Source organism: Engystomops pustulosus, chromosome 2 (assembly GCF_040894005.1).
Source record: "Engystomops pustulosus chromosome 2, aEngPut4.maternal, whole genome shotgun sequence".
Lineage (NCBI taxonomy): Eukaryota > Metazoa > Chordata > Amphibia > Anura > Leptodactylidae > Engystomops > Engystomops pustulosus.
This window is the reverse complement of record NC_092412.1, coordinates 21,104,015-21,176,103: the sequence shown is the minus strand read 5'-3', so window position 1 is coordinate 21,176,103 and position 72,089 is coordinate 21,104,015. Positions and strand designations below refer to the sequence as shown.

The 72,089-nt window shown below is 42.9% G+C and overlaps 1 protein-coding gene across 3 annotated transcripts; it reads right to left on the bottom strand.

Annotated features, from left to right (window-relative positions):
* Window positions 1–15,786: 15,786 nt before the first annotated feature.
* Window positions 15,787–40,143, bottom strand: TSKU (tsukushi, small leucine rich proteoglycan). 3 transcript variants are annotated; one of them, XM_072133934.1, is made up of 2 exons: window positions 39,915–40,143; window positions 15,787–17,017 (listed from the first exon to the last, which is right to left on the bottom strand). In XM_072133934.1, the coding sequence occupies exons 1-2, from the start codon at window positions 39,976–39,978 to the stop codon at window positions 15,954–15,956; spliced, it is 1,128 nt and encodes a 375-aa protein (XP_071990035.1). In that variant the 5' UTR covers window positions 39,979–40,143; the 3' UTR covers window positions 15,787–15,953. The 3 variants fall into 3 exon arrangements, with proteins under 3 accessions (XP_071990035.1, XP_071990034.1, XP_071990036.1); XM_072133933.1 differs by lacking the exon at window positions 39,915–40,143 and adding an exon at window positions 39,649–39,879; XM_072133935.1 differs by lacking the exon at window positions 39,915–40,143 and adding an exon at window positions 37,655–37,806.
* Window positions 40,144–72,089: the final 31,946 nt, after the last annotated feature.

Sequence of the window (72,089 nt, the reverse complement as noted above, 5' to 3'; positions counted from 1 at the left end):
CGACGAAAATGTGCGATTCGGGCCCTTAGTAAATGACCCCCAATGTGTTTTCTTGCTCCCTCTGGTGATCAAACCAGGGAAGTGTCCCTAGGTTTGTATTTTACCAGTTCAACCTAAACACCTTTAACCTATGTAAACACCTGAACATACCTTAAAAATGATAGCGACACAAACGAAAATTTTTGCTGCACAAACCAGCACAAATGTAGCACTAACGTTTGACACCAGTTTTGTTTGATTTGGTTAATGGGGGGGGGGGGGGGGCTGCTTGAACTTTTGACCTTTAATTTTTTGTTCATTTATTCAAATTTCTGCTGCACAAACCAGCACAAACGTTTGACACCAATTTTGTATGATTTGAACAAGGTGGGGGGGGGGGGCAACTTCACTCAGGTCAATATGACACTATAAAGAGTCTATATAGAATATAGTTTTCACAAATGTTAAAATGCTGAAAAACCGCGTGGCCCTTGTGCCACTTGTTAATTACCCCTGAGGTAATGTAGGTGAGACTATGTGATATATGCAATACCCATTATTAGTATTCTTCTTTATTATACTTATACATTAGCGTGTTTACCTCCCCGAGTCGTAATTACTTTTCATGCCTGGACGAGCTATATTTATCTCTGGTAGCTGTGGGCTTTATGGATGGTGCACCAGTGTGCCTTTTAATTCTTTTTAATGACTCTTATATGAATTTTGAATAAAGTTTCTGCTTTACATCCTATTGCTTTTGTATTATTCATGCTTTGTTTGAGGATGGTATTATTTTCAGTGGTTTACTAGGACCCACTAGTGTTACATTTATCCCTTAGTTGTGGCTATAGATAATTGAGAAGTGTTTCGCCGGGTCTCCCCAGCTTCTTCTAGGGGCGGGGGTGGGGCGACCAGGTTCGGGCACCTTTTATATGCTAATTTGTGATAGACAGCTTAGTCCACCAATGCAACTGCACTGGGGGATTCAGTGCAATGCTGCACAATGTAGAGAATGTATCAATTATAATTGAGTGCCAAGATTGTTACATAGTTATATTGATGTTAAATAACATCTTGTGTGAAGCTGCTGATGGAATATTATGGGGGTCATTTACTAAGGGCCCGATTTTGCTTTTTCCCGACGTGTTACCCGAATGTTTCCGATTTGCACAGATTTTCCCTGTATTGCCCCGGGACTTTGGCGCACGCGATCGGATTGTGGCGCATCGGCGCTGGCATGCACGCAACGGAAATCGGGGGCCGTGGCCGAACGAAAACCTGACGGATTCGGGAACACCGCCGCATTTTTAAAAAAAAATGTTGCAGGACTCGCGCTTACCTTCACTAGGAATAGGCCAGTGAACTTCGGTGCATTCCGGCGGGCCTTGGGGAACTTCATCGCAGCAGCGCCACCTGGTGGACGTCGGAGGAACTACTTTAGTGAATCCCGGCCGGACCCGAATGCACCGCAGAGAACGCGCCGCTGGATCGCGAATGGACCGGGTAAGTAAATCTGCCCCAATGAGTTTCCATCTTATTAGAAGGCACACAAATAGAAGGTGTGGCCGATCTACAGGGCCGGATTAAAGGAGGGGCTCGAGCCCCAGGGCCCCCACCACTTTCACTTTTAAAGGGGCCCCCACCAGTTTCCGACAGTCAGCCGCCAAGGGTCTGGCGGCTGTATACTACTGGGGGCTGGCTAACTATATTCTACAGGGGGGTGGCAGTTATATTCTACAAGGACAGGCAGGCTATATACTACAGGGGGCTGGCAGCTATATTCTACAGGGACACGAAGGTTATATACTACAGGGGCTTTTAGCTACATTCTACAGGGGGGTTGCAGCTATATTCTACAGGGACACGCAAGCTATATACTACAGGATGCTGGCAGCTATACTCTACAGGGGGCTGGGCAAGCTATATACTACAGGATGCTGGCAGCTATACTCTACAGGGGGCTGGGCAAGCTATATACTACAGGATGCTGGCAGCTATACTCTACAGGGGGCTGGGCAAGCTATATACTACAGGATGCTGGCAGCTATACTCTACAGGGGGCTGGGCAAGCTATATACTACAGGATGCTGGCAGCTATACTCTACAGGGGGCTGGGCAAGCTATATACTACAGGATGCTGGCAGCTATACTCTACAGGGGGCTGGCGGCTGTATTTTACAGGGGGCTGGCAGGCTATATACTACAGGGACTCACAGGCTATATACTCCAGGGGGCTGGCTGGCTATATACTTCCAAAAACATTGTTGGAAGGGCCCCCACCAGTTTGCGCCCAGGGGCCCCCACCACCCTTAATCCAGCCCTGCCGATCTATGTAAGTACCAGTCTTATTCTTAGGTTGGCAGTATGAGAGAAATTATCTTTTTCTGTCACAAATATTATTGAGTTCTTTATTTCCATTTTAGTATATTTTCCAAAATGTAAGCATAAGGCCCCTTTCACACTTTCGTTTTTTTCACGCGCGTTTTCTGCGTGTGCTTTTGACGCGCAGAACTTGCATTGCAATCTGACCTATTGTAATCAATGGGTCTTTTCAGACTTGCATTTTTCACGCACACACGCGCAATTTTTTTAACGCGCGTTTAAATCTCAGCATGCTCTACTTTTGCGAGTCACGCTCGTGAAAAAACGCACCATACAAGTCTATGGAGACGCATCAAAAACGCATTGCACTCTGAGACACATGCAAGTGCAACGCAAGTGCCATGCGTTTTTCACGCAGCAATTGCCATAGAAAAGATAGAGCTCAGTCCTGGGTCTATCATTGCATTGAAAACGCGCGTGAAAAACTGAGACACTGAACAAACTGTGACTGAAAACTGACTGATCTCTGATGCAAAATGTGCGTTTTTCACTGACCAAACCCTGATCGCTCCCTGATCAGACTCTGACATCATCTGCAACGCAAGTGTGGAAGGGGCCTAACAGTTTCATTGTAGTTTGATTTCTTCTGCACAGTTTATTTTACACAGTTTTTTGTTGTCCTTTATTGTCTCATTTTCTTTATATACTGGGGCAGATTTACTTACCCGGTCCGTTCGCGATCCAGCGGCGCGTTCTCTGCGGTGGATTCGGGTCCGGCCAAGATTCATTAAGGTAGTTCCTCCGACGTCCACCAGGTGGCGCTGCTGCGCTGAAGAGCATCGGAACGCACTCAAGTACACCGGCCTATTCCTAGTGAAGGTAAGTGCAAGCTCCGCGACAGTTTTTGTTTTTTAAATGCGGCGGTTTTTCCGAATCCGTTGGGTTTTCGTTCGGCCACGCCCCCCCGATTTCCGGCGTGTGCATGCCAGCGCTGATGCGCCAAAATCCGATCGCGTGCGCCAAAAACCTGGGGCAATACAAGGAAAATCGGCGCAAATCGGAAATATTTGGGTAACACGTTGGGAAAACACGAATTGGGCCCTTAGTAAATGACCCCCATTGTGTCTGAGATTTATTATAAGGATAGATGAGCAGGGATATGGTGCAGTAGCAGGTATGATATTGCCCCATGCTGGAAACCATATCTATCAGTCAGTGGGGAAATAGGGTATGTAATTGGAGATCCGGATCATATTTCCATCTTACAGAAAGCATCCGAAGCCGATTTCTCCATTTGGAGAAGCTGGGTGTTCAGATCCCCTCCTCTAATCCCCAAAGTTATTTGGGTGATAGCCCAGCCTTTGAGACCTCTAGGGTTGCAGTTATGGAATTTTTTTTATTTTTTAAATGTTCTGCAATGGGGTGGGCTGAAATGGTTTGTTTTGCTTTATTGGCCTCTCTCTGCATCTTATCATAATTTTTGATTGAGTAAATATGTTCTCTGATCCTAAACCTTATTTCACGGATAGTTTTGCCAACATAAGTGAGATTGCAGGGACATTGGAGAGCATTGATAACTCCTGGTGAAGAACAGGTGATATGTTCTTTAATATCGTATTTAAGTCCGTCTTTGTCTTCAAAGGCTGTCATTCTGATCAAAACTTGACATGCTGTGCATAGTCCGTATCTGTGACGCCGATTTTTCTTTGTCTTACTGAAATTTCCTGTACCCACAAGACACTCTATTATCCAATATTTGGGCCAAATCTAAGTCCGATGTAAGGATACCCCAGTGATGATTCATGATCCGATTCATTTCGTAATAAATCTAATTTTGGAGTCTACAGTTTTGTTCTTCACAGTCTGTCCTCTCACAATACTGGGACTCTGTTGGATTATAGATGAGGGATATAATTATTACATTACAAGGGGACCCCTACCTGTACCTTCATCCCAAGTTGTAATTACACAACGACGGTGGCCATGATAATAAGTGAGGCAATATCAATTATGCCACAATAGCTCATTCTGGCAAAAAAATGTGAAAACACAATTTTAGAAGATGTAATAAAGGTTATATTTTATCACACTCACAACTTTTCTTTGGTCCCAAATCTTCCCCCTTCCCTTTTTTGTGATATTAGTAATTTCAGGTGGTGCACACCATGAGTGTTCTTAATATTTGAACACGCAACTTTTTTTTACTGTGATGTTCTGCAGCAGCTGAGGTGTATTTTATGATGATCTGTTGCAGATGATGTGTATATTGTGATGTTCTGCAGCAGCTGAGTTGTGTACAGGCGATCCCCTATACAGGCATTCTGTATTGTGATGTTCTCCAGCAGCTGAGGTGTGTATTGTGATGTTCTCCAGCAGCTGAGGTGTGTATTGTGAGGGTCTCCAGCAGCTGAGGTGTGTATTGTGAGGTTCTCCAGCAGCTGAGGTGTGTATTGTGATGTTCTGAAGCAGCTGAGGTGTGTATTGTGATGTTCTCCAGCAGCTGGGGTGCGTATTGTTGTGATGTTCTCCAGCAGCTGGGGTGCGTATTGTTGTGATGTTCTCCAGCAGCAGAGGTGTGTATTGTGATGTTCTGAAGCAGCTGAGGTGTGTATTGTGATGCTCTCCAGCAGCTGGGGTGCGTATTGTTGTGATGTTCTCCAGCAGCTGAGGTGCGTATTGTGACGTTCTGAAGCAGCTGAGGGGTGTATTGTGATGTTCTGCAGCAGCTGAGGTGTGTATTGTGATGTTCTGCAGCAGTTGAGGTGTGTATTATGAGGTTCTCCAGCAGCTGAGCAGCAGCTGTGTGTATTGTGATGTTCTGCAGCAGCTGAGGTGTGTATTATGAGGTTCTCCAGCAGCAGATGACGCGTGTATTATGAGGTTCTCCAGCAGCTGAGGTGTGCATTATGAGGTTCCGCAGCAGCTGAGGTGTGTATTATGAGGTTCTCCAGCAGCTGAGGTGCGTATTACGATGTTCTCCAGCAGCTGAGGTGTGTATTATGAGGTTCTCCAGCATCTGAGGTGTGTATTATGAGGTTCTCCAGCAGCAGATGACACGTGTATTATGAGGTTCTCCAGCAGCTGAGGTGTGTTTTATGAGGTTCTGCAGCAGCTGAGGTGTGTATTATGACGTTCTCCAGCAGCTGAGGTGCGTATTATGATGTTCTCCAGCAGCTGAGGTGCATATTGTGATGTTCTGCAGCAGCTGAGGTGTGTATTGTGATGTTCTGCAGCAGCTGAGGTATGTATTATGAGGTTCTCCAGCATCTGAGGTGTGTATTATGACGTTCTCCAGCAGCTGAGGTGTGTATTATGAGGTTCTCCAGCAGCTGAGGTGTGTATTATGAGGTTCTCCGGCAGCTGAGGTGTGTATTATGAGGTTCTCCGGCAGCTGAGGTGTGTATTATGAGGTCCTGCAGCAGCTGAAGTGTGTATTATGACGTTCTCCAGCAGCTGAGGTGCGTATTATGATGTTCTCCAGCAGCTGAGGTGCATATTGTGATGTTCTGCAGCAGCTGAGGTGTGTATTGTGATGTTCTGCAGCAGCTGAGGTGTGTATTATGAGGTTCTCCAGCAGCAGATGACGCGTGTATTATGAGGTTCTCCAGCAGCTGAGGTGTGTATTATGAGGTTCTGCAGCAGCTGAGGTGTGTATTATGAGGTTCTCCAGCAGCTGAGGTGCATATTATGATGTTCTCCAGCAGCTGAGGTGCATATTGTGATGTTCTTCAGCAGCTGAGGTGTGTATTGTGATGTTCTCCAGCAGCTGAGGTATGTATTATGAGGTTCTCCAGCAGCTGAGGTGTGTATTATGAGGTTCTCCAGCATCTGAGGTGTGTATTATGAGGTTCTCCAGCAGCTGAGGTGTGTATTATGACGTTCTCCAGCATCTGAGGTGTGTATTATGAGGTTCTCCAGCAGCTGAGGTGTGTATTATGAGGTTCTCCGGCAGCTGAGGTGTGTATTGTGAGGTTCTCCGGCAGCTGAGGTGTGTATTATGAGGTCCTGCAGCAGCTGAAGTGTGTATTATGAGGTTCTCCAGCAGCTGAGGTGTGTATTATGAGGTCCTGCAGCAGCTGAGGTGTGTATTATGACGTTCTCCAGCAGCTGAGGTTTGTATTATGGCGTTCTCCAGCAGCTGAGGTGTGTATTATGACGTTCTCCAGCAGCTGAGGTGTGTATTATGACGTTCTCCAGCACATATTTTTACGTTTTATTAGCACAATGATCTTATGACTTCCCTTGGCATTGACCACACCAACCATGTCCTTCCTGGACACTCCCCGACTGTGCCCTTATTACCCACAACACACTGTTATGGGGGACCTGTCGGAGGTTGGTTGGCACCATCAGAGAATAATTCCAACTGATTGCTGAATAGAATTCCAGAACTACAGTGCAGACTGACACCAGCAGTAAGATACAGGAGATGTATACAGCGTATACCATGAGGGTCATTAGGTGTCAGATGAAATGTAGATAAAATCTTGACATTTCTTCTTTTCGGGGAGATAGATGAGTATTTTTGGAGTATGTTTTAGTGCCGTGTGTAGGGACAGTATGAGGAGAAGTCATTTTGTGATAGACACGTCCTCATATCATAATCAGGCAGCGCGCCAAAGGAAATAATTGAACAACAAGAGGTGTAGTCCCCTCCTATCACCTGCTGCAGTTATATTGGGTCACATCCATACAAAAATAATACCGCAATACTGTAGTTATTTGAGCCGCGCAGCAATGCTGTTACTTGGTCATGCTATAGCACTATTATATAATTAATGTATGGAATTATTATATGGAGGCTAATTACACTGGTTACTATGTATGATGAGGCAGCACTATATGGCAGTATTATTTGGATACTTTATAGGCACCGGTATGGACCTCACCGCAGTATTATATATTACATATAATACTATACTATATTATAGCCTTCATATTGATTATTAGGGATATTGTAGCAACATGTAAGGACTATATTATCGTATATTATAGTTACTCCGTGGCCTTTTTTTTTATATAACAGACTACACTCACCGGCCACTTTATTAGGTACACCATGCTAGTATCGGGTTGGACCCCCTTTTGCCTTCAGAACTGCCTCAATTCTTCGTGGCATAGATACAACAAGGTGCTGGAAGCTCCTCAGAGATTTGGGTCCATATTGACATGATGGCATCACACAGTTGCCGCAGATTTGTCGGCTGCACATCCATGATGCGAATCTCCCGTTCCACCACATCCCAAAGATGCTCTATTGGATTGAGATCTGGTGACTGTGGAGGCCATTTGTGTCCAGTGACCTCATTGTCATGTTCAAGAAACCAGTCTGAGATGATTCCAGCTTTATGACATGGCGCATTATCCTGCTGAAAGTAGCCATCAGATGTTACAGGGTACATTGTGCTCATAAAGGGATGGACATGGGCAGCAACAATACTCAGGTAGGCTGTGGCGTTGTACCAAGGGGCCCAAAGACACCATGACACCACCACCACCAGCCTGACCCGCTGATACAAGGCAGGATGGATCCATGCTTTCATGTTGTTGACGCCAAATTCTGACCCTACCATCCGAATGTCGCAGCAGAAATCGAGACTCATCAGACCAGGCAACTTTTTTCCAATCTTCTACTGTCCAATTTCCATGAGCTTGTGCAAATTTTAGCCTCAGTTTCCTGTTCTTAGCTGAAAGGAGTGGCACCCGGTGTGGTCTTCTGCTGCTGTAGCCCATCTGCCTCAAAGTTGGACGTACTGTGCGTTCAGAGATGCTCTTCTGCCTACCTTGGTTGTAACGGGTGGCGATTTGAGTCACTGTTGCCTTTCTATCAGCTCGAACCAGTCTGCCCATTCTCCTCTGACCTCTGGCATCAACAAGGCATTTCCGCCCACAGAACTGCCGCTCACTGGATGTTTTTTCTTTTTCGGACCATTCTCTGTAAACCCTAGAGATGGTTGTGCGTGAAAATCCCAGTAGATCAGCAGTTTCTGAAATACTCAGACCAGCCCTTCTGGCACCAACAACCATGCCACGTTCAAAGGCCACAAATCACCTTTCTTCCCCATACTGATGCTCGGTTTGAACTGCAGGAGATTGTCTTGACCATGTCTACATGCCTAAATGCACTGAGTTGCCGCCATGTGATTGGCTGATTAGAAATTAAGTGTTAACGAGCAGTTGGACAGGTGTACCTAATAAAGTGGCCGGTGAGTGTATATAGCAGTATTACGTTATAAATGGGTGACACTACAGTGTTATGTAGCAGCCTTATAGTATGTAAGACACTCAGCGACTATATGGCAGTATTATCTCATAAATGGGTGACACTACAGTGTTATACAGCAGCCTTATAGTATGTAACACACACAGGGACTATATGGCAGTGTTATATGAAGAATGTATGATGCTAAGATGTTAAAGAGCAGTATTATAGAATGTATGACACTTAGTGACTATGTGGCAGTATTATGTGAAGAATGTGCGACACTTAATTTGGAACTACATGTCAATATTGTATGAAAATTGTAGACATTGGAGCTATATGGCAATATTATTTTGGTACTCAATGGCAGTATTTTATACAAAACCTAAAACACTGTTACTTAGGGATTACAGGAGAATTATTGGAATATCTATGGCATAGTTTTATCAAGAATGTCTGAGACTGTTACTTAGATACTATGTGGCGGTATTAATTGGCTACTCTTATATACTAAGTACTATTATATGATGCATGTAATAATAATAACAATAATCTGTATTTATATAGCGCCATCATATTCCGGTGCACTTTACAAATCATAGGGGACATATGCAAATAAAATATTACATTACAGACTACAAACATTCATATGGAACACTAGGAGTGAGGAGTGATCTACATACTATGGCAGTATTATATGAAAAATTTAACTTTGGGGATACAGGTACTCTGTGGCAGTATTTTTATGAAAAACGCATGGATCAGTGACTTTAGGACTTTAAGGCATCATACAAACAATGTATGAGACTACCGTAGTACACTACATGCAGTATTATTTGGGTACTCTGTGTCAGTATTATATAAAATATTTACTTTGGGACTATATGACAGTATTTTAATGAAAATGTACGGATGGGTTACATTTGGACTATTTGGGTACTCTTATGGTAGTATTATATAAAAAATATATGACTGACTTTGGGGCAATATGGCAGTATTTTATGAAAAACATGTGAATTGGTTACATTGGGACTATATGGTTTTCTTTATATGTAGAATGTTTGAGACTATTACACTACATTCAGTATTATTTGGGTATTCTATGGCAGTCTTATATATAAAATGTATGGTTTGGTTATATTGGGACTATTTGGGTACCCCATGGCAGTATTATATATAAAATGTATACATTGGTTACATTGGGACTATTTGGGTACTCTATGGCAGTATTATATGAAAAATGTATGGATTGGTTACATTGGGACCATTTGAGTACTATATGGCAGCTTTATATAGAAAATGAATGGACTGGTTACATTGGGACTATTTGGATACTCTATGGCAGTATTATATAGAAAATGTATGGATCGGTTACATTGGGACTATTTGGGTACTCTATGGCAGTATTATATGTAAAATGTATGGATCGGTTACATTGGGACTAGAGATGAGCGAGCACTAAAATGCTCGGATGCTCGTTATTCGAGACGAACTTTTCCAGATGCTCGAGTGCTCGTCTCGAATAACGAGCCCCATTGAAGTCAATGGGAGACTCGAGCATTTTTCAAAGGGACCATGGTTCAGGAATAAAATGTGTTATTTAATTGAAAAAGAATGTCTTCTGATAAGTGATCAGATGTATGCAAACATCTGCAATCTATTCTTCACTGTTCTGCGCTTATATTATCTCCCGACAAGTTAACAGATGTGAAGAACAGTGAAGAATAGAATAAAACAGTGAACACAGGATCATTTAAGTGAAAAACGCAGTGAAAAATACAGTGAAGAATAGATTACAGATGTTCGGCACATCTGCTTACTTGTCGGGGTGATACGCTGTCCCGGGATCCGCTCGTCTTCTTCCACTGAAGTCTCCCCCGTGCTGCCCGATGTCTCCCCCGTGCTGCCCGATGTCTCCCCCGTGCTGCCCGATGTCTCCCCGTGCTGCCCGATGTCTCCCCCGTGCTGCCCGATGTCTCCCCCGTGCTGCCCGATGTCTGCCCCGTGCTGCCCGATGTCTCCCTGCTGCTTGATGTCTCCCCCGTGCTGCCTGATGTCTCCCCGTGCTGCCCGATGTCTCCCTGCTGCCCGATGTCTCCCCGCTGCCCGATGTCTCCCCCGTGCTGCCCGATGTCTCCCCGTGCTGCCTGATGTCTCCCTGCTGCTTGATGTCTCCCTGCTGCCGTTCCGCGTGTATCTTCCGACAAGTAAGCAGATGTGCCGAACATCTGTAATCTATTCTTCACTGTGTTCTTCACTGTGTTTTTTTAATTAAATGCTCGATCTCGAGCAGGGGAAATACTCGTCCGAGCAACGAGCATCAAGCTCGGACGAGTATACTCGCTCATCTCTAATTGGGACTATTTGGGTACTCTATGGCAGTATTATATATAAAATGTATGGATTGGTTACATTGGGACTATTTGGGTACTCTATGGCAGTATTATATATAAAATTTATGGATTGGTTACATTGGGACCATTTGGGTACTATATGGCGGTATTATATATAAAATATATGGATCGGTTATATTGGGACTCTTTGGGTACTCTATGGCAGTATTATAAATAAAATGTTTGAATCTGTTACATTGGAACTATTTGGGTACTCTATGGCAGTATTATATATAAAATTTATGGATTGGTTACATTGGGACCATTTGGGTACTCTATGGCAGTATTATATGAAAAATGTATGAGACTATTACACTACATGCAGTATTATTTGTGTACTCTATGGCAGTATTATAAGAAGAAGGTAGGACACTGTTACTTTTATGTATACGTCCCGAATAGCCTTCTGCTTTTAACCCCCGACTATCCGCTTTGTTCCTGCCCATATTCCGGTCCTTCTCTGGTGCCATGAATCCTCCTAGTGTCATTTCCTGAGCGGGTACAGGATGTGTGGGCAGGATCCTTCCATAGGACAGACCAGGAGATGTTGTGTCTACAGCTTAATCTGGATCAGTTATCCAGCGGGGCGGAAAATTACTGCACCCTGTTATCTATAGGAACCGCCATGTCCCATTATGTCAATCCCACTGTACGCGTAGACTTTTATCTATGGAGATGATACAGTGTCACTGCCAGGGTGGGGGTCCTGCACTTAGGGTCTATTCCACCTCTGATGGTCACAGTTAATAGTCACGAATAGTCTGTGAGCAAAACACATCAGCAGCAGCTTCACTAACACATCCACAGGTTGTTACAATGTATCAGGCTGACCCCCAGAGCATTGTCTAAACTAGATACAAATGTCTCCACTAGATATGTACTGGATGGTTCTCATTCACTGACAGCAATGGGAGGTATTACTCAAGGTTTTCCCTCATATTGCAGATTTGGCTACTGTAGGGATTAAAAGTAAAGAACCAAGATATCCCATTTAAAACTCTATGGAATATGATGGCGCTATATAAATAAAGATTATTATTATTATTAGTGGATAAACAAAAAAAGTCTCAGATTTATTTGACAATCTTCAAGGAGGAAGCCACAGCGCCATGGGTTGTATCCCAGAAAGTTTATTCACAAGTACATCCAAACATGATAAGCGTGACGTTTCAATTCATAATGAATCTTTATCAAGGTTTCCTGCATCAGAAACTCTGGCTGCGAGCACCACCACAACAAAAGATTGCGGTCCTACCCTTCTACTCCTTTAGATTCATTTGACAGCAACAGGTGGCGCTGCACAACCCAACCCAATAGCAGGTAATAATAGGCACTACATCTTCTTAGGAGGAATCTGTAAGAGGGGGATAAAGCAAGGAACTGGTTGTATTGTAGGAGTTATATTCTTGTACATAGGGGGCAGTATTATAGTAGTTATAGTCTTGTACATAGGGGGCAGTATTATAGTAGTTATATTCCTGTACATAGAGGGCAGTATTATAGCAGTTTTATTCTTGTACATAGGGGGCAGTATTATAGTAGTTAGATTCTTGTACATAGGGGGCAGTATTATAGTAGTTAGATTCTTGTACATAGGGGGCAGTATTATAGTAGTTATATCCTTGTACATAGGGGGCAGTATTATAGTAGTTATATCCTTGTACATAGGGGGCAGTATTATAGTAGTTATATTCTTGTACATAGGGGGCAGTATTATAGTAGTTATATTCTTGTACATAGGGGGCAGTATTATAGTAGTTATATTCTTGTACATAGGGGGCAGTATTATAGTAGTTATATCCCTGTACATAGGGGGCAGTATTATAGTAGTTATATTCTTGTACATAGGGGGCAGTATTATAGTAGTTATATTCTTGTACATAGGGGGCAGTATTATAGTAGTTATATTCCTGTACATAGGGGGCAGTATTATAGTAGTTATATTCTTGTACATAGGGGGCAGTATTATAGTAGTTATATTCTTGTACATAGGGGGCAGTATTATAGTAGTTATATTCCTGTACATAGGGGGCAGTATTATAGTAGTTATATTCTTGTACATAGGGGGCAGTATTATAGTTATATTCTTGTACATAGGGGGCAGTATTATAGTAGTTATATCCCTGTACATAGGGGGCAGTATTATAGTTATATTCTTGTACATAGGGGGCAGTATTATAGTAGTTATATCCCTGTACATAGGGGGCAGTATTATAGTAGTTAGATTCTTGTACATAGGGGCAGTATTATAGTAGTTGTATTATTGTATAAAAGGTCAGTATAACAAAGTAATAGTAGATATAGATGAAAGGTGGCTGTGGATTACAATGATCACATATTAGGGGTAAGCTGAGCCCCTTTGATGTAAGTTTGCGCCATGACTTAAACAATGACAATGTTTGCAGGATGGAGAGAAATGACCACATTAAAGGGAGAAGGTGTAACCCTGTCTGCACAGGACATCAATCAGAACCATCATCTTCATCAAATAAATTCCAGGGAAACTTTGTGAGCCAAACTGTAATTGCTTTCTATAGCAGTACTCTGGATAAATCTGGAAGGAAACCCCCTTGTGTAGTAGATAAAGAGCTGCTGTACGATAAGGAACAAAGACAAATTTGTTTTTCTCACGGACAAATAAAGTTATCGGCTGAAGTTCTATTTGATCGCGGTGTTGACCGACCGCAATATGTTTGAGGTTTAAGATGTGTGAACTCAACACAAAGCCCTGCAAAAAAAAAAAGAAGGATATAATATAAAATTTCTAGGTTTATGTAGATCAAAATATAATTTTAAAATCTACCTTCATTTGGCATCACTGTAATTGAAATTCCAAAAATTCTTGGTGTAAACGCTAGCGTTTTATCAACCGCAATATGGTTGTATATGTTTTGAGATCTAAAATTGGTTTTTGATGGAAGGGTTCTGGACGTTATGTTAGTAATATATACTCCCTAAAATAAACCATAAATCAATTGTTCATTCAGACCATATTGGTCACAACTACCTCTGTATTATAGAGCTGTAGGGATTCCACATACCGCCATATAGTGCATACGATATATCAAATTCTTCAATATCCAGTCTGTAGTAGAGAATGGGGCACATTTACTTAACCGGTCCAGTCGCGATCCAGCAGCGCGTTCCCCGTCGAGAATTCGGTTCTTCCGGCGATTCACTAAGGTAGTGCGCCCAATGTCCACCAGGTGTCGCTGCTGCTCTTAAGTCCGTCGGAGTTCACCGTCCTATCGTGGGTGCAGGTAAGCGCTTGTCAAGTGACACTTTTTTTTTAAAAAAAATTCAGCGTTTTTTCGGAATCCATCGGGTTTTCCGGAGTCCACGCGCAACCCATCCCAACGGTTTTCATTATTAATAACCAAACACAACTTGAATTTCCTCTTCGCGTGTGAACACCGCACAGACCTTACAATGTAACAGAAGGCTGTACTCACACTATATACTGTATAGTAATCAGACATCCACATGGTCATTACGGACACGATTCTGCTGTATTATGATGGATTATTCTAGGGATTTGTTTGGTAAAATTTGCATAAATTGCTATTCCATGGTGTGTACATGACTGTTCTGGGGACACATATACTTGTACTGTGCATTATTTAGCAGTTTTCCCCTCTGCAGGCTCTCATTCCAAGTTGTTACGGAGTTGGTGGCTGGAGCCCAGCTTTTAGGATGTCTCCTATACACTGCACACAAATTGGAGGAGCCCCTGATCCATAAATGACTCAGAAGCATCAGCAGAGTCATATAGGATATTCTAGAAAAGTACTGAAGTATACTGCAGTGAATAAAGCGCAGCTCCCTCCTCACGCCTAGCGCAGCTCCCTCCTCACGCCTAGCGCAGCTCCCTTGTACACCATCGCTCATTGATTACTTTTCATATCTGGGACGGTGGTGTCCCAACCCCCTACCCCCACAAGTTGGGTGGTATCCTAGGCAATCGCCTACCTGTTGTCCCAGCCCTCGCTGCAGTAGCCACTATCTGCATCTCTCAGAAAACCATTGGACATTGCTGGGAGTCTATCCTTTCCCTCCCTTCTCCATAGATTGTTATAGACTCAGATATCGCTTTAAAATGTGATCTGTCTTGATCTACCGAGGCAGATTATGGAGAGTTTTCAAAGTGAATGTACGTTATAGAAAAGAAGGGGGGAGGAGGAAAGGAGCCTAATATGGGGAGTCAGAAGAATTTATCTCTGATAAGAGAGTATAAGCCTAGTTTTTTTTTGTGCTGAAAAAACACACAACTCGGCTTATACTAGAGTAAAAAAATTTTTTTTAATCAAAACTCTCCTTTCTGGTTTCCCCCACTGCTGGCTATATACTGGGGCAGGGGCCTGGCTATACGAGGCTGTGACCAATGCATTTCCCTCCCTCGGCTTATACTCGAGTCAATAGGTTTTCACAGGTTTTTGTGGTAAAATTAGGAGCCTCGGCTTATACTCGAGTATATACAGTATATTACAGTGTTCCTTATATGCACGTGTTCTATTCATTTCTACATGTAATGTAAAGTAAGTGACCCTTTCACTCGAACTTAAACTCGAAAAAGTATCTTTTTTTTTTTTTAATCATGACAAAAGTAACAATGCATTAATGTCCCATCATTTTGTAGAATGTTACTGCCCTTTACATTCATTCCAAGAAAAAAAAAAAAAAAAAATTCTCACACAGCATAACACTCTTGCAAACCTTTAAAAAAAAACTTATTTTATTTTATTTGAATATAGCAAGTACAAAAACACAAAAAGAACACAAAAATAAAAACCATGAAAAAAGAAAAAAAAAAAAAAGATAAAATGGAAACTGGATCGGCATGAATTTTTTCTCTGAAATTCTGAACAAAAAAGAAAAAAAAAAAAATGTGCGTTTCTTCTCCTACCAAGAAGTCAAGTAAAATTGCTCATAAAAAATTATAAATAAATTATTAAACAATCAACTTTGCATTTTTTTTTTTTATCTTCCAAAAAAAGGCACATGAATCTACCAAAAAGGCAGCAATCCGTTTGAGAAATTGGAATGTTTTTTTTTATTTTTTACAAAACATCCTGTGCTGATACAGCACCTAGATTGTTTCGACAGACCAGAACTTCCCTGCGGACCAGACCGTTCTGTAGGTGGAATTGATCTTCTTTCATAGTCTTTATACAGTGGATGTGGTTTCCCCAGGTAATGCTCTTCATGGCCGGTAAGTGGTGAAGAGTATCCTTGGGTAAGGAACCTACCCCCGAATTTAACAAGTTCACCTCTTGCAAGGTCCTCAAGCCAAAGAAGACCTCCTCAGCTAGTGATACCAGATTGGGATTATTTGAGAGGTCAAGAACTTGGAGAGATGGTAATTCTCGAAAGCTCCGAGGAGCAATCTCCCTCAAATCGGCCATATTTCTCAGCGATAAATGGGTTAAACTTTTCAATCCCAAAAGGTCATTTTCCTCGATTTTAGAAATGGGATTGTTATCCATATTTAGAGACTGTAAAGAAAGTCCTTGAAGGCCTTGGACAGAACGTAGACCATTTCCCGACAAATTCAAGCTCCGGATATTTGGAAGAGGATTACTCGACCCCCTTGATACGACCCTGATCAAGTTGTTGGAGAGGTCGATGTTTATGGCTTTCCCGTTGGTTTGGGAGGTGAAGGCGCCAATTTTGATCTCTACTAGTTTGTTAAAACTTAGGTTCAGTTCTACAAGGGGTGAGTAAAAAAAGCTATGATCCGGAAGAGCCTCCAACCGGTTGTGGCTCAGATCCAATGACTCCAAGTATCTTAGTTTGGAGAAAGTTGTAGTGGACATTTTGACTATTTGGTTGTAACTCAAGTTGAGGTTGACCAATGTTGTGTATCCGGGGCCGGACAACACCGACTCATTAACATTTTCCAGTTTGTTTGAGGAAAGATCCAGGTAGGATGTATCCAGAGGAAGAGAGACCGGGACGATGTGGGATCCCACCCCACTGCAGTCCACTTTGGTCAGGCTAAAGCTGTCAAATAATCCAAAACTTTCAACTTCACAGGAACATCCCGGGAAACAAGGCTTGTTAGCGGCAACGAGGCTGGTGAGGAACAGCACACTGTACCAGGGAGACAACCCCATGGCTAAACCTGGAAAAAAGAAGAAAATATAATTATATACAGGAGATCCCCAGGTTATACCAGCTGTACATATATCATTATATACAGGAGATCCCCAGGTTATACCAGCTGTACATATATCATTATATACAGGAGATCCCCAGGTTATACCAGCTGTACATATATCATTATATACAGGAGATCCCCAGGTTATAGCGGCTGTACATATATCATTATATACAGGAGATCCCCAGGTTATAGCGGCTGTACATATATCATTATATACAGGAGATCCCCAGGTTATTCCAGCTGTACATATATCATTATATACAGGAGATCCCCAGGTTATACCAGCTGTACATATATCATTATATACAGGAGATCCCCAGGTTATACCAGCTGTATATATATCATTATATACAGGAGATCACCAGGTTATACCGGCTGTACATATATCATTATATACAGGAGATCACCAGGTTATACCGGCTGTACATATATCATTATATACAGGAGATCCCCAGGTTATACCGGCTGTACATATATCATTATATACAGGAGATCCCCAGGTTATACCGGCTGTACATATATCATTATATACAGGAGATCCCCAGGTTATACCGGCTGTACATATATCATTATATACAGGAGATCCCCAGGTTATACCAGCTGTACATATATCATTATATACAGGAGATTCCCAGGTTATACCGGCTGTACATATATCATTATATACAGGAGATCCCCAGGTTATACCAGCTGTACATATATCATTATATACAGGAGATCCCCAGGTTATACCAGCTGTACATATATCATTATATACAGGAGATCCCCAGGTTATACCAGCTGTACATATATCAGTATATACAGGAGATCCCCAGGTTATACCGGATGTACATTATCAGTATATACAGGAGATCCCCAGGTTATACCAGCTGTACATATATCATTATATACAGGAGATCCCCAGGTTATAGCGGCTGTACATATATCATTATATACAGGAGATCCCCAGGTTATAGCGGCTGTACATATATCAGTATATACACCTGAGATGCTTCTGGCTCTAGTCCCCACTATTACAGGTAATAGACTTTTCTATAATAGAAGCTTTTGGACAGAATCCCATCATTGATCATTACCGGTCCCTGAGTGTCCGATTATGGAGCGGGCACAGCATGCAGTACCATTTTTACCCACTATAATTGGCAGGATTTTATAAGAACGAGTAGCTCGGAGTTCTTTGTAATTTTCTGTCCTAGAAAGAGCCCATGTTTTATTATGGCACAGCGCTTGCGCCCAGCATGTGCCCCCATTACCCGTCTTTTCGGGACATCTCCTGCACTAGAAGTGTGAGGATTTAGCAATTACCGGAGGAACACAAAAGAACGGGGGCCCATTACCTGCCCAGACACTGCGGCTTTTATATTCCATACAATTCCTGGAAAATTTCCTAAACTCTACTTATGACGAAAACAGGTCCCTATATGTGGACCTGTACATTTGTGAGCACATAAACCAATCCCCTGCCCCATTATATTCTCTTATCTCCGACAAGGACCGTCCATTACAATTACACCGATTATAACCCTGGTCCTCCAGGAGTGCCCTATACACATTAGATGGATGTAGATCCAAAAAAAAAAAAGTTTTTTATATCAATATGGCCAAATATATTGTTTGGATATTTCGAGAAACCACATCATTAATAAACCCATTTCTGATTTCAAGCATAATTGCAAAATTGATTTCAAGAGCTCTGCAGGGGCGGGGTTAACACTGAAACTGGGAACTCCACCCCCGAGCTCCTAGAAGCTGCTTATTTTCATTTATAGAGATGGGGGGGTCCGCAAAATGGAAAGAGGAGTGGCACAGATAAATAAGTAGGGGGCGACAGAGAACAATGGTAAGGGAGGGGACAGAAAAATTGGGGCATCAAAGATGATTGGATGTAGAATGATAAGTGGGGAGCAACAGAGATCTGGGGCATATAGAGACATGATGATGCAACTTATGGTATGGATCTGCCCCAACATATTAGACAACTAAATAAAAGTGAAATTATTTTTAAAAAAACCCAAAATATATAACAAGATGCAGCAGGGAGGAGTCTTGTATTTTGGCGTTACGTTCTATGAGGTCTCCAAAGTTTGGTTTTTCGTGGGCTTAGATCATTATCTAGAGGCAAAGTCACATCTGTCCTTCATATGAGCAGAAAGCTGCAGAGCATTACACCCCCCCCCCCCCCCCCCATGTACAGTCTATTGTACCGCATTAAGAAAACTAACAAGAACTGTCGGAAATTATAGGTCACGCCGCAACAATTTCATTCTTTTGCCACCGGGGGAAACCTGTTCTGATCTAGAAGCGGATCACGCACGGCCAGATAAGGACCAAGGAGGCGATAATTGACGTGGAAACTGGTCCAGGCTGGATTCCACCTCTACTTTATAAGACATCCTGCAAGATTAACACCAGGGCTGTCCCCAGGGAGAAGAATTCCAGGAATGTCTACAAAGGTGCCGGAGCGACAGGTGAAAGCGGCAGAGGTTACATGATGTCAGGATAGAGATGAGGAATCTGGAAAGAAGCCACGGGAGATTAGAAGGATGGCCCCGGGCTATGGAGACTAAAATCTATACCGAAATTCTATCCCGAAGTCAGAAGCTGCTTGGACTACCCCCCACACACCCAAAATGGATGCGTGTCCTGCTTGGTGCCCAAATTTTCTTCTTGCTATGCTGCCGATCACCACCTCTTTACACAATGATTAATCTTTCGAAACATAAACCCCGCCCCCTGATGCATCAAAAAGCTAATTTGCATAAACCGTAAAAAAAAAAAATTAAAGTTTCAACTTCTAAAGATATTGTCCAAAAAGTTTTCTAATTAAAAGTTACATTTTGCCGACTCACAACTAGTCACCTCCAGAGCTGTATTCATAATTCCGATGTCACAAAAGAGCCATAAATTATCCGGATTTCTCATCAAAATGATCCGTAGATTTATACAATATGAAGACAGTAAGCAGTTTTTACTCCTTCCGTTAACAAGAAGATCATTGGATTTTCAGGGCGATGCAAAATTATGGACCAAAATTTTTTTTTTAAATTAAAATAACACTCCCCAAAAATGTAACAAATCTGCGCATTCTATAATATATTCTCTTTATGACCCGGGTGGTTAGTGAATATACGGGGCCTGTCACATAAGAGGAAGTTTGATAAAATGGCACCGCGCTAAATCAATAAACCTATTTCTCGTCTCTTCCTGCGAGCCAAAACTTTTGCTGCAAGGGAAAAAAAAAAATAAATTAAAAAATATATAGGAATTCATCACCCACCAGAGACTTCTTAAAGCACAACATCCTCAAAAAGTGGAAAAAAGTATGTGTTATCAGCCGATTGTCACCCTTTCCTACAGCTTTGAGAGCAACAAGTGGCTTTCAGGGGGTTGGGGGCGTGTCCTCACACTGCTGTGCTCTGTGCAGCCAGTTATAACTATTGTCCCTAGTGAGATGTGCAGTCATATAATTGTATACGTTGTTAGTAACAGCAGGACGGCGATATATAGATTTATATTCTAGGATCATAGCTCCTCCAAGTACACTGGGGGAGTTTCCTTACACTGCTGAGCTCTGTGCTCCCTGCAGTCAACATTTGGTATTGTCCTTGGAGAGATGTGTAATGAAACTTTTTTGAATGTTGTTTGTAGAAGCAGGACTGTGAAACTTTTAAAATCCAAGTCTGCAGCTCTGCAAGTGTTCTGAGCAGGTCTTTCAGCCTGAAGAGCTTTCTGCTCTCTGCGATGAACTGTTCCACTGCCCCTCCCCTCTGCTCTGAGTGACTGCTGTAGTAGTCCGGCTAGAGCTGTTACTAATGGAAGCACAATCCTTAACAATGCTTTATGTTTATGCCTATAGATACCATAACTGTACCCATTACACACTGATGATGTCATGTTCCATCTGATGATGTCATTCGGCACTGTACAGAGGAGAGTGTGCCATTGTGGAATATAAAAATCAATGTTGGGAGCTGCCGTTTGTCCTTCATGTACATGAGATAATAATGAACTATACGTTTTAGGGGAAAAAAAAAAAACTGGAGCTTATTTAGAAGTCCAAATGCGCCCCTGAAGCAAAGCCTTATGGGAGAACAGATGCAGGTAATGAGGACGCTGCCCGCAGCAGTAGTGCCGCCACATGCTCTTGTTTTCTCATTGCTGGTAAATTACAAATGTGCTTGTTTTAAAGAGGAAGCAGCAGCCCCGGAGGTGCGAACAGCTGAATCCTGCACTAATCCTGCTAATAGTGTAAATGGGAAGCGACACGTTACCACGAGAAGACAGGGGGCCTGTAGGATCTGGAGAATAGGAACGCTGGATAGTCACCCAACTCTCAGGACCTACAGATCACTAGGATGCGCACAGGAGAGGGCGCACACAGGAACTACAGATCACTAGGATGCGCACAGGAGAGGGCGCACACAGGACCTACAGATCACTAGGATGCGCACAGGAGAGGGCATACACAGGACCTACAGATCACTAGGATGCGCACAGGAGAGGGCGCACACAGGACCTACAGATCAATAGGATGCGCACAGGAGAGGGCGCACACAGGACCTACAGATCACTAGGATGCGCACAGGAGAGGGCGCACACAGGACCTACAGATCACTAGGATGCGCACAGGAGAGGGCGCACACAGGACCTACAGCTCACTAGGATGCGCACAGGAGAGGGCGCACACAGGACCTACAGATCACTAGGATGCGCACAGGAGAGGGCGCACACAGGACCTACAGATCACTAGGATGCGCACAGGAGAGGGCGCACACAGGACCTACAGATCACTAGGATGCGCACAGGAGAGGGCGCACACCGGACCTACAGATCACTAGGATGCGCACAGGAGAGGGCGCACACCGGACCTACAGATCACTAGAATGCACAGGAGAGGGCGCACACCGGACCTACAGATCACTAGGATGCACACAGGAGAGGGCGCACACAGGACCTACAGATCACTAGAATGCACAGGAGAGGGCGCACACTGGACCTACAGATCACTAGGATGCGCACAGGAGAGGGCGCACACAGGACCTACAGATCACTAGGATGCGCACAGGAGAGGGCGCACACAGGACCTACAGATCACTAGGATGCGCACAGGAGAGGGCGCACACAGGACCTACAGATCACTAGGATGCGCACAGGAGAGGGCGCACACAGGACCTACAGATCACTAGGATGCGCACAGGAGAGGGCGCACACAGGACCTACAGATCACTAGGATGCGCACAGGAGAGGGCGCACACAGGACCTACAGATCACTAGGATGCGCACAGGAGAGGGCGCACACAGGACCTACAGATCACTAGGATGCGCACAGGAGAGGGCGCACACAGGACCTACAGATCACTAGGATGCACAGAGAGGGGACACGGGACCTACAGATCACTAGGACAGTTCAGCCATAAATGGTCGGCTAACTTTGTCCAATCAAATGGGCCAGACATGGTCATCCAATACCGGCCCCACAGAAAGTTCTCCTATATCCCTTGTTAAACAAAATCAATGAACTAACACATCTGTGTCACTCAGTAGCTCACACCCATTACAATCCTAACACTTTACACAGCTGGCAGTTTGTTACAATGGGATCATCTCCCAGCAGATGCTCCAGACCACATCGCTCTCCTGCCTGGTTAGGGATCCGAAATAACATTACATTTTTTGGGACAACAACTTTAAATGTTTACTGCATTCTATGCAAAGGGTTAATTTCATCGGATTGCATTCTCCAATCACATCCAAAGCTGCTTTCTGAGTTCTGCTGGCTACCATTACTACTACTCACTGTTAAGGGTTTGCTACAATTGTAGCCAATCTAGTTAAAGGGAACCTGTCATCAGGAGCCCATTTTCTGACCCCCCACCCCACGTCCCCATAGGGAATAGTGTACACATTGCCAAAGAATTTTATAGAATTTTTTTCCAACTAATCTTTTTTCGGAAAACACCAGTTTTACTATAAAAAAAAACCTCTTTGGCAATGTGTACACTATTCCGTATGGGGAAGCCAGAGAATTGGCTCCTGATGACAGGTTCCCTTTAGTACTGAGCTCATCCCAGTGGATAACGAGGAGAGTCGGGGCCCCATAGCGAACTTTGGAATGGTGCCCCACTTACCCCTTAAAAAAAAAAATATATACATACAGTATATACACCAAATATACATAAATACAACATATACACACATACAGCATACTCATTTAGAGCATATACACATCACAAATACACACATACTGCATATTCACATCCAATACTCCAGATACCGGGGCCCCTTGACACTGTGGGCCCCATAGCGGCTGCTACCCCTGTAGTTACGCCCCTGGCTCATCCATCACTATTGCATGTGCCTTGCCCTGTCTGAGAGTTTGTTACATTGTATATCAGACAGAATTAGATACAAGAGAGATACAGAGTCTATTAGAAAGTTGTAGAACTTTTCATAAAAATCCCTTCAAGAGAAATTATTCAGCAAATTATTCCTGGAAAGAAGCCGCGCACGCTTGTCTTGGGAGGCAGGTGGAGAATCTGAGCTACGCCATGGGCAGCCGTACAGCTGGACACCCCAGGGCTCATGCAGGTGCGGAGCGCCATACAGTATGTCTTACTGCAGGGGATGGGGGACACATACAATCTCTACAAACCCCCTAATAACAAATCTGGAAAATGACTCATAAAATCCACTGATATTTTACTCCCATCACTACAAAAGCAGGATACGGAAAATCTACACATCGGAACAGAAGCTGGATGAAACTTTCCAGCCTTTAACATCCAAACATGTGGTGCAAAATCAGAAAGATTGGATTTTCTTTCCCGCAGGAACAGCGCCACTCTTGTGCTCAGGTTGGACCTGGTATTGCAACTCCTCTCTGGTGAAATCATTGAGCCCAAGCTGCCATAGACATTAGGCAATAAGATTGATATTCTAGGGCACATATCGGCTAAATTTCTAATTCTCAAGGTCATCCAATTTACAAACCCCATATACAACATTAAGGTTTTATTAAAGGGGGCTGCTCTATTTAAGGACCCTTTTCTATAAGTGGAGAGGATCTAAAAAAAATGAGTAGATTCCCCTTCTGGAGGACCCAACATGTCTATACCTTACACAGAAGGTCTAGTGATTTGATTAAGGATGATGTAATGAGTCTTTTCTCCTGCAGAGGCGCTGCAGGAAAGTGTAAAACTTACTAAATAGATTATAGCGGATCACCAGTGATTTCTGCAGCTAGGTGATCATTCAAATTAGAATGACTGTCCAATGTAGACATCCCCTTTAAGGCTGTGGAGGTCTTTTTAACAAATGGCTCCAATTAGAATCTTCCCCATGTCTTGTTTTCTATGTGACAGAAAGTAAAATTCATTTCCAGCTCTAAATTAATCCAGTTTGTAGTGTAATGACTTGGTCCGCAGCAATTAAAAAAAAAGTGCAAAAAGTTGCAAGTTTTTTTTTTTTTTTTTTTTTAAACACACTCAACTCTGCTGCATCTGTGCACAGAGACCTGGCTGTGCACTGGGCAAAGTTCATGCAGTAATGTGGGGAGGGAGAATCCAATCTGCGCCTGCAGATAACAAGACCCTGTTGTTTTATGGCCCAGGAACAAAAGGCAAAAGTGACAAACTTGTGAAAGTGGAAGGAGTCACTTAGATCCACTGTATGGAGGGAACAAAAGCCCCCTGTGTGAGGGAGAGGGGTGGGTGCTGGGTGACAAGGGGAGAGTCTAATTCTCTAACCCTGCACAGAATACAAATGATTCCTTCCTCTGTCTCCACCATCCACCCATCATTTATATCCATACAGATGGACCCCAAACCAAAAACAAGAAGAAAATAAACATGGAAATATTTATCTCTATAGAGGAGAAAAATTTTACATGTTTTTACATTTTTTTAGCTGATAAAGTAAAACAAACAAAAAAAAAAAAAAAGTAAAAAAAATGAGGATCTCATCATATATCTATATGTTAGTCTATGATGATGCTTCAGAATTCATAAAATGAAAGGCCAAAAATCTAAGAATTTGGACGCATTATCACAAATTAAAAAATAAGTTTGGTTTCATTATATTGGTTTGTAATTTAAAAAAAAAAAAAGCTAATAAAACGGCTAACCATCCAAAAAGTTTTTACTTAAAAAAAAAAAATTATATATATTATAATAAAAATATATTATATAATAAAAACTCAACTATTGGGATCCAACTGAAAGTGTCAAAATGTGAAGTTTAAAAATCAACCAATACAAATTATAACTAAAATTACAGAACATTTTTTTTTGGATACAAAGCATCTTGTTGACACTTGGGGCTAGTGTCCTAATGTGGCCCTGGATTATTAGTGCTTTAGAGAGGGGGGTGGGGGTGGAGGGGGGGGGGGAAAGGGTCTAAACTTTTTTTAAGGGAAAAAAAAAAAACAAGCTCTGTGCTGAAGACTCTTGGGGGATGGGGGATGGAATTTTAAGTTGGGATTCAGTACAAAGGGATGCCCAACAACTTGAGGTTAAAGCAGGCCAATGCAACATGGGAAAAATAGCCAGAACTTACATGTACCTCCCCCGCCAGGACAATCCTGTGCTTCCTTTCACCTTATCTGAGCGGCATCACTGTCACCCCAAATACACATGACATTGTTGCTAATGCCCTCCTGTTGCGGTTCAAAATTTTGGATGATTGGGGTGGGGTAGGGAGTAGTATTTCCAAAAACAGGTTAATCGCAGACATAGGGGGACATTTACTATGGCGTTTCCGCCAGTTTTGTGGCGCTCTCACCACATGTTCTGCTCTCAGACCTATTTATTAGCTGGCGGCGCCAGAAAAAATTACTTTTTCCGTCTGCTCCGACTCTTCTCCGAAAAGGGGCGTGGCTTTGGCGGAGTGGAAACTCAGACACAATTACTATGTGTCGCAGCCCTTTTTGGGCGCTGTAAACTGGCGGAAAGTAGACCAAAAGAAAAACTGGTCTAGCAGGGACTGTTGGACACATTTCTGGTGCTCGGGACAGATTTTGGTCCCAGGGACAGAAAATAGTCTCGGCGCCAGAAATGTCTCTGCACAGCTCCACAATATTATATGTGTATCTTCTTTCCCAGAGCAGGTCGGTAACAGAGCCAATGCAGACACCGACACTTTAAGTAAATGTCCCCCATAGTACCTTATATACTCGAGTATAAGCCTAGTTTTTCAGCACAAAAAATGTGCTGAAAAACCCAAACTCGGCTTATACTCGAGTCAAAAAAATAAATATATCTAAACTCACCTTTCCGGCGACCCCTGTATATCTTCTGTACGATCTGTCCGGCAGCGGCGGCAGGCTATATACACTGGGGCAGGGTCTGGCAGGCTATATACACTGGGGCAGGGTCTGGCAGGCTATATACACTGGGGCAGGGGCTGGCAGGCTATATACACTGGGGCAGGGGCTGGCAGGCTATATACACTGGGGCAGGGGCTGGCAGGCTATATACACTGGGGCAGGGGCTGGCAGGCTATATACACTGGGGCAGGGGCTGGCAGGCTATATACACTGGGGCAGGGGCTGGCAGGCTATATATACTGGGGCAGGGGCTGGCAGGCTATATACACTGGGGCAGGGGCTGGCAGGCTATATACACTGGGGCAGGGGCTGTGACCAATGCATTTCCCACCCTCGGCTTATACTCGAGTCAATAGGTTTTCCCAGTATTTTGTGGTAAAATTAGGGGCCTCATCTTATACTCGGGTCGGCTTATACTCGAGTATATACGGTATCTATTGAACCTCTGTAATGTGTTCTATTATCATGCAGCGCCTCCGCAGGGCAGGTTAAGCATTACACAGTGATTGTTAAAAATTGGGGTCCTCCAAGGAAAGTTTGACAAAACTTAACCAGATAATTCCTTTAAACTGGGCACAGAATTTGGAGTAATCCAGTTATGATATTAAAATTGAAACGCCAAATTAGAGAACTTTTTTTCAGTATTTTGGTGACAAATGTTGACTACCCATGTGAAAACTACAATGGCCGCCATATGGGTTGTCACTCAGCAATTCCAGGAACTTAGGAGGATTACTGGGATCAATCATTGCCTATGTGTAGTCATTTATAGTGACACAGCCATGCTACCGCTAGTAAATTTTTGGTGAAAGGGGCAGACACAACACCCGCCAGAGGGTCTTTTACACTTGAAGGATGTTCCCATTGACCACAATAGCAGAGACTATTCACTACGACTGCTCTATAGTCTCTGGAAACACTTTTACAAGTTGTTGCCCACCATAAAACAGGATCTTACATGCTGAACAGGGGCCATAAACAGCAGGGGCACTTAGTATTCCAGCCCACACTCTCCGTGCAGCACCGGGAGCCAAGACTGGGAGCTGCGAGACGCTCATGGATTGTATGAATGGGACAAGATTCAACATGACCCCCCAGTCTATGATAGACGCAGCTTACCACGTAGTGTCTACACGTGGACCCAGAGTTATAATAATGTGCAGTGTCCTGAGTACGGTGGAGGGAAGGGGAGCATTGGAAACCAATTGCAACTAATCCAATTCGCATCAAAATTCTAGAATTTTAGGATTCTGGGAAATTATCCCTTTGTGGTCACCAGCCCTTTCGCTAGGGATATCCAAGGGTATAATATATGAAGTGGTCACCGGACAAAGAGACAGGAAGACACTGCCAACAATGGATAATATTAGCTAGGTGTGGAAACCAAGTAATAAAGTCAAAAAAAATTTTGACAATGGACACTAATCTAAAGCGGAACTAAAAGGAATCACCTTACCGATTTCGGCACAGTTGGAATTTTTTCTCCAGACCCCACCGTTCCTGAGCAATCAAGGATTTTAAATTTTGGCACCCAATAGGCTAGTTAGGATCGCTACTGGCAGGTGGGTGGTGTCAGATTGTCTGCCCCACCCACCTGACAATAGAGAGCCTAATTAGCACATTGGATGCTAGAGTTAAAGAAACACTGATTGCTCAGCAATGGTGCCGTCTAGACAGAAAATTCCAATGGCATCAGAATTAGTGGAGTGACACCTATTAGAGGAGCCAAAAAGCTAGGAGGTTATGGAGGTGGTGAAATGCCTCTTTTACTCAGTATTGACTTAAAAGGGGGTCATCCCAAAACGGAAGAGGATCCAGCGAGTCAGTGACATCCATTACATGATTGATGCCATATGGGAAAATCAGGCCTCTTAGGGTGGTGGCACACGTGGTGTTTTGAACCCATTTTTAAGCCGTTTTAAGCAGTCTGTTAAAAAATGCATGCATTTTGACCGTTTTTCCAAATTATTTTAAGATAATTGGAAAACGGCCAAAAACCGGATAAGTTTTAAAAAACGCATGCACTTTTAACGGGTTACTTAAAAACGGGATCAAAATGTTTATGTGGCGATTTGAACCCGATTTTTGGGCCGGGTTTCAGCAGTCTGTTAAAAAAAAACGCAGCAGTTTTTTTTCCATTTTTGTCTGTTTTTCCCAATTATCATAGTTGGAGAAAAACAGACAAAAACAGAAAAACTGATGCGTTTAATGGATTGCTTAAAAAACGCGACATGTGCCACCACCCTTAGGCATGGTCACAGTGTAATAAAAAAACATTAAAGGGGTTGTCAATACAGCAATTTTTTTTTTTTTTTTTTTCTCCCACAAGGGGTTGGTTTGTAAGAAATATTTAAAAGTGAGCCACGGCACTGCCAAACGTTACAGTCTACGGGGTACAGGCTGAATACGTTATTATAGGCACAGCAGGATCCAAATCTATTCATTTCGCCTGTAAACGCCAAACCTGTTCCTGGCCACACCCCTTGCATGACATCACCCCCAACATAATGACGTCCTCCATGGCCGTCATCTACCCGTGTTGACATATTATTTTGGGATTATCGCACCCCTTCATGACTGACAGCTTGCCCCTGGCCATATGACAGCGCTCCTCCACATGACACACATTCAGCGAAGAAATATCTAGAGGCGATATGTGTCTGTAAATCACATAACGGTCACAAGATATTCTGTAATCTCATCCCTTATCATTTGGGAGGGGGTCTTGCATAAAACCCCAAACAATAGTCGCAATTTTAGGAGACCAGTAACCCACATCCTGTTACGGTCTCCTAAGATTGCGACTATCCCTTTAACCCTTGACTAAGAGCAGCCACAATGTGGCGAATGATTAACCGTAAAAATCGCATTTATAGAAATTGACGGGTATAAAGTACAAGCCGTGTACATTGCAGCCAATCGCAGCTTCCAGTTCCATAATTTTTTAAAGCTGCACTGTGCAAGGCCTCAGATTTCCCATAGTAACTAAGCAGAGCTTACATTTCTTAAAGGGGGCAGAGGATAGGCAACAACCCCTTTAAATGGTTCTGCTATCCTTAACCTGTGCTTTGTTGCTATGGGCAATAAAGTTCAGAGTCGGTTTCATTAATCTGCCCTAAATAGGGCCTAAATTAGACTTGTTGCCTTGGGCAACCAATCAGAGCCCAGTTGCCATCCTTTCAACTGCTCTGGGAAAATGAAAGCAGTGCTGTGATTGGTTGTTTGTGCATCCAGGCCATTTCAGTAGACAAAATGGTGGAAATCACCTGATATAGGTTTATGGAAAGCTTTCATTTGAAATAAATGAGGTCTAAAATCAGCGTGTACATGAGTGGATTCAGAAGGAATCCAAAATCTGGGGGCCTATGGCGATTTTGGTTGGGATTTCCCATTATGCAACAAAATAATTCTACATCAGCGATCACTGATGTATAATAGAAGTCTTATCGGGCAAAGTCATGTAGCCTCAGCATCTCACTCTGTGGAGAGCAACTCCATACGTTTGGCTGGGTGCAGAGGCGGCCATCTTGGAATATGCCATCCTTAGGCTGCGGTCACACGTGGCGTTTTGAAAACGTTTTTGGCCTGTTTTTAAGCAGTCTTTAAAAAACCACATTTACCAATTATCTTAATTAAAATGGATGAGTTTTCAAAAAAAAAGCATGCATTTTTTTTAACAAACTGCTTAAAAATGGCCCAAAAACGGGTTCAAAACGCCACGTGTGACCGCAGCCTTAGAGACAAACTTATCTCCATGTTTTTCTTGGGCATATTCAATGAAGTGGGGTACATAGTGGGTGGGACACATGAAAAAGGTTATTTCTGGGATATTTTTTGGGCAGTTCTCGGTGGTAGAAGCTAAAAGGTCGCTGTCCAATGAGAGCCATGTTTTACCTCCCATTTAGATGATGTCAGTCATGATTTGATGACCAAAACTCACATTTGGACAACTTTCCAACACCTCCTGATCCCTGTCCAACGACCAAAAACACTGCAGCCATAGCATAGAACAAACACCAGGAGAACATTTTTTGCCAAAACTCAAGGTCAGCAGTGATTAGTCAAAGTTGACTCTAGGACAATCCAATCCAATATCTGCCAGATCTGCTGTGTATACAACCAGTCAATCACATCCGAAAAATACAAATGGAGAATTTACCACCCCTGGGGGGCGAGATGTGAGCGGGGATAAGGAGAAGGAGACTTAAGGAGAGATAAGGAAGTGGTTGTCAGGTTCTTCTCAAATCTACAGCTGAAGGCCATGTTACACTGGAGGGGGACAGGTCAATGGGTGGAGGGATTGTGTTTAAGATAAAGCATAATGTAGAGATAATGGTATAAACCCGGCCTTAAAGGGGTTTACTCAACCATAAAACATATCAATTGGGGGGGAGGGGGGTGGGGGGTCACTAGAATGAGGGTTCATTGGCCCCATCTAAATAGAGAGAGGTGGTCTTTATGGAAGTTAATGGCTAATGTATGCCAATCATTTTTGAGAGTCCCATATAAATAGAGTGGGGTTTGGACCCACTGCAAATCTACAATCCCTGTACTGTAGATTGAGGTTAAAGGGGTTGTCCCATGAAAGATCCTTATGACCTATTCCCTGCATGGGGGACAAGTGTCATCCCGATGGAGGAAGACCACGGTAACCCCTGTGACCAGCCCTTCATTCATAGGGATGTAGGTGATCACCTTAATGGCAAGCCTACAGAAGGGAAATGAGCCCCATTCCCTGAATCTTTGAGGGTCTCAATGATTGGACCACCAGGGATCTGCAACTTATACAAGTGTAATGCATTTAAGCTCTATTGAAGGAGTCCTCCATCAAAACTCAAGCTCTACATTTCTTTCCCATATACTTTGAATATAAAATCATCACCATTTACAAGATCTCTGCTTGCTGTAGAACATTCTTAACTTTCAGAAGCTTAAATCTGCATTTACAAAACGTTCTACTGTTCTCACAGGTTGAAATAATATCGCTCTTCCATCATCTTTAGAAGATGCAATGTTACCTCAGTTTGAGTCTGAGGGCGCGTTCACACGTTGCGCTTTGGTTGCGTTTTCATTGCGTTTATAACAGCTGAGGAGAGTTGATTTGCCTAATTACATTACAGTTAACATTGTAAACGTGATGTTAACACATGCATTAACAATGCGTTAACACATGCGTTAACATTGCATTAACAAATGTAAATAGTCATGTAATTAGGCAAATCAACCTCATCTCAGCTGTTGTAATGCGTTTTAAACGTAATGAAAACGCAACCAAAGCGCAACGTGTGAGGTTTAGTGTGAACGTGCCCTAAAACCCAAAGTCCACAGTACCTTTATGTAACCAATTTTGGAGCATTATATTCCATATATTCAAAAAGAATTGCCTTTTCCATTAGGAAAAGATGAGTGGCCCCCCTTTGGTAACTTTCTTAGTGGTCTTCTTGGTTATGACCCAGCTTTTCTAGACTCCTGAAAGGCAGATCTGCTTGAGTAGGTTGCATAAAATGCTGTGTAATCAGAATGTGCTACAAAGGAAAGCAGGAGGGTAACATCTTTTGTATCCAGGATCAGCGTCGGTCTGGCCCGCCGGGGGGCCGGGGAATCCCCCGGTGGGCCCTGACTCCTGTCACCAGGGTCGGTCTGACACGTGGGCCCTGACTCCTGTCACTAGGGCAGGGGCCTCCGATCGGATGCAACGGAGGCCCCTGCCAGTGGCTGCAATAGTACTCGATGCGGCCGGAAACGGCCTCATCGAGTACTATCACTGACTGCAGCCGAAACACTTGAGTGCGAACGTCGCCGGGTACTTTCCGGCGCGCGCCGCACTCAGGCCCTAGATGATCGGCCGCGCAGTGACGTCAGCACGGCCACGCAGTGACCTCGTCACGCGGCCGCGTCGTGACGTCATCGTGCGGCCGCTCATCTCTCACAGCAGCACCAGGGACTGGAGACGCGGGTTCAGGTGAGTTGATTTTTTTTTTTTTTGCCTTAAAAAATTAAGGAGGGGAGGGGAGGGGAGGGGAGGGGAGGGGAGGGGTGGGGGGCCCTTAATTAAATATGGAGGGGAGTGGAGCGGAGCGGGAACACTTAAGAAATTATGGAGGGGAGGGGGGTTCCTTAAGAAATTATGGAGGGGAGGGGGGTTCCTTAATAAATTATGAAGGGGAGGGGGTGCCTTAATAAATTATGGAGGGTGGGGGCATGCCTCAATATATTATGGAGGGTGGGGGCATGCCTCAATATATTATGGAGGGGAAGGGGGACCCTTAATAAAATATGGAGGGGAGGGGGGGGGAGACCTTAATAAAATATGGAGGGGAGGGGGACCCTTAATAAATTATGGATGGGAGGGGGACCCTTAATAAATTATGGATGGGAGGGGGACCCTTAATAAATTATGGATGGGAGGGGGACCCTTAATAAATTATGGAGGGGAGGGGGACCCTTAATAAAATATGGAGGGGAGGGGGGTTCCTTAATAAATTATGGAGGGGAGGGGGTGCCTTAATAAATTATGGAGGGTGGGGGCATGCCTCAATATATTATGGAGGGGAGGGGGGACCCTTAATAAAGTATGGAGGGGAGAGGGGGGGAGACCTTAATAAAATATGGAGGGGAGGAGGCGCCCTTAATAAACTATGGAGTTGAGGGTGGGAGACCTTAATTAAAAATGAAGGGAAGGGGGTGCCTTAATAAATTATGGAGGGGAGGGGGGACCCTCAATAAATTATGGAGAGGAGGGGGTCCCTTAATAAAATATGGAGGGAGGGGGGTTCCTTAATAAAATATGGAGGGGGGCCCTTAATAAAATATGGATGGCGTGCAATGACAGTGTTCATTGGGAGCCTTAATAAAATATAGAGGGGGATGGCAGTGTGTATTGGGGGGCATATTAAAATCTGCAGGGGGCAAGGTGTATGACATTGTTTTATCCAGGTGACATTATACTGTAAGTAACTGTGGTATTTTTAGGGGCGCAGTGCGGGGGATCTGCTTCACAGAGCTGAACACATCTGCCAGAAAATTCTGCAACCAGATTTTACGACGATTCTGGTCGTGAAGGAGAAGACAAGTCACCTGTGAAGATCCTACTTCTTCCTGTGTCAGATCTGTATTGTAGGTCTTACCTTCTAAGGCTACATTCACACTACCATATGGGGGACGTATATACGGCCGATATACGTCCCCCATAGACGGCGCCCAACGGGAGCAGTACGGTGCAGCCCCACACCGCTCCGTAACCTGGAAAAAGATAGGACATGTCCTATCTTTCTCTGTAGTACGGCACTGTGCGCCATATGTTCCTATGGAGAGGAGCGGGGGTGAGCGGCGCTCACCTCCTCCTCCTCTCCCCGTGCGCTGCCGTTGCCCGCCATGCTACGGTACGGCGGGCAACGGCAGTGTGAATGCAGCCTAAGACAGCGCTCAGCTTATGTACTGTCATATCTATAGGGTCAGAGAGCCAGGTGTGACTTGTCTATGTGGTGCAGGGATGCCAGAGTAGGGTTATTGTCATCAGTTCTTGTAAAGGTTTTCAGCATTTCCTTATTGGAAGGTTGGTGGAGTGCGAACACTTACATCCCTAACCACAGCCCAACCACCAGCAGAAGCCCTGGATACCAGGGGTAATTCTTATACTATCCCTAACCATAGCCCAGCCACCAGCAGAAGCCCTGGATACCAGGGGTAATTCTTATACTATCCCTAACCATAGCCCAGCCACCAGCAGAAGCCCTGGATACCAGGGGTAATTCTTATACTATCCCTAACCATAGCCCAGCCACCAGCAGAAGCCCTGGATACCAGGGGTAATTCTTATACTATCCCTAACCATAGCCCAGCCACCAGCAGAAGCCCTGGATACCAGGGGTAATTCTTATACTATCCCTAACCACAGCCCAGCCACCAGCAGAAGCCCTGGATACCAGGGGTAATTCTTATACTATCCCTAACATTAATGCCCTGAGATAACGTCACCCCTGCAGCCCCTGTACACAAACCAAGAGCTGAGCACTAGCACTAGAGAGGGAGGGAAAAAGGGATTAGCTTATCCTTTACTTCACTGCCCCCGCTAGTGCTTAGAAATTCCCTCATCACAGAAATTTTCTATGTAGTAGTAGGTGGGCCCCCAAAATCAATTTCACTGGTGGGCCCCAGGTACCCCAGTCCGACCCTGTCCAGGATCATTCTTTTAGCAGTCTGGAAAAGCTGGGTTTTTACAAGACAGAACAAGTCCCAAACAATGTTAAACAGGATTTTATGGTGATGTCTACACTAGGAGCTGTGGTCCCATCCCCCACCAACTCCCTTTTTTTTGTGGTCACTGCTGTCCAGAACAGATGAAAAGCAAATTTTTGGGGAATATTGTAATTCTAGGAATATCCTCTGGGGATCACAGCTGTGGGAGAAGGGAATGAGGCGGAGAACAAGCCTAGAAAACAGAGGGACGGGGGTGTGCAGACTTGTGCAAGGGGGAAATTAACGGTTCATCATCAAGAAACTGCCTTAATTGAGGACGAAAGTTATGGAAACATTGGTGTTTACTCAGCTGTGAGTACAGCTGAGGTTTTGCTACATTGTATCCATTATAATACACCAAAAAATAGAAAACCCATTAGGTATGGGCATATAAACAAAATACCTTAGGGTAAAATAGGATATTACCAAAAAAAAGGGTTCGAAAGAACACAGAAACAAATAATAACCGTATATATACTTTATTTCAATCAAAATAGATGTTAAAAACCAAACATAATACAGCATACATGAACGGACACAAATGATATAAAATTGTGTGTATACCACATAACGGTAGTAACTAGCCAGTACAAATTATAACACACTATATAAGAATAATGAGTGCACAGAAAGATGGGACAATGCCCAAAAGTAAGTAAACTAAGAGTGTACGCTCTTAGTTTACTTACTTTTGGGCATTGTCCCATCTTTCTGTGCACTCATTATTCTTATATAGTGTGTTATAATTTGATTGAAATAAAGTATATTTATGGTTATTATTTGTTTCTGTGTTCTTTCGAACCCTTTTTTTTGGTAATATTGTATCCATTATATTCAACCTTTGCAATCCAGTACTTGGCTATTCTAGGTTCTATTTTAGCAGCGGCTTACCTCCGAAGTCATGGTAAGCCAACATATAAGAACATTCCCTGACACATTGTAACAAATCCACAGCTGCATGATCAGGACTAGATCATGCAATTTTTGATTTTGTTCTGTATTTTCGCAGTGGTTTGAGATGTTTTAGAACTACAAGAGTAAGCATTTTGGCAATTGTAACCCCCATAAACTAATCAGCTGCTAGGCGTCCGTTCATAATGCGACGCTAGCGCACAGGGGGCATTACTTGGCCCGAACGCACACGTTTTTGCAGGGAAAGCCGTTTCTCTGAAAACGCATGTGCGTTATGAACGGAAAACTGATTCAAACCAACCAAACACATGGTTAGGGTGCGGCCACACGCTGCATTTCCAAGCGCAGTGGGCCGTGCCTGGCCCAATCTCATTAGGGCTTCCAGTGAAACGCGTTTGCCCCGAGTTACGCCACCATTGTGCTAGCGCTGCGCTTGTAAATGCAGCGCTAGCGCAGCATCTGACCCTACCCCAAGCATGTAAGAACACCCTGTGTGATTTGGTCCGTTTTTAAGCAGTCTGTTAAAAAAAAAACGCATCAGTTTTTTAAAAATGCATACTTTTTTGAAAACGCATATGTTTTTGGACAGGTTTTACCAATTATCTTAATTAAAAATGGTCAAAAACAGATTTTAACGCATGCGTTTTTTTAACAGACTGCTTAAAAACGGACCAAAAATGGGTTCAAAACGCAATGTATGGCATCACCCTAATGCTGCAGTCAGGCCGCGGTCACACCACCTGCTAGGCGTCCGTTCATAACGTTAACAGGGAAACGCATGCGATTGATAAACCGATCGCATGCGCCCCCTGTGCGCTAGCGTCGCGTTATAAACAGATGCCTAGCGGATTGTGTGACCGCGGCCTCAGACTGTAAGTTCACATGTGCCATTGCATTACGTGTTTTGCTGCATTTGTAAAAGCACTCGCGTTCCACTTAAACGCATGCGTTTGGCCTTTGCGTTGGATTTTTAAAAAGCACGCAAACTTCTATGTTGGGTTTTAATGCTTTTGTTTTCCCATAACTTTTTGATCAAAGTTTCAATTTTAAATGCATTTTTTCAAAAGGTGCAAATAAGGATTATAAAAATGCATTTCTAAAAACTGGTCTCTTTCTGCGACAAAAACGCAAAACAAAGTGTGAACGTGGCCTGAAATTGCTGTGGAGCGCTGAACCATTTTGCTACCATCTACTAAAATAATCCACCCAGGACCACCAAGACAGCTCCTTACAAGCTGGAATCACTTATGATACGCCCATACACTGTATAGACATATTTAGATTGTAAGCTCCTGAGAACAGGGTGCAAATATTAGAAGTGCCTTTCAATACTGCAACTATAACCAATGCTTTCTAGTAAACCATATATAGATGTAGCAGAGCCCATACAGCTGTTCACCACAGCTTCAGCATTGCTACATCTGTGTTATTAGCACATCATTTCATTGAGCCCATCCAATTTTTTCCAGATCTCCAAGATTCTACTTTGGAAAGTTTTGGAGCGGGTTTTATCACATACTAGCTGGGCAGCTGTGGGCAGCCAGCGGGCAGCAGCAAGAGAGGAGGAGGAGGAAGGGGGGCTCTCAGAGTAACTACTGATCATATTACTTGCAGCCGTGGCAATTTCAACTCCACTCAAGAAATGGGAAGAAAAAAAAAAAAAAACTGAAAAAAGTAACCACAAGGGTTCTTCCTATACACACTCCCAGAATGGGGTCATAAGGCAAAACTCCCACTTTATACAAACTGTGGTCTATGATTGTCAGCTTTGGGGCCCAGTTACATCTTTGATCATCCCAGAAATTGAAAAAAAAAACAAAAAAACCCCCAATAAAACAAAAAACATCCGCGTCCTTGGAGTGACCCCCCACCCAAACCACAAAGATGGCAACATAATATAATCAGACCACAAATATAGCAGTCTAACCCCATCCCCACCTATGGCCTTATGGGTAGATTTTAACAAAGTTACTTGGTCATATAGAACTTTTCAAACTTAAATTGATTCTTTTAGTATTATAAAAATACACTCAGCAGATTTGGTTCCCATGTTAGAGGATCCCTTTAAGTGGTTAAGAAGTGTCGCTCATCTCCAAAGCAAACAAAAATCAGCATCACCCTCTAACCTGCTAGTCTATAGGAAGCGTCCAAAGGACCCCAAATTCTGTTGCTGGTTCTTCTAGTCGAAAATTTACACTGAAATCAAGGATCAGATTCCCTTTTTACTTGTAGTTGGTGGAGATTGTGTATTGTAATTAATCATTTATAGGACCTGGAGTTAATTGGAAACAAAGAGTAAATATTGGAGCAAGGGGTCAGGGTCCTCCCCCTCACAGCCCTGGGGTGGTCCTGTCCATATGAAAGATCTTTTAAAGGAAACCTACCACTTAGTATGGCAGGGGTAAGCTGTAAGTACCGAGCACCAGCTCAGGGTGAGCTGGTGCCGGTACTTACTTTCGTTAGTGTTAAAACCGCGGTATCGCGGTTTTAACACTTTTTAAACTTTAGGGCAGAAGGGGCTTCGGCGCTGCGCGCGACCGTGCGCGCGCAACATCTCCGCTATTTCCTATGGAGGCGCGCGCACGATCGTGCGCACGCAGCGCCGAAGTGTCTTCTGCCCTAAAGTTTAAAAAGTGTTAAAACCGCGATACCGCGGTTTTAACACTAACGAAAGTAAGTACCGGCACCAGCTCACCCTGAGCTGGTGCTCGGTACTTACAGCTTACCCCTGCCATACTAAGTGGTAGGTTTCCTTTAAAAGCAATTGAATTTGAATGGCAACAAATGGAAACAAAGTTACAAGTGATATTTACAAACAATGAACATAGGAAGATCAATGGGTCCTGTCTGCTGGGCAGGGGGGATGTGTATTGTGATGAGAGAGCACAGCCTAGCTGGATGTACAGGGTGCAATCTATGGCCATGTGCTGTAGAAGGGGTTAAATACAGTGTATAGGAAGCTGGAAGAGCCAGGGGTGAATGTGCAGAAGACTGAAGTGCAATGGAGCCAAGTGAGATGTGATGGGTTAAATGCAATGTATATGAAGCTTCCATTATGGTACATGAAATCAGACAAGAAGCATTAGCAACACAGTATAAGAGTGGTCACATAAGTTTGTGCCCCCCCCCCCCCCTTCCATACAGTATATAAGGGAGAGAACTTTGCATATAGTTGTGTGTGGCATTAATGGTTTACTTTAAGGTCGGAGGAAGAGACCATTAGAAATGGTAAATCCAAATTATGGAAGAGCTTGAGGGCGCATTCACACAAGGAAACGTAATGATCACCGGGGGGGGGGGGGGCTTGGATTGTGTCTCAAAACGCAATGTGTGAACTCTTCCACAGGGCGCGTTCACACGGTGCGTTGTGTTGCCTTTTTTGATGCATTCACAAGGCTTCAAACTTGATAACATGTTGAAGTAACATTGCATTTACTAAAATGCAACGTTACTTCAACATGTGATCAAGGCTGAAGCCTTTTGAATGCATCAAAAAAGGCAACACAACGCACCGTGTGAACGCGCCCTGTGGAAGAGTTCACACATTGCGTTTTGAGACACAATCCAAGCCCCCCCCCCCCCCCCCCCCCCGGTGATCATTACGTTTCCTTGTGTGAACGCAACCTTAGAGATAGTCACGTATGGCATCAATGGGTTAATCAAATGAATAGGCAATAGAGATAGTAAGTAATTTATTGTATAGAAAGTCAGCAATAGAAAAATGGTGAGGCCATGTGTGTGGTAATAAGGGGTTAATCCAATATATACGAGGACTATACAGATATAAAATGCTGGTAAATCAGTGCATACAAAACCCATGTCCCCTACACAGGGGCTGTATGCAATGCACTTGCAAATGAGTAAGTACAACCAGGATGGATACAAAAGTAATTGATGAAAGGGTTAATATAATGAATAACAAGCCAAAAAAGGAAAGTCACCCGTGGGGATGATTAGAGGGTTAATACAAGACACTGAAGTTAGCACAGCCATCATTTTCGATTAGGGTCTAGGAGGGAGATATGAAAAGTTAGTGACCCCCCCCCCTGATTGTTTAGGGTTCATACAATGTATAACAAGCTATACATCAAGGAGTTAATACAACACATAGGATACTTGCATTGAAAGTTAGCAGAGCCCTGTGTGGCCGGTACTACAAGGGTTAATACAAAGTAGAAGAAGAGTTTGGGAAGCAGATCCATGTGAGGGGTTAATCCACGCTCCAGAGGACTGGGGTGAGTGCAGCCATGCTGGGAGTATATTCCAATGTATAGGAAGTTAGTGCAGCCTTGCTACTGCTGGGATCCGGTGCAATGTGTCAGAGGCTTGCAGGGAAGGGCTGGCTGAAGCTTGTAGTCCTCCTGCAGATCCATAGTGGCCACTTACCTGCACTGATCCTTCTCATCAGGGGCAAGAGGTGACAATCCTGGCTCATCCTGTGTCTGCACATGTGGCTTTCATTTATAATCCCCAGTGAGTGTGAGTGCTGGCTGCTGCACTCAGCTCTGCATTCTGCCCCTCACTAGTGGAGTGCTGCTGCCTGCCTGTGCCTGCAACTGAGGGAGCGTCTGCAAAGAGCAGGGCAGCACGGAGGCGCACACACTCCCAGGCACCGTCACCGGGGGGCGGGGGAGATTAACCCTTCACTGGCAGGATGTTTTACGCCCTGAAATCTTATGGAAAGAAGAAGAAAGTTTCATCTTCATCAACTAATGAACTAATAAAAACTCCTTTTATTTTTTGTTTCCCCCCCCCCAAATTTTAATTCCATTGTGTTTTATTAAGCCATAGCTGCAACCATGGATGGTGGTTCACATTTCTGGGGTCCCTATGCAAAGTTATTTTGGGAAGGGTGGAGGGGGGCAACAATCAGGACTGTTACTGATATGTGTCCACAATTAAAAATTGAATTTGTTTATTCTAGAAACATATAAAGCACTTCAGGTTATACAGTAGCGCCCCCATTATAGCTGCTGCGACACAGTAATGACATAGGGTCCCCCCATACTAGAGCCAGATACACAGCCATTCATGTAATACTATAGGGTCCCCCATAATAGAGCCAGATACACAGCCATCCATGTAATAACTTAGGGTCCCCCATAATAGAGCCAGATACACAGTCATCCATGTAATAACTTAGGGTCCCCCATAATAGAGCCAGATACACAGCCATCCATGTAATACTATAGGGTCCCCCATAATAGAGCCAGATACACAGTCATCCATGTAATAACTTAGGGTCCCCCATAATAGAGCCAGATACACAGCCATCCATGTAATACTATAGGGTCCCCATAATAGAGCCAGATACACAGTCATCCATGTAATAACATAGAGCCCCCCATACTAGAGCCAGATACACAGCCATCCATGTAATACCATAGGGTCCCCCATACTAGAGCCAGATACACAGCCATCCATGTAATACCATAGGGTCCCCCATAATAGAGCCAGATACACAGTCATCCATGTAATAACATAGGGCCCCCCATAATAGAGCCAGATACACAGCCATCCATGTAATACCATAGGGTCCCCCATAATAGAGCCAGATACACAGCCATCCATGTAATACCATAGGGTCCCCCATAATAGAGCCAGATACACAGCCATCCATGTAATAACATAGAGCCCCCCATACTAGAGCCAGATACACAGCCATCCATGTAATACTATAGGGTCCCCCATAATAGAGCCAGATACACAGCCATCCATGTAATACTGTAGGGTCCCCCATAATAGAGCCAGATACACAGCCATCCATGTAATAACATAGGGTCCCCCATAATAGAGCCAGATACACAGCCATCCATGTAATAACATAGAGCCCCCCATACTAGAGCCAGATACACAGCCATCCATGTAATACTATAGGGTCCCCCATAATAGAGCCAGATACACAGCCATCCATGTAATACTGTAGGGTCCCCCATAATAGAGCCAGATACACAGCCATCCATGTAATAACATAGGGTCCCCCATAATAGAGCCAGATACACAGTCATCTATGTAATACTATAGGGTCCCCCATAATAGAGCCAGATACACAGCCATCCATGTAATACTATAGGGTCCCCCATAATAGAGCCAGATACACAGCCATCCATGTAATACTATAGAGCCCCCCATACTAGAGCCAGATACACAGTCATCCATGTAATAACATAGAGCCCCCCATACTAGAGCCAGATACACAGCCATCCATGTAATAACATAGAGCCCCCCATACTAGAGCCAGATACACAGCCATCCATGTAATAACATAGAGCCCCCCATACTAGAGCCAGATACACAGCCATCCATGTAATAACATAGAGCCCCCCATACTAGAGCCAGATACACAGCCATCCATGTAATAACATAGAGCCCCCCATACTAGAGCCAGATACACGGCCATCCATGTAATGCCATAGGGTCCCCCATACTAGAGCCAGATACACAGCCATCCATGTAATAACATAGGGCCCCCCATAATAGAGCAAGATACACAGCCATCCATGTAATACCATAGGGTCCCCCATAATAGAGCCAGATACACAGCCATCCATGTAATAACATAGGGCCCCCCATAATAGAGCCAGATACACAGCCATCCATGTAATACTATAGGGTCCCCCATAATAGAGCCAGATACACAGCCATCCATGTAATAACATAGGGTCCCCCATACTAGAGCCAGATACACAGCCATCCATGTAATAACATAGGGTCCCCCATAATAGAGCCAGATACACAGCCATCCATGTAATAACATAGGGTCCCCCATACTAGAGCCAGATACACAGCCATCCATGTAATAACATAGGGCCCCCATAATAGAGCCAGATACACAGCCATCCATGTAATACCATAGGGTCCCCCATAATAGAGCCAGATGCACAGTCATCCATGTAATAACATAGGGTCCCCCATAATAGAGCCAGATACACAGTCATCCATGTAATAACATAGGGTCCCCCATAATAGAGCCAGATACACAGCCATCCATGTAATAACATAGGGTCCCCATAATAGAGCCAGATACACAGCCATCCATGTAACATCACACAGGGCCCCCATAATAGAGCCACATACACAGCCATCCATGTAATAACATAGAGCCCCCCATAATAGAGCCAGATACACAGCCATCCATGTAATAACATAGGGTCCCCCATAATAGAGCCAGATACACAGCCATCCATGTAATACCATAGGGTCCCCCATAATAGAGCCAGATACACAGCCATCCATGTAATACCATAGGGTCCCCCATACTAGAGCCAGATACACAGCCATCCATGTAATAACATAGGGCCCCCATAATAGAGCCAGATACACAGCCATCCATGTAATAACATAGAGCCCCCCATAATAGAGCCAGATACACAGTCATCCATGTAACAACCACATAGGTCCCCCCTGAATGGGTAACAATGTGTCTCCATAACACAGCATAAAAAGCCCCCCATAATATGGATGGTTAAGCAGTTGCCCCCAACAGGAGAGGTTACTCAGTGTCCCACATAACAGAGCCTGATACGCAGAGTTCACGACAAAGGGACAAGTTACAAAAAAAACCCCTTAATAGAGCCAAAAACTACACAGGGTCCCCCATAACACTATACAGCTACACAGAGCTGCAAATAAGAGGGTCTATGTATGGGTCACCATAAACCTTCCATGGACACCTTATACAGAATCACCAATAACAGGGACAGGTTACAACAGAGACACATGGTCCCCCATTATACAGGATCCCCATAACCAGTACAGATAATATACATGGTTACCTACAGAAGGGGACTTTATACCCAGTCCCCGATAACAGGGCAGCCACATATAGTCCTCCCTAATAAACTTTCTCAGTCACGTACTGCTCTATTACCTCTCCCTACCCCTCTCTGTGACATGAAAGCTTCACATAAGCAGCCACTAGAGGGCGCTCACTTCTACCCATCACTAATATCCCTGATCAATGCGCCGCTCTCCCTCCATCAGTCACATGTCGCCTTCTGACAGTCGCGTCTTTGTTAAAAATTGTATAATCCTGAATCTCATCACTTTTGTGTTTTATTCTATTTTTAACAGTCGCTTTAAAGGGGTCACTCCAAAGGGCGGAGCGTCCACTTGAATTCGGAATAGAGAGCGGTGCCCAGTACAACCTTGAAGCCTAATGGATCTTTCGGCTTCATTCTAATCATTGTTCCCTCAGAGCTGCGCTCCGATGAGAGGAAATTATTAAAATATCAGGAGGCGCCAAATGAAGGCTTTGGGCTGAGTTCACACTTTGTGTTCCGGACAGCTTGGAATCTTTAACTCTATGATTTCCACATTGCGTAGATCAGTTGGAATCATATATGATAGTCACCATATCCATATGTGATCTAGAACTCCATTAAGGGTGCACGGAGAGGAGGCAATGGGACCCAGGTCGGCAGTGATGTGATGGATACAAAGAAGAAACAATGTTCTACATGGAAGTTCTGGAGAACATTGTTTCTTTAGCTGAGTTGTATCTGCGCTGATTTTGGTGATAAATCGGATGTACATGGTTTTATATCATCTATACCCAGCACAGCCTGTCCCACCAGAGTATCAAATGACCTTTCCCAGGGACCCCAAACACATAAGGGGCCTTCAAAGAGCAAGCACGCCCTATGGCCAGATCCACATGATTGTATAATAATCCTCCTAGGGACCCCCAAATACTGTAATGCTCTGGTTTCTATACCATCCATACACAGCCTGGCTTGTCCCACCAGAGTATCAAAGGACCTTTCCTGGGGCCCCAAACACATAAGGGGCCCCCGAAGAGCAAACATGCCCTATGGCTAGATCCACATGAATGTCACCCCACAGTATAATTGTCCTCCTAGTGACCCCAACATATTGTAATGTAAAGTAGCCCGGCTTTTCCCACTAGAGTATCAAATGACCTTTCCTGGGGCCCCAAACACATAAGGGGTCCCCAAAGAGCGAACACAACCAGATCTACATGATTGTAAAATTATCCTCTTAGTGACCTAGCCTGGCTTTTCCCACCAGAGTATCAAAGGACCTCTTCCTGGGGCCCCAAACACATAAGGGGCCCCAAAAGAGAAAGCAAGGCCTTTTGGCCAAACCCTCTTGAACACTCCCCCCATAAGTGACCCCCACATAGGTGCAAGTTTTTGGGTTTGCCCCCAAGTCTCGGGTCAGTGCTAGTTGAATGAGGGGGCTTGATACATTACACTAAGGGAGACAAGGCTGGCACAACATTGGTGATGGATGATACGACCTCCATGGAGCATAAGGGTGGATTTATCCCTAAAGCAAACCAAACTATTGCTTGGGGCCCCAAAGGTTAAAGGGGCCCAAAAGAGAGGTATGGAGCAGTGGAGCTACCCATGAGGGGACCCCCTTAATATAACTTTGCTTGGGGCTCAATTCTGCCTATCCAGAGGAGCAGGGTCCATCATAAATGGAGAGTGAAGGGTAGGCTTTTGGCATCTGGTGACCTCTGGTGGGCCCAAAATAGCCCCGTCTGACATTATACCTATTAGATAACGTACTCTAAGCCTGAACATAGTAGCAATTGTTCTGTGCAATTTTGTAGCAATTTGTGCATCCTACCCCACACCCCTTTTATTGAGGCACACAACAAACCACACCCACTTGTCAAATTAGGCAAATTTAAAAAAGTGATAAATGTGGTGTGTGTAAGCCAGGACTGTGGTGTTTTTAGTGCTAAGTCAGATATTTTTCATGATAAAAAGTTCTCCTGTACCTTGTCATCCCATTAGTTGTAGTATCTGCATTAGGTATAGCGTGATTATGATCCCTACATAGGATCAAAAACCAACACAAAACACACTGACGTGACATGAGTGAGGGCGACCCGAAAGAGAGAGAAGGGGTGTCAGGAAATAAACACCCCCCATCCACAGAGACGACACATCAGCTCTAAACAAGTCTCAGAAAATGCATCAACTTAATGAGCGGATCCATTAGCACAGATAAAGGCTGCAGTATAATGTCTCCCAGAGCTGCGCTCCACACATGTTACCACATCGCTGGAGAGGATTAAAAATCACTTCCAAGTTTGGAGACCGCCTGTCACCACAGAGCAGTAACATCTTATTAATTGGAAGGGCTAAACCGAGCTATAAATAGAAAAGCATGGGCCATTTGAAGCAGGTGAGGGGCGTCCACGTCCTCCACCTGCTCCAGATTCTGAATCAATAGTATCTGCGTCTTTATGATGCTGTTGATAATGAGAACACTGCTCCTGCTGTAAGATGCTGCACAGTGCCCTGTCTGTGAGCCAGCAGCATGAGGACATCATCATACTGCACCAGGAGGAGAAAGACACACAGTATAGTTCAGGGGAAGCACTATATACACTAAAAACATTTGGGATACTATATGTAAGGAGTCTGGCCCTGTATTTATGCATTTACTTTGTTCTGGTGCTGTATTTATGCATTAACTTTTTTTCTGGTGTTGATTTTATTCCACAATTTTGTTCTGGTGCTGTATTTATATACCAACTTTGTTCTGGTGTTGTATTTATATACTAACTTTGTTCTGGTGCTGTATTCATGCACTTACTCTGTTCTGGTGCTGTATTTATGCATTAACTATGTTCTGGTGCTGTATTTATGCATTAACTTTGTTCTGGTGCTGTATTTATGCACTAACTTTGTTCTGGTGCTGTATTTATGCACTAACTTTGTTCTGGTGCTGTATTGGCAAGCTCTGTGCAGCACTGTGTCATCTGTGTGCTCTATATAAATAAAATAATAATAATAATAATTATTATTATTATTTATGCATTCATTTTGCTCCAGTTCTGTAATAATGCACTGACTTTTTCTGGTGCTGTATTTATGCACTAACTTTTTTTCTGGTGCTGTATTTATGCATTAACTTTGTTCTGGTGCTGTATTTATGCACTTACTTTTTTTCTGGTGCTGTATTAATGCACTAACTTTTTCTGGTGCTGTGTTTATGCACTTACTTTTTTTCTGGTGCTGTATTTATGCATTAACTTTGTTCTGGTGCTGTATTTATGCACTTACTTTTTTCTGGTGCTGTATTAATGCACTAACTTTTTCTGGTGCTGTGTTTATGCACTTACTTTTTTTCTGGTGCTGTATTAATGCATTAACTTTGTTCTGGTGCTGTATTTATGCACTAACTTTTTTTCTGGTGCTGTATTAATGCATTAACTTTGTTCTGGTGCTGTATTGGCGAGCTCTGTGCAGCACTGCATAATCTGTGTGCACTATGTAAATAAAGGAATTATTATTTTTATTATTATTATTATTATTATTATTATTATTATTTATGCATTAACTTTGTTCTAGTGCTGTATTAATGCACTAACTTTGATCTGGTGCTGTATTTATGCACTAACTTTGTTCCGATGCTGTATTTCTCTACTGCACTATAATAATAACTCATGAATTAGACTATATTATAATTTGGAAAACAGTGTACATATTTTGGGGTTAGTGTATGTGCTAAAGTTAGTTCGGGGAAGTATTTTTCATACTAACTTGGTGGGTTGGCACCACACTAATCTATACATATAGGAGCACTGTATGGAGATGGACTGTTTATGCTTAAATTGCTTTAATTAAACTTGGTGAGAAATATATATATATATATGTTTGCCCTGTACATAAATTAACTAGAAACTGCCCTGATTGTCCCAACTCATTATAGCATCTATTGGCTGATAATCCAATCGGTTCTGTAGCTCTGACATTATGTCTCTTTGAGGAGGGGGGTTGACCAGGGGGTATGAAAAGTTTATTGAGAACTAAAGAGAGGTTGCTGGAAAATGGAGAATGAAAGAGGAAGCTCATAATCCAAATTGTTTGTATATCAAAACAAGTTTTCCCATAGGAAATCATTGAAATGCAGATGATTGGTTCCACATCCAACATTTTTTTTTATTTCTTCTTCTTCTATAATATCGTGTTATACAATTTTGTGAGAGAGGGAGGTGCAGTACAGAGGAACTGGGGGTGGGGGTCAGATGATGCTTGTATTTATTATGAAGTTTTGCATGTAAACCAAGTTCAAAACACCGAGGTTCAAAGTTCTGGCTCAGGCAGGATCCCGGTTTAGGTACAGGTTCAGGGATCCAGATTAGGCTCTGGTTCAAGGTCCTGGGTCTTGCAGGATCCATGCTCAGGTACAGGTTCGGGGATCCAGATTAGGCAGAGGTTCAAGGTTCTGTATCAGGCAGAATCCAGGTTCAGTAATAGGTTCGGGGATCCAGATTAGTTTGGGGTGGAAGGTCCTGGGTCAGGCAGGATCCAGGTTCATGTACAGGTTCAGGGATCCGGATTAGACTGAGGTTCAAGGTTCTGGACCAGGCAGAATCCAGGTTCAGTAATTGTTTAGGGATCCGGATTAGACTGGGGTGGAAGGTGCTGCATCAGGCAGGATCCAGGCTCAGGTTCCAGATTTGGCTGGCATTCAAGGTTTATGATCGGGCAGTATCCAGACTAAGGTACAGGTTTGAGGTTCTGGATCAAGTTGAGTTTAAAGTGGTTCTGGATCAAGCAGGATCCTGGCTCAGGTATTGTTTGAATCCAGATTAGGCTGAAGTTCAGGTGCTGGATCAGACAGGATGCAGGCTCAGGTACAGGTTCGGGGATCCAGGTAAGGCTGGCCTATAATCATAGAACTCTACAGCCAGAATCCATTCTGAGGTTCTGACACCATTATTAACTAGAGAAAACAAATATCTTTTAATATAATATATATTTCATACACTTATTCTTGTGCTTCACTTACTAAGAAGATTAGATAAAATATTTCTTACATGGTGATCTCTTTTCATGTCTGGCAGTCTAAGTATCACAAATCCTTCCATCTGTTCTCTGCACTGCAATTCATGATACACGTCCCTGTCTCCTAACAGGAAATTAAGAAACCTTTAAAGAGGTTTTCCCATGAAAAAAATTCTCAAATTTTAATCCCCTAGGGATGTTTACACAATAAATATAATTTTTTACTCAAGCACTGTATGATCCATCTGTGCTACGAGATGCTGTGTGCTGACAATGTGCTAAGATTATCAGGCTGCAGGGTTTATCTACACTTTTATTTTGCTTCTGAACATTCTACTAGTATCTGACACATATAAAAAGAGAGATGAGACAGATGAGAGATGAGATGTTGAGATCCTTCAGATGGATATTAAATACAATGGGGGTCATTTACTAAGGGCCCGATTCGCGTTTTCCCGACGTATTACCTGAATATTTCCGATTTGCGCCGATTTCCCCAGAATTGCCCCGGGATTTTGGCGCACATGATCGGATTGTGCCGCATCAGCGCTGGCATGCACGCAACGGAAATTGGGGGGGCGTGGCCGAACGAAAACCCGACAGATTCGGAAAAACCGCCGCATTTAAAACAAAAAATCTGTCGCGGAGCTTGCACTTACCTTCACTAGGAATAGGCCGGTGAACTCCAGCGCGTTCCGATGCTTTTCAGCGCAGCAGCGCCACCTGGTGGACGGCGGAGGAACTACCTTAATGAATCCCGGCCGGACCCGAATCCACCGCAGAGAACGCGCCGCTGGATCGCGAATGGACCGGGTAAGTAAATCTGCCCCAATGACACTCTTAGCTCTGCTAGCTCATCTATAAAACACACAGTCAGCTCTGCAATAAAAACCTTAGCTTGTAGAGAACCTTAGTCTGTAGCTTGTAGAGAAGGTCTCTGCACATGCTGATTGCGGGCAGGAAGTGCCTGTGTCTGAGCTGCAGTTGTGGGCGTACATTATTTTCCCAACACATACCTGATGGGGACTGTGGAGCAAAATAGGAGCTTATACACAATTTCTTCCACGACAATCCGAAAAGATATCACTGAAGCTGTATCACTTCTCACTGTGTACAGCTGGTATCTAATCCCTATTATAATGGGAGCTGAAATACTGTATCTAAGCTGCCATTATAGAAATATCTACCATATAAAGAGTTATATCTAAACATCTAAGCCCCCAGTATACAGGTATCTACAATACAAAGAGCTGAGCTGCTGTATCTAAGTCACCATTATACAGGTATCTACAATACAAAGAGCTGAGCTGCTGTATCTAAGTCACCATTATACAGGTATCTACAATACAAAGAGCTGAGTTGCTGTATCTAAGCCCCAGTAGACAGGTATCTACAATACAAAGAGCTGAGCTGCTGTATCTAAGTCACCATTATACAGGTATCTACAATACAAAGAGCTGAGTTGCTGTATCTAAGCCCCAGTAGACAGGTATCTACAATACAAAGAGCTGAGCTGCTGTATCTAAGCCACCATTATACAGGCATCTACCATACAAAGAGCTCTAAGCTGCTGTATCTAAGCCACCATTATACAGGCATCTACCATACAAAGAGCTCTAAGCTGCTGTATCTAAGCCACCATTATACAGGTATCTACCATACATAGAGCTGAGCTGCTGTATCTAAGCCACCATTATACACATATCTATCATACATAGAGCTGAGCTGCTGTATCTAAGCCACCATTATACAGGTATCTACAATACAAAGAGCTGAGCTGCTGTATCTAAGCCACCATTATACAGGTATCTACAATACAAAGAACTGAGCTACTGTATCTAAGCCACCATTATACAGGTATCTACAATACAAAGAACTGAGCTTCTGTATCTAAGCCACCATTATACAGGTATCTACAATACAAAGAGCTGAACTGCTGTATCTAAGCCACCATTATACAAGTATCTACCATACAAAGAGCTGAGCTGCTGTATCTAAGCCACCATTATACAGGTATCTACAATACATAGAGCTGAGCTGCTGTATCTAAGCCACCATTATACAGGTATCTACCATACATAGAGCTGAGCTGCTGTATCTAAGCCACCATTATACAGGGATCTACTATATACTATATAGGTACACTATGAAGCTGGGTGCTGGTGCTGTATCTATGGGTCATGTGACCTGCTGAATGATGCCCTGCAGATGCTGGGCGCTGTCCATTTAAACAAAATACTACTAAAACATATGATTTTGATAAACTCCCATTAAATTCCTTTTAATTGGAAACAATGGAGGTCTAATGGGTCTAATGCATTTATCCACCTAAAACCAAGTCTTCCCTGCAGATTTTAATGAGTAAAATCACATAAAACATTATCACCTTATTAACAGATGAAAGAAACCCACTCACCTTTACCAAGGTTAGAAGAGACTTCCCATCTCTACATGAGACGCGTCATTAATTTCTGATAAACTGTATACCAAGGGTACGAGGCCAAGGCTGACGTCATGCAAAGCTGAGCAGATTGTACTCAGTGTACATATGCAGGTAGCATGTTATAGAGCAGGAGGAGCTGAGCAGATTGTACATTGTGTCCTATCTGCAGGCAGCATGTTATAGAGCAGGAGGAGCTGATCAGCTTGTACACAGTGTCCCATCTGCAGGCAGCATGTTATAGAGCAGTAGGAGCTGAGCAGATTTTACATTGTGTCCTATCTGCAGGCAGCATGTTATAGAGCAGGAACAGCTGAGCAGATTATAGATAGTGTCCTATCTGTAGGCAGCATGTTTTAGAGCAGGGGGAGCTGAGCAGATTGTAGGTACTCCGGTTTCCTCCCACACTCCAAAACATACTGTTAGGCTGTTTAGATTGTGAGCCCCATGGGGACAGGGACCAATTTGGCATGCTTGTGAAGCGCTGCGTAATCTGTGTGCGCTATATACATAAAGAATTATTATTATTATTATTATAGTGTCCTATCTGTAGGCAGCATGTTATAGAGCAGGAGGTGCTGAGCACATTGTACATAGTGTCCTATCTGCAGGCAGCATGTTATAGAGCAGTAGGAGCTGAGCAGATTGTACATAGTGTCCTATCTGTATGCAGCATGTTATAGAGCAGGAGGGGCTGAGCAGATTGTACATAGTGTCCTTTCTGCAGGCAGCATGTTATAGAGCAGGAGGAGCTGAGCAGATTGTACAGTGTCCTATCTGCAGTCAGCATGGTACAGAGCAGGAGGAGCTGATCAGCTTGTACACAGTGTCCCATCTGCAGGCAGCATGTTATAGAGCAGGAGGAGCTGTGTAGATTGTTCAGTGTCCTATCTGCAGGCAGCATGTTATAGAGCAGGAGGAGTTGAAGAGATTGTACAAAGTATCCTATATGTAGGCAGCTTGTTATATAGCAGGAGGAGCTGAGCAGATTATATATAGGGGCACATTTACTTACCCTGTCCCTGGAGTTCACAGAAAGTGCATTGTCCGTGTATAATGCCCTGTGCCGGGATTCACTAAGATCTTGCACCCGATATCCCTGCTCAGATCCGAGGGAGTTCACCATCCTTTTAGTGGGGCATGTAAGTGCATCGAATGCGACACAATTTGAAAGTTAAATCCTGGACTCAGTCTGAATCAGTCAGACTGGCTGACGGCTGCCCTCTAAATTGTGTTATAGAGCAGGAGGAGCTAAGCAGATTGTATAGTATTCTATCTGCAAGCAGCATGTTATAGAGCAGGTGGAGCTGCACATAGGGGGTCATTTACTAAGGGCCCGATTCGCGTTTTCCCGACGTGTTACCTGAATATTTCCGATTTGCGTCGATTTTCCCTGAATTGCCCCGGGATTTTGTCGCACACAAACGGATTGTGGCGCATCGGCGCTGGGATGCACGCGACGGAAATCGGGGGGCGCGGCCGAACGAAAACCTGACGGATTTGGAAAAACCGCCGCATTTAAAAATGAAATGTGTTGCGAAAATTGCACTTACCTTCACCAAGTATAGGCCGGTGAATTTCAAAGCATTCCAGCGGACTTCAGCGCAGCAGCGACATCTGCTGGACGGCGGAGGAACTACCTTAGTGAATCCCGGCTGGACCCGAATCCACCGCAGAGAACGCGCCGCTGGATCGCGAATGGACCGGGTAAGTAAATCTGCCCCATAGTGTCCTATCTGCAGGCAGCATTTTATAGAGAAGCAGGAGCTGAGTAGATTATACAGCATCTTATCTGTGGACATCATGTTATAGAGCAGGAGGAGCTGTACATTGTGTGCTATCTGCAGGCAGCAGGTTATAGAGCAGGAGGAGCTGTACATAGTGTCCTATCTGCAGGCAGCAGGTTATAGAGCACCTGCGGCTGAGTTGAGCAACACATTTATTATACAGGCTGTTGCTGCTGTGCAGTCTTCTGTGTTTCATCACTTTTATAGTCTGGTGGATACTGCACTTACTACATGGCGGATACTGCATTTACTACGTGGTGGATACTCTACTTACCACATGGTGGATACTGCACTTACTACATGGCGGATACTGTACTTACTACATGGCGGATACTGTACTTACTACATGGCGGATACTGCACTTACTACATGGTGGATACTGCACTTACTACATGGCGGATACTGCACTTACTACCCTTAGTGCACTTGTTGGATGGGGAATATGGGGGTTAATGACACAAGTAATTAATATTGATAATTTGACTGTGCACATATCTCCAGCCCTGCTATATATGAAGCCTGGACTAGTCCTAGACACAGTCAATAGATGGAGAGAAGAAACCTCCGGCTTTGGCTCGATGATAATTAGTTATATTGACTTGTAATAAAATGGCTCCTTGTGTATCAATAACAGCTGAAGAATTTTAGGAAAACTTCCAAATTTCTGTTTTTGTGATCTACAGAATTCTGTTTGAAGCTCATTTCTGTAATTTTAAAGGGGCATTTCGAAGAGATGAGACCATGAACAGCTCCATACATCATATTGTGGCTGTACTTGGTATTGCCACTCAGTTCTGTTCCCCAATGAATGTTACAGGTTCACTGAGGCACTTCAATCAATAATTGGGGGTGCCCAGTGCTGGACCCCCATAATTTTGAAGCCTTTAAAGGAAATCCATCATGATAAACCAACGAACCGGAACTGTGGTAATATATATTATATTTGTTAATAATAATATTACATTTGTTATCCATTGCCTCTTTCCTTCTAAAATCCAATTACTCTAATGAGTCAAATTGGCTCAGGGGGGCATTAGCAGAGCCCCTTTGTTCTGCAGCTTCACTGGCTGTTACACTGTCTACACCCTGCTCCCTCAGCACTTCCCCCTCCCTGGTTTTCTCCATGGGAGAAGTGCTCCTGCACAGTGTAACAGCCTTTGAAGCAACATCACAGAGGGGCTCTGGTAACATCCCCAGAGCCCATCAAGCTTATTAACATAATTGTAAAAGTTGATTTTAGAAGGAAGAAGGCCATGGATAACAAATATAAGAAGATACCACAGTCCCGGTGTCCGGATCTATGAGTAAGTGTCCCCGGTTTATCATGATGGATTTTGATTGTACATTTCCTTTAATTCATTTCTCTACTTAATTCTTCCGGGGGTTTGTATAAACCCAACTCGAAGCCTAATAACACAACATAATAACAGAATAAAAAGTAATGATAATAATGATGCACATTGTAATAACTGGGGAATACATATAATGGATTTTAATAAACCAAATAATGTAATAAACAAGTGAAAACATAAAGGAATATTGTATTATTTTGCAATAGTATAATACAATGTATCATAAACGTTATAAAATAGGACAAAACAACAAATATGTTATATAAAGCAGCACACGGTGGGGTCAGGGATAGATCAGACACCACCCATGTTATACCAATAATCCTGCCTGGGAATGTCCGGACTGGGTGATTTATATCGGGGAGGGGTATTGACTCTCGTCTTTCCCGTTGTGACCAGTCCTCAATAACAAATAAGGCGTATATGGCGCTATAGAGGAGACACTATAGGATCCATAGCACACAGCTGTCACTGGAGCTGTAACAGGTGGTTTCATATATTTATTACACTATAATATTATCCCTGGTGGTCTAGTGGTTAATTCTGCATCCAAGTTCATAGTATCATAGTTTATAGGGTTCAAGTTCAACCAAGGAAGGGAAGGGATTGGATGAGGAAGGGATTTAGGGGAAACAATTCTATATAACATAATCACCAATGTTATTTAGGTGTAAAAAGGCATCTAGACCCTTCTTGAAGCTCTCTGCTGTCCCTGCTGTGACCAGCGCCTGAGCCAGGCTATTCCACAGACTGACAGTTCTCATAGTAAAAAAGCCCTGTAGTATATTATCCTTAGAGGCCTATTGGTTACTTATCTATCCAAGTTTATTTCCAATAGTATCCCTGGCAGCCCTCTTTATCCCAATGTATGTATTATATTATCCCTGGTGGTCTAGGGACTACTTTGCTATCCCAATGTATGTATTATATTATCCCTGGTGGTCTAGGGACTACTTTGCTATCCCAATGTATGTATTATATTATCCCTGGTGGTCTAGGTGCTACTTTGTTATCCAAATGTATGTATTATATTATCCCTGGTGGTCTAGGGACTACTTTGTTATCCAAATGTATGTATTATGTTATCCCTGGAAGGATAGTGTTTACTTCCATAGTGTTTATTATTATCCCTGGTGTCCTAATAAAAATGTCTTTATCCAAATTTATATATTATATTAACCCTGGTTGTCTTGAGCTTGTCACAAAGATGTTCTGAAGCCTCAGCTGTGTGCTTAGGGTCATTGTCTTGTTGGAAGGTTCGGCCCAGTCTGAGGTCCAGAACATCTGGAAGAGGTTTTCCAGGATATCTCTGTACTTGGCCACATTCATCTTTCCTTCCATTACACTCAGTGCTGCCCTGACCTCGGCTTGTTACTGACCCTTAAGCTTCACACTAGGATCTTCTAACCTGCCATCTACACCAGAATTTAGAAGCTCAATACAAGCGGTCCCCTACTTAAGAACACCCGACTTACAGACGACCCTTAGTTACAGACAAAACTAAGAAGAGAAAAGCGCAAAGTAGCAATACAGGAGGTCCCCTACTTAAGGACACACTGCCCCCTAGTTACAGACAGACCCCACTGCCCACTGTGACCTCTGGTGAAGCTTTCTGAATGCTTTACTATAGTCCCAGGCTGTAATGATCAGCTGTGAGGTGTCTGTAATGAAGCTTTATTGCTCCAATTACAGCAAAAAAATTGTAAAACTCCAATTGTCACTGGGACCAAAAAAAGAAATTTGTCTAGAACTTCAATTATAAAATATACACCTTACAGCTGATCATTGCAGTCTAGGACTATAATAACATCCAGAGAGCTTCACCAGAGGTCACAGGGGGCGGAGGGGTCTGTTTGTGACACATTGGATACAACATCTCAGCATCTGATGTTCCGCCAGAGCCTCGGCGCCTGGTGCTGGTGCCACGTGGGCTCCTCATGACTCTGATCTTAGAGGGAGATGACATGATATTTGCTTCTACTGATTTCAGTTTCCTTAGGAGACGACACCCTGGGGAGCCCGACGTGCCGGCTGTGTGGGTGTCTGCCATAGACTTACCATGTAATTACAAAGTGCAGAAAATCTGCTGAGAGGTGATATAATGATGGTCCGGGGCTGTTCCCTTCCTCCACCACCGTCAGTCGGGTTGTCAGTCAGCGCCGCTTGTTCCTGCTCTAAAAATACGTATTGGGTTTATTGTATTCGTGCTAAATCACGTAGTAACACATGCACCTCTGTCCTACAGCATCTAGTGGTTTGCCCCAGGTCCAAGCAGAAGACAAAATTAATAGCTATTAGATGACTTTATAGCTACATTGCTTAAAGGGCAATTCCATAATCACAGACAAGGTTCTTATTTAAGCCTTTAATGGTTGGTCTGCCATAGGATGCATTAAAGGACCCCAATAATTATCTCACCAAATTCAGACAGCCATGGGGTGTCCTCTCCACCTTAGCGAAGCCTCTATGTGCCACAGTTAAAGGGAACCTGTCAGCAGGTGTGACTACACAGACTACAGCCAGTGTTATGGATTGTCCCTGGAGAGATGTGTAATCATACCTTTCTGTACGTGGTTAGCAGCAGCAGGACTGTGGATTTATATTCCAGGATTGTAGCCTCTCCATGTGCACTGGGGAGCACGTCTTCACACTGCTGTGCTCTGTGCACTCTGCAGCCAGTGTTAAGGATTGTCCCTGGAGAGATGTGTAATAAGAACTTTGTGAATGCTGTTAGTAGCAGCAGAATTGTAAAATATAAATAACATTTCAATTTTTGTAGCAACTCCATGTGCACAATGAGGCAGATTTACTTACCCGGTCCATTCGCGATCCAGCCGCGCGGGTCCGGCCGGGATTTATCAAGGTAGTTCCTCCACCGTCCACCAGGTGGCGCTGCTGCTCTGAAAAGCATCGGAACGCGCTGGAGTTCACCGAGCCGGGCTGAGTGAAGGTAAGTGCAAGCTCCGCAACAGATTTTTTGTTTTAAATGCGGCGTTTTTTCCGAATCCGTCGGGTTTTTGTTCGGCCACGCCCCCCGATTTCCGTCGCGTGCATGCCAGCGCCGATGCGCCACAATCCGATCGCGTGCGCCAAAATCCCGGGGCAATTCAGGGGAAATCGGCGCAAATCGGTAATATTCGGGTAACACGTCGGGAAAATGCGAATCGGGCCCTTAGTAAATGACCCCCATTGTGTGCTTTTTCTCACACTGCTGTGCTACGTGCTCTTTACCGCCAGTTTTAGCGATTGTCTCTAAAGAAAGGTGTAATAATACCTTTATGCATGTTGTTATTTGCTGCAGATAGTATAGAAATATACTCATAATATAGATATACTTAAATATATGAAATATAGATGTATATTCCAGTGCACTGGGGTGTGTCCTCACACTGCTGTGCCCTGTGCTCTCTGCAGCCAGTGTTAGGGATTGTCCCTGGTGAAATGTGTAATCAGACCTTTGTGAAAGCCTTTTGTGAAATATGGATTACATTTCCATTATTGTAGCTTTTCCATGTGCACAATGTGTGTTTTCCTCACACTGCTGTGCCCTGTGCCCAGTGTTAAGTATTGTCCCAGAAGGATGTATAATCATACTTTGGGAATGTTTTTTAGAAGGACTTTGCCTAGTACTACTCAACAGACTTTTATAAGTGACTGATTTTGTTTTCAACCAGAAACCAAGCACTGCTTTTACTCAGAGCAGGTGAGTGGAGCTCTGGAGCATATTTTTCATAAAATTCTTAATATGCCCCCAGTGCACTTGGAAAAGCTACAATCCTAAAATACAAATCCGTAAATCACAGTCCTGCTGCTACTAACAGCATACACAAATATATGATTACACATCTCTCCAGGGACAATACATAACACTGGCGGCAGTGTGTAAGGTCACCATTACTGATGGTTAGTGATATCTGCAATATTCAATGTGCCATTATACTGTAATAGAGCACTGCAAATAATGAAAAATTAATTTTAATGTGACAAGAGATATTAGTGCCGACAGCTTCTTTCAAGAAGAAAAGACAACTTTCACCTTAGTTCACTGAATGCAGGTCACAAGGAATGTGCTGATGTGTTATGGTAACAGGATGATGAATTATGACTGCAATGAGGATGGGTGGGAAAGTCTTACAAGTCACAATACAGTCATTTTACAGACAATAAATGTTATTTTTACACATGGAGTGTCTGACATATGCACAGAAAGCTCCCTCTCCATGTAAACATCATATGTACATAGAAACAGCTGCCCCAATGTACAGGAATATAACTACTATAATACTGCCCCCTATGTCCAAGAATATAACTACTATAATACTGCCCCCTATGTACAAGAATATAACTACTATAATACTGCCCCCTATGTACAAGAATATAACTACTATAATACTGCCCCCTATGTACAAGAATATAACTACTATAATACTGCCCCCTATGTACAAGAATATAGCTACTATAATACTGCCTCCTATGTACAAGAATATAACTACTATAATACTGCCCCCTATGTACAAGAATATAACTACTGTAATACTGCCCTCTATGTACAAGAATATAACTACTGTAATACTGCCCTCTATGTACAAGAATATAACTACTATAATACTGCCCCCTATGTACAAGAATATAACTACTATAATACTGCCCCCCTATGTACAAGAATATAACTACTATAATACTGCCCCCTATGTCCAAGAATATAACTACTATAATATTGCCCCCTATGTACAAGAATATAACTACTATAATACTGCCCCCTATGTACAAGAATATAACTACTATAATACTGCCCCCTATGTACAGGAATATAACTACTATAATACTGCCCCCTATGTACAAGAATATAACTACTATAATACTGCCCCCTATGTACAAGAATATAACTACTATAATACTGCCCCCTATGTACAAGAATATAACTACTATAATACTGCTCCTATGTACAAGAATATAACTACTATAATACTGCCCCCTATGTACAAGAATATAACTACAATAATACTGCCCCCTATGTACAAGAATATAACTACTATAATACTGCCCCCTATGTACAAGAATATGACTACTATAATACTGCCCCCTATGTACAAGAAAATAACTACTATAATACTGCCCCCTATGTACAAGAATATAACTACTATAATACTGCCCCCTATGTGCAAGAATATAACTACTATAATACTGCCCCCTATGTGCAAGAATATAACTACTATAATACTGCCCCCTATATACAAGAATATAACTACTATAATACTGCCCCCTATGTACAAGAATATAACTACTATAATACTGCCCCCTATATACAAGAATATAACTACTATAATACTGCCCCCTATGTACAGGAATATAACTACTATAATACTGCTCCCTATGTACAAGAATATAACTACTATAATACTGCCCGTATGTACAATAATATAACTACTATAATACTGCCTGCTATGTACAAGAATATAACTACTATAATACTGCCCCCTATGTACAAGAATATAACTACTATAATACTGCTCCCTACGTACAAGAATATAACTACTATAATACTGCCCCTATGTACAAGAATATAAATACTATAATACTGCCCCCTATGTACAAGAATATAACTACTATAATACTGCCCACTATGTACAAGAATATAACTACTATAATACTGCCCCTATGTACAAGACTATAAACTACTACAATACTGTCCCCTATGTACAAGAATATAACTACTATAATACTGCCCCCTATGTACAAGAATATAACTACTATAATACTGCCCCTTATGCACAGGAATATAACTAGTAGAATAGTGCTCCCTATGTACAAGAATATAACTACTATAATACTGCCCCCTATGCACAGGAATATAACTACTATAATACTGCCCCCTATGTACAGGAATATAACTACTATAATAGTGCTCCCTATGTAAAGGAATATAACTACTATAATACTGCCCCCTATGTACAGGGATATAACTACTATACTACTGCCCCCTATGTACAAGAATATAACTACTATAATACTGCCCCCTATGTACAAGGATATAACTACTATAGTACTGCTCCTATGTACAAGTATATAACTACTATAATACTGCCCCCTATGTACAAGAATATAACTACTATAATACTGCCCCCTATTTACAAGAATATAACTACTGTAATACTGCCCCCTATGTACAAGAATATAACTACTATAATACTGCCCCTATGTACAAGAATATAACTACAATAATACTGCCCTCTATGTACAAGAATATAACTACTATAATACCGCCCCCTATGTAAGGAATATAACTACTATAATACTGCCTCCTATGTACAAGAATATAACTACTATAATACTGCCCCCTATGTACAAGTATATAACTACTATAATACTGCTCCCTATATACAAGAATATAACTACTGAAATACTGCCCCCTATGTACAAGAACATAACTACTGTAATACTGCCCCCTATGTACAGGAATATAACTATTATAATACTGCCCCTATGTACAAGAATATAACTACTATAATACTGCCCCCTATGTACAAGAATATAATTACTATAATACTGCCACCTATGTACAAGAATATAACTACTATAATACTGCCCCCTATGTACAGGAATATAACTACTATAATACTGCCCCCTATGTACAGGAATATAACTACTATAATGCTGTCCCCTATGTACAAGAATATAACTACTATAATACTGCCCCCTACGTACAAGAATATAACTACTATAATACTGCCCCCTATGTACAAGAATATAACTACTATAATACTGCCCCCTATGTACAAGAATATAACTACTATAATACTGCCCCCTATGTACAAGAATATAACTACTATAATACTGCCCTCTATGTACAAGATTATAACTACTATAATACTGCTCCCTATGTACAAGAATATAACTACTATAATACTACCCCCTATGTACAAGAATATAACTACTATAATACTGCCCCCTATGTACAAGAATATAACTACTATAATACTGCCCTCTATGTACAAGAATATAACTACTATAATACTGCTCCCTATGTACAAGAATATAACTACTATAATACCGCCCCCTACGTACAAGAATAAAACTACTATAATACTACCCTCTATGTACAAGAATATAACTACTATAATCCTGCCTCCTATGTACAAGAATATAACTACTATAATACTGCCCTCTATGTACAAGAATATAACTACTATAATGCTGCCCTCTTTGTACAAGAATATAACTACTATAATACTGTCCCCTATGTACAAGAATATAACTACTATAATACTGCCCCCTGTGTAGAAGAATATAACTACTATAATACTGCCTCCTATGTACAAGAATATAACTACTATAATACTGCCCACTATGTACAAGAATATAACTACTATAATACTGCCCCCTATGTACAGGAATATAACTACTATAATACTGCTCTCTATGTACAGGAATATAACTACTATAATACTGCCCCCTATGTACAAGAATATAACTACTATAATACTGCCCCCTATGTACAGGAATATAACTACTATAATACTGCTCTCTATGTACAGGAATATAACTACTATAATACTGCCCCCTATGTACAAGAATATAACTACTATAATACTGCCCACTATGTACAAGAATATAACTACTATAATACTGCCCCTATGTACAAGAATATAACTACTATAATACTGCTCCCTATGTACAAGAATATAACTACTATAATACTGCCCCCTATGTACAAGTATATAACTACTATAATACTGCCACCTATGTACAAGAATATAACTACTATAATACTGCCCCCTATGTACAGGAATATAACTACTATAATACTGCCCCCTATGTACAGGAATATAACTACTATAATGCTGTCACCTATGTACAAGAATATAACTACTATAATACTGCCCCCTATGTACAAGAATATAACTACTATAATACTGCCCCCTATGTACAAGAATATAACTACTATAATACTGCCCCCTATGTACAGGAATATAACTACTATAATACTGCCCCCTATGTACAAGAATATAACTACTATAATACTGCCCCCTATGTACAAGAATATAACTACTATAATACTGCCCCCTATGTACAAGAATATAACTACTATAATACTGCCCCCTATGTACAAGAATATAACTACTATAATACTGCCCCCTATGTACAAGAATATAACTACTATAATACTTCCCCCTATGTACAAGAATATAACTACTATAATACTGCCCCCTATGTACAAGAATATAACTACTATAATACTGCCCCCTATGTACAAGAATATAACTACTATAATACTGCCCCCTATGTACAAGAATATAACTACTATAATACTGCCCCCTATGTACAAGAATATAACTACTATAATACTGCCCTCTATGTACAAGTATATAACTACTATAATACTGCTCCCTATGTACAAGAATATAACTACTATAATACTGCCCCCTATGTACAAGAATATAACTACTATAATACTGCCCCCTATGTACAAGAATATAACTACTATAATACTGCCCTCTATGTACAAGAATATAACTACTATAATACTGCTCCCTATGTACAAGAATATAACTACTATAATACCGCCCCCTATTTACAAGAATAAAACAACTATAATACTGCCCCCTATGTACAAGAATATAACTACTATAATACTGCCCCCTATGTACAAGAATATAACTACTATAATACTGCCCCCTATGTACAAGAATATAACTACTATAATACTGCCCCCTATGTACAAGAATATAACTACTATAATACTGCCCCCTATGTACAGGAATATAACTACTATAATACTGCCCCCTATGTACAAGAATATAACTACTATAATACTGCCCCCTATGTACAGGAATATAACTACTATAATACTGTCCCCTATGTACAAGAATATAACTACTATAATACTGCCCCCTATGTACAAGAATATAACTACTATAATACTGCTCCCTATGTACAAGAATATAACTACTATAATACTGTCCCCTATGTACAAGAATATAACTACTATAATACTGCCCCCTATGAACAAGAATATAACTACTATAATACTGCCCCCTAGGTACAAGAATATAACTACTATAATACTGCCCCCTATGTACAGGAATATAACTACTATAATACTGTCCCCTATGTACAAGAATATAACTACTATAATACTGCCCCCTATGTACAAGAATATAACTACTATAATACTGCTCCCTATGTACAAGAATATAACTACTATAATACTGTCCCCTATGTACAAGAATATAACTACTATAATACTGCCCCCTATGAACAAGAATATAACTACTATAATACTGCCCCCCATGTACAAGAATATAACTACTATAATACTGCCCCCTATGTACAAGAATATAACTACTATAATACTGCCCCCTATGTACAAGAATATAACTATTATAATACTGCCCTCTATGTACAAGAATATAACTACTATAACACTGCCCCCTATGTACAGGAATATAACTATTATAATACTGCCCCTATGTACAAGAATATAACTACTATAATACTGCCACCTATGTACAAGAATATAACTACTATAATACTGCCCCCTATGTACAAGAATATAATTACTATAATACTGCCACCTATGTACAAGAATATAACTACTATAATACTGCCCCCTATGTACAGGAATATAACTACTATAATACTGCCCCCTATTTACAGGAATATAACTACTATAATGCTGTCCCCTATGTACAAGAATATAACTACTATAATACTGCCCCCTACGTACAAAAATATAACTACTATAATACTGCCCCCTATGTACAAGAATATAACTACTATAATACTGCCCCCTATGTACAAGAATATAACTACTATAATACTGCCCCCTATGTACAAGAATATAACTACTATAATACTGCCCTCTATGTACAAGAATATAACTACTATAATACTGCTCCCTATGTACAAGAATATAACTACTATAATACTGCCCCCTATGTACAAGAATATAACTACTATAATACTGCCCCCTATGTACAAGAATATAACTACTATAATACTGCCCTCTATGTACAAGAATATAACTACTATAATACTGCTCCCTATGTACAAGAATATAACTACTATAATACCGCCCCCTATGTACAAGAATAAAACTACTATAATACTACCCTCTATGTACAAGAATATAACTACTATAATACTGTCCCCTATGTACAAGAATATAACTACTATAATACTGCCCCCTGTGTAGAAGAATATAACTACTATAATACTGCCTCCTATGTACAAGAATATAACTACTATAATACTGCCCACTATGTACAAGAATATAACTACTATAATACTGCCCCCTATGTACAGGAATATAACTACTATAATACTGCTCTCTATGTACAGGAATATAACTACTATAATACTGCCCCCTATGTACAAGAATATAACTACTATAATACTGCCCCCTATGTACAAGAATATAACTACTATAATACTGCCCCTATGTACAAGAATATAACTACTATAATACTGCTCCCTATGTACAAGAATATAACTGCTATAATACTGCGTCCTATGTACAAGTATATAACTACTATAATACTGCTCCCTATGTACAAGAATATAACTACTGTAATATTGCCCCCTATGTACAAGAATATAACTACTGTAATACTGCCCCCTATGTACAGGAATATAACTACTATAATATTGCCCTCTATGTACAAGAATATAACTACTATAACACTGCCCCCTATGTACAGGAATATAACTATTATAATACTGCCCCTATGTACAAGAATATAACTACTATAATACTGCCACCTATGTACAAGAATATAACTACTATAATACTGCCCCCTATGTACAAGAATATAACTACTATAATACTGCCACCTATGTACAAGAATATAACTACTATAATACTGCCCCCTATGTACAGGAATATAACTACTATAATACTGCCCCCTATGTACAGGAATATAACTACTATAATGCTGTCACCTATGTACAAGAATATGACTACTATAATACTGCCCCCTATGTACAAGAATATAACTACTATAATACTGCCCCCTATGTACAAGAATATAACTACTATAATACTGCCCCCTATGTACAGGAATATAACTACTATAATACTGCCCCCTATGTACAAGAATATAACTACTATAATACTGCCCCCTATGTACAAGAATATAACTACTATAATACTGCCCCCTATGTACAAGAATATAACTACTATAATACTGCCCCCTATGTACAAGAATATAACTACTATAATACTGCCCCCTATGTACAAGAATATAACTACTATAATACTGCCCCATATGTACAGGAATATAACTACTATAATACTGCCCCCTATGTACAAGAATATAACTACTATAATACTGCCCCCTATGTACAGGAATATAACTACTATAATACTGCCCCCTATTTACAGGAATATAACTACTATAATGCTGTCCCCTATGTACAAGAATATAACTACTATAATACTGCCCCCTACGTACAAAAATATAACTACTATAATACTGCCCCCTATGTACAAGAATATAACTACTATAATACTGCCCCCTATGTACAAGAATATAACTACTATAATACTGCCCCCTATGTACAAGAATATAACTTCTATAATACTGCCCTCTATGTACAAGAATATAACTACTATAATACTGCTCCCTATGTACAAGAATATAACTACTATAATACTGCCCCCTATGTACAAGAATATAACTACTATAATACTGCCCCCTATGTACAAGAATATAACTACTATAATACTGCCCTCTATGTACAAGAATATAACTACTATAATACTGCCCCCTATGTACAAGAATATAACTACTATAATACTGCCCCCTATGTACAGGAATATAACTACTATAATACTGCCCCTATGTACAAGTATATAACTACTATAATACTGCCCCCCATGTACAAGAATATAACTACTATAATACTGCCCCCTATGTACAGGAATATAACTACTATAATCCTGCCTCCTAGAGGTGAGGTTGTGCGTGGTTTGAGCTCCTGAGACCTCTGCATGTCTGGAGATAGCCCAGGGCGGGGCCACCCTGGGTGGGGAAGCTCCCCAAGCAAGGCCCAGGCTCCAAGGCCTAATCTGGCAAACAGCAACCAGCCAGCTAAAGAAAGGGATGTAAATCCTAAAGTCTTTATGGAAGGAAGCAGCAGTGGCAGCAGTGCAAGTTCCAGTAATGGAAGGACAGTCGGTGTGGAAGTAGGAACATGTAAGAACCTGGTGAAGCCAGGTATGACTGAAAGTAAAAGTAAGCTGTTGGAAAGTCCAAGAGCAAGAAACATGCAGAGTGTGCAGCAGCCTCCATCCCAGGCCTCAGGTGGACAATCCACTTCCACCCCGGGCAGGCAGAGGAGGACATCGCTGGAGAGACAGACCATCCAGGAGAACATGCAGCAGCGAGTTATGTTACCAGCTGAGCGCACCAGGTCTGGGGGAATGCAAGCTGGAAAGGAGACCAAAGGCGGCCAGGAAGGAACATCTAGAGGTACCACCAATGTTGTGTCTGCAAAACATCCGGGGCTCAATCGCCCATCAGCAGTTTGTGACCCCAGTGCAGTTACAGCGACCGCAAAACACCAGAAGTCCCAGGACTCTGTGCCAAAATCTCAGGGGCCAGGAAAGAGCGGTGGTAGTGTGGTTACAGGATCCAGGCCTGCAAGCAAACAGCACCCTAGCAGCAAACTGCAGCCCCCATCACCTGAGCTCCAGCTGGCCGCTCAGATCCCAGCACTGGTGAGGAAGATGGAGACACTCAAAATCCAGAAACTTCACCTGCAGAAACAGATAGACTGCACTTACAAACTGAGGGCAGCAAACCCAGGGAAGCAGGTCCTGCTAGACAAGAAGCTGGACTCACTGGCCAAACAACTGGCTGACGTTGTGCAGGAGATGGAGGCCACCATTGAGCAGATGGGACCAGTGGGAGAGACATACAGGAACCAACAAAGGTTTGAGAGAGACCAGGCCTCATCATCCAGGTGTGAGACCCCGCAGCCCCATGTGAGACCCATACTGCAACCAGCAACACTGCCTTTTGAGGAGGGAGTCGTGTATAAGAAAAGACAGCAACAGCCAAGTCCTGCAACAGCTCCCAGTGATGCACCACACGTCCCAGCAACCGCTGGTGATGCACCACACGTCCCAGCAACCGCTGGTGATGCACCACACGTCCCAGCAACCGCTGGTGATGCACCACACGTCCTAGCAACCTCTGGAGAGGCACTGCAAGTTCCAGCTGTCCGTGGACTATTACCTGATAACAGCAGTGAAGTGGAGGAGGCACCACAAGTCCCAGGTGGCAGTGCACTTCAGGAGGACTCTGGACTCCCGCCAGAAGGTAACTCTGTAGCACCTCAGGGTGTATCTACACAGAACTTTGTGGTGAGGGCTGTATGTGAGCAGGACATTCAGGACTGTGATCTGCAGGAGCTTAATGCTCTTAATACTGTTGCTGATATGTCTGGAATTGCTGATATCTCTGTTACTGAAATGTCTGAAATTGCTGATATTTCTGTTACTGAAGTGTCTGAAATTGCTGATGTCTCTGTGGATAATGTCCTAGCTGAGCAGGCATCTCAGGTGCAGTCTATGGAAACTGGAGACACAGCGGGCCCTGATGTTGTTGCGGAGGGAGCGGGTCAATCTACGGCTGAAGAGTTCCCCCCCTTAGTTACACCACAGACAGCAGAGCCCCATGGTCCGGGTGGTCAGCAGCCCCCTACTACTGATGGTCCCCGGCCCACACATCCCCTACAGCAGGACAGGGGTCAGTCATCAGGTAATGCATGGAGTCGTGGTTCCCCATTTTTCTCCTCTAGCACCCATTACACCGGCCAGGCTTTCAAGAGGAGGAACGTTGTCAGGTTTAGGCATAGAGGGGCTAAGGAGGATCTGCCTGACAGGAGACATGTGGTGAGGGACATGTTATGCACCCAGATGGGTTTCCAGCCAGCCGACATCCTGGCAGTGATTAATCTGCCTGACAGACAGGGGTATGACATTAGTTTCAAGCTGATGTCTAATCTGGACCGTTTCTGGGCTCAACAACCCCGTTATAGAGATACTGAGGCCCTATTGTCAGGGTCAGTGTGTACTGTGCCAGAGACCCCGGATATTAGTGGTGCTGCCCCGGACCATCCGGGGACAGGTAACACAGAGGGAGACATGGAGGTAGTGGAGCAGCCTATAGAGCAGACAGTGCCTGTCCCTTCCCCCGAACTGACACTGACCACTGGGGGAAATCATAGTGTTAAAAAGAGGAAGAAGGATAAGAGCACCAGAAAACCCGAGAGTGCGTGGACCACCGTCCAAAAACCCTCTAAAATGAAAATGCAGAGTCAGGCTGATGTTACTGTAACCACAAATAGGTACAGTGTACTGTCTGAGTCAGATGGAGAGGAGGAAATAGAGAGAGAACTGAAGCGCATGATGGAGGAGTATGATGATGATCCAGGGGGGGATCCTCCCACAAAAAGGAAACCCCTTCATGCCGAGTCTCAGTCTGTATGGGATATGGAAGCCGGTAGTCAGGAAGATAACTCTGACTCTGACTTATGATGATGGGGATGATCTTTCTTTTTCTTTTTCTAATGGCGCACTTCCATCTTACTGTGATCACCAGTAATGTAAACAGTATTAGGGCTAGAAGGACCAGACATGTTGTGTATGATCATCTAAGATATCTCAATGCCGATGTGTTTTTCTTACAGGAGACCCGTTTAAACACCTTGGGTCTCATGCGAGAGGCGGAGAGAGATTGGCAGTCTGGTCCTTCCTTTTGGTCGCTGGCTGTGGAGCCTTATGCCGGGGTCTCCATCTTGTTTAACACCCACAATGTCACCGTCCACAGACTCACTGAGATATCGATGGGACGGTGCCTGCTGCTAGAGGTCACCATCAGAGGCAGAAGACTCCGGCTCATTAACATCTATGGCCCACAGACAGTGACCGAAAGGACTCAGCTTTTTAACGATGTAAAGCCTTATCTGTTCACATCAATTCCTGTCATCATGGCTGGGGACTTTAATGCCACCACTACCACCAGGGACAGGAACAGTAGGCCCCTTACCAGGGACTGTAAGGTCCTAAACAGTATTATTCAGCAGGCTGGCCTGTCTGATGTTTTTGTACAGGGTGGTAGGAGTCCAAAGTTCACCTACACCTGTGCAAGACGCTGCAGTAGGATAGATCTCGCTCTGGTAAGTCCTACTGAAGCCATCAGTGAGAGAATGGAAAGGAATGTCCCATATTCGGATCACTTTGCCTTATATTTTTGTTTGGGTTCCTCTAAGTATCCTGATGTTGGAAGAGGACTATGGAGACTAAATTCTAGTCTGTTAGATGATATTTCTGTCCAGGAATACATTTCATCTTTTTTGCTGCACCAACTGGACAGAGTGGATTTTTATGACAACATGGCTGACTGGTGGGAGGACGTCAAGGAGGAGATCCGGTCCCTCTTGCAGAGACTGTCAATTAAGAAGGGGAGAAGTAAGTACAGCCAGTATCTGAGACTGCGTAAAGAATTGGAGTCACTCTATTCGGCGGGTGGGGATGACCAACAAAGGATTGACCGGCTGAAATCTGAGATAAGGCAGTATCAGTACAGTAGGTACACCTCCCTGGTAGTGGAAAGGGACTATGGAACCCGAGGGGCACCGGATCCATTTGAGAATTGCCGGGAGCGTGTAGAGAAGAAACTGATCGCAGGTCTCACTGACTCCCAGGGTGTTTTACAAGAGTCTCGGGAGGGAATCCTGGGGGTGGTGAGATCGTACTATACTGACTTGTTTCAGAAGAAGGCTTTGGATAATGAAAAAGTGACCCAATTCTTGGAGGCAACTCCAGGCCCTGATACTAGAGAATTGGACTTTTCTCCTTTGACAGCAGAAATAACAGTGGAGGAGATAAAAGAGGCCATTGATAAGTTACATCTGAAGAAGGCACCAGGTCCAGATGGTATTACAGCAGAATTTTATAAGAAGTTCAGAGACCTCTTGGCTCCAATCCTTGTGGATGTTTACAGAAATTGTCTAGAAAATCACCTGATGCCTCCATCCATGAGGGTCTCATCGCTAATTCTGCTGTCCAAAGGGAAAGAGCCAAGTGACATCAAGAACTGGAGGCCGATCGCCCTCTTGAATGTTGATAGGAAAATTCTGGCAAAAATCCTCTTTTCTAGATTAGTCTGTTTGTCCCCGGCACTGTTGGCAGGCTCTCAGTACGGCACAGTAAAAGGGCGGAACATCTCTGGAGCAGTCATCTCGATAAGAGAGATGTTTGAGAGATGTAAAGCTCTGAGGTGTGGGAGATATGTTGTAGGTCTGGACCAGGCTAAAGCCTTTGACAGGGTTGATCACGACTATCTATGGGCCACTTTGTCAAAGTACGGTATTCCGGGAGAATTTGTGGATTGGCTCAGGACTTTGTATAGAGAGGCTGAGAGCTTTCCTCTGATCAATGGTTGGCAGGGTGACACTTTCAGGGTAGAGGCAGGGGTGCGACAGGGCTGCCCCCTGAGTCCACTGCTGTATGTGTTTGCTATAGATCCATTCCTGAGATCACTGCAGCGGTGTGATTTTCAGGGGGTGCCGGTCCCCCATTGCTTGCCCCTGGATGTTGTTGCCTACGCGGATGATGTGACTGTGGTGATATCTGAACCTCGTGAGGTGGAGATGTTGTCTGCAGTCATCAGAAGTTACTCAGAGGCCTCCGGGTCTCTGGTCAATCTTGAGAAGAGTCAAGCTTTCTGGACATTGGATACTGCTCCTGGCTTTGATCTGCCACAGTTTGTAAAGGCCTCCACCCATATTAAAATCCTTGGGGTTAAATTCGGGAGGGAAGATAATTCTGCACTAAATTGGGAGGAGAAGTTGGAAGCCGGAAATGTAAAGGTTCAGCGATGGAAGAACTGGAGGCTGACCTATAGAGAAAGGGTTGCTCTGCTGAAGACTTACCTGGTCCCTGTCTTCCTCTACGTCTCTGTTGTCTTTCCTTTGCCAGAATCTTCCTCCGCTAGGCTCTTTAGCCTGTTCTTCCAACTTTTATGGGGGAACAGGTTGAACCCAGTAAAAAGAGGGATCACCTACCTGCAGAGGAGAGAGGGTGGGCTGGATATGTTAAATCCAAGGGTCTTCTTTGACTCAGTGTTTCTGAAAGTTAATTTCGGTAGCCTGGACTCAAATAATGGTCTCCTGTGGGTAAGTAGTGTCAGGGACTGGATATTGCCTTTTGCAGAGTCTTGGGTGCGAGGCGGCAGTCTCAAGAGGGGCCGATGGACTCCTGGCTTCCTCCCCCAGTATCTGGAGTATGGTCTCAGGTGTTTAAGGAAATGGGGGATAGATAAGTCTTTTATTGAAAGTAATACCAGGAGAGATCTGTACTCCAGAGTCTGTAGGACCTTCTATTCTCTGCAGCTGGCACTTCCAGACTGTCCAACCACCACCCTAAAGGACAGCCTGAGGTTTCTGAATGGTCGGAGGCTGCCCCATAAGTTTCGTGACATCGCCTGGCTCTCATTACAGGGGAAACTGTTTGTCAGGGGGAATCTTAAGTTCCTCAGTATGGTAGATCGCATGTGTCCCCTCGGGTGTCAGACAGAGGAGACTATGGTCCATTTTATATCAGAGTGCTGGGGTGGACGGAACATCTGGCGTGACATATCCACCAAGCTAAGACTAACATCACTGCAGTCCCTCAGGTACCCAGAGATCCTCTATGGTGTGACACATACTGTAAGTAACACCAACCAGGAGACCATGTATATAGTGATCCAGGTCATCAAGTACTACCACTGGCACATGAGAACCAGAGTGTCCATCCATAGCGAGGACTTCCACCATCATAAGGCCATAAGTCTCATCATGTCCGAGCTCAGGTGGATCCGGTCATTAGAGGTCAGGAAAAAGGGGGAGAATATAAGACTTTGGAGGAACATTCATCTGGAGTGAAATATGTCTGATTATATAATGTGGAAGCATTTGTTTTTTTTCTGTTTTTTTGTTTCCCTTTCAGCTAAAATGGACTCTTAAGTTACATTTAATATACATTTTATTTTTTATGAACATGTATGATTTATACTGAATGATCTATGATTTATTTTGATGGAAAAGTATTTCTGTATTTATGTTTGTTTTTTACTAATAAAAATTGCCCCCTATGTACAGGAATATAACTACTATAATACTGCCCCTATGTACAAGTATATAACTACTATAATACT

What these genes read in the sequence shown, in the direction of transcription:
- TSKU (XM_072133933.1), bottom strand. Translation starts at nt 39,730, where the DNA reads ATGGATCTGCTTCCCAAACTCTTCTTCTACTTTGTATTAACCCTTGTA. An exon ending in GGGCTCTGCTAACTTTCAAT is followed by an intron (nt 17,018 to 39,648) that starts GCAAGTATCCTA and finishes TCTTTTTTCCAG; the next exon opens with GTTTAGCCATGGGGTTGTCT.